The sequence below is a fragment of the Engraulis encrasicolus genome, chromosome 11, assembly GCF_034702125.1.
Source record: "Engraulis encrasicolus isolate BLACKSEA-1 chromosome 11, IST_EnEncr_1.0, whole genome shotgun sequence".
NCBI lineage: Eukaryota > Metazoa > Chordata > Actinopteri > Clupeiformes > Engraulidae > Engraulis > Engraulis encrasicolus.
The window spans coordinates 44478021-44549556 of record NC_085867.1 but is presented as its reverse complement, the minus strand read 5'-3'; the positions used below and the strand labels follow the sequence as shown (position 1 = coordinate 44549556).

Below are 71536 nucleotides of genomic sequence, written 5' to 3'. Positions count from 1 at the left end.
AACTGACTTTAGAGTAAGTATACAAGTTTATCTGTAGAGTTAGTATACAAGCTTATCTGTAGAGTAAGTATACAAGTTTCTCTGTAGAGTAAGTATACAAGTTTCTCTTTAGAGTAAGTATACAAGCTTCTCTGTAGAGTAAGTATACAAGCTTCTCTTAGCCTTTCTGCTCCAGTAGGCCCATGGTGAGAAGGGAGGCGCGTAACAGGATATGGCGGGATGCTACTGGTGAGCCACTGAGGTCAAATATTATATTATATGGGGGGACTAAAGCGGCCTGCACCTCCCCTCTTATTTATGTCCTTGGACGTTAAAATGACAATCATTATTTTTATGTTCACTGCCTACCATTATAGTACGTGGACAAGTTTCACTTGGCATGAGACTTTTACTTAATAAGTCATAACAAGTTTTGGAGAATAAACAAATTAAACAAACCACTTGCCTAAACCAATCTCTAGGGGAAAGGGGAATCATTTTATGGCTGACTTAACACATGTCACATAAAAACACATTTTTACTCCCCATGCGTTGACGTTGTATAAACACGATTTTACTGTTATCTCAAGACAGTGTTATTACAGCAAAGTGGCCTATCAAATCATGCACTTCCTGATCACGTCGTCAAGTCTCCTGAGTTATAGAATCAAAACATGCTGTCCTATAACTTTGCTACTTGTAAACATACAGAAGACAAGGCAAGGCAAGGCAAGGCAGGGGAATTTATTTCTAAAGCACATTTCATACATGGAAGCAATTCCATGTGCTTTACAAAGAGATAAAAACCATGCAAAAAAGAGAGAAGACAAAAAGCATAACAACAATAGCCGCGCAAGGCGTGCAGGAAAAGAAGACAAAGGCAGATAAAGTCAAGATAAAAAAGGCAGAAGTAAAACAGGAAGGTAAGTTGTGGGCAGCCGTGGCCTGGGAGTTGGTCTTTGAATCTGAGGGTTGTAGGATCGAATCCCACCTGACCTCTCCCTACACCTGCATCCATGGCTTTGCATCAAGTGCCCTTGAGCAAGGCACCTAACCCCACATTGCTCCAGGGACTGTAACCAATAACCTGAAAAATAGTAAAATGTAAGTCGCTCTGAATAAAAGCGTCAGCTAACTGAAATGTGATGAGATAAAAAAGAATAACAGATAAAATATTACAGTGGTCTAGCTTACTTGAAATGAATGCATGCACTAGTCTTTCTAAGTCTTGTTTAGACATAAGACCCCTAATTTTAGAAATGTTTTTGAGATGATAGAATGCAGACTTGGTAATGGTTATCACATGACTGTGAAAATGTAGTTCACTATCGATAATGACGCCACGGTTTTTCACAGTATCCTTTGCTTCAAAACCTTTAGTTTCATGCAAAGTGGCAATTTTGACCCTTTCCTTCTTTGTTACAAATACAATTACCTCGGTTTTGTCTGTGTTCAATTGGAGAAAAAATTCTGACATCTTGTTGTTTACTTGGTCAATACAGTCATAGCGCGATTGAAGAGGAGTGTTAGGTGACATGGCCAAGTAGAGTTGTGTGTCATCCGCATAGCTATGGTAGTTAACAAAGTTTCTGTTCATAATTTGAAATGGAGCCAGCATACAAAGGCTGAAAAGCAGTGGCCCCAAAATGGACCCCTGGGGTACCCCACAGTTCAATACATCAGTGAGGAGGTATGGCTCCCTATTGTGACAGAGAAACTTCTTTGTTGCGGGTAGGAATTAAATCACTCAATAACTGCCCGAGAGACCCACCCAGTGTTCAATTCGATGCAGCAGTATGCTGTGGTCGACTGTGTCAAATACCGCACAAAGATCCAAAAGCACCAAGACTGATGATTTGCCACCATCAGCGTTAATGTGTATATCATTTAAAACTTAAATGAGGGCTGTTTCAGTGATATGGTTAGCACGAAAGCCTGATTGAAACTGATCGAGGCTGCTATTACATTACACAAAGGCACTTAATGGGTTAAATACTATTTTCTCAATTGTTTAGCCAATGAATGGTAGATTTGACATGGGTCTGTAATAATTAAGGACGGAGGCATCAATGTTATTCTTTTTCAGAAGGGGTTTAATAACTGCTTTCTTCAGGGCTGAGGGGAACATTCCAGTCTGTATGAAGTATTGATAATGTGAAGCACCTCATCTGATATAAGATGGAGAGTAGATTTTTAAAAAGCTGTTGGAAGGATATCTAAATCAGACGTACAGGAAATGAGACTTTGCACAGTTTTCTTGAGAGTGTCAAGTCGACTTAAGGTTGTCATTAGGTTAGGATTCATCTTTTCATTGATCAAAATTTTGAGTTTTTGCACCTGTAAGCCTATGTTTGTATGTATTTGATCAATCTTGCCTTTATAAAATGATGCAAATTCATTGCATTTGCTAACTGAGAAAACGTCTGAGGGCATTTGTCGCTGGGAAGGACAAGGAGTTTTGCTGTCATTAAGTTAAGTGTGAAAATGGAAGATTGGAGTGAAAAACAGCACAACACATAAAAGCCTGGGGTGTGAAAATACATTTAGATCCTCAAAGGACAGTCAAAGACTGCATACATAACAAAAACTGCTATTTTTAGCTAAACTGACCCTTGCTACCTTTGGAATGCAAGAAGCTAGGAGCATACCATTGTCATGTATAGAAAGCTGAGATTCTCAGCTTTTAAACAAGCCCTGGATGTGTCTGTAGGTCTAACAAAAAAGTTCTTTGGCTGTTCAGAAAATGTCAAAAAATGCTGGCACTGGGTAACACTCAAGCCATAACATTCCAAACAAAGCCTGACATTCAATGTGTTAAAAAGGCAAATTGTTTTTTGTTTTCTTTCCAATTTTAGGGTTTTTTGTTGGACTTGTGAAACAGCTGTAGATTACTTGAGCAGAGTGAATAGCGAAAAGTAATTCACATTCAGTAATTGTTGACCCCTATGTAATCAAACCAACAGTGTAATGAACCAGCATTGTGTGGTGTTGGTACCCATTATTGTGTGGTGTTGGTACCTGCTGACGTGTGCAGGGAACTGACCCGGAGACCACAGCCTGAAGACGAAGATGAATGAAGATGAAGGACGGATGAAGATGAAAGCAGGTCAGATGCAGCGCCTTCGCTGCTTGTTTTGTCATGTCAAACAACCTGAAACACACAAAACAAATACTAGACAGAGAACACTTAAGGGTGGTTTATGCCTCGAGATCAGCGTCCCTGCGTCATGATGCAGTGAGCCGCGCAGTTAACGGAGTGAAGCCCCCCCATCACGCAGGTACTCTGGAGCACCTCCCCGAAATTGTGTCTCGACGCAGGGATAATGCAGACAGCGACGGCGTGAAGGGCGAAAATAGGTCTCTGATTGGTCCTCTCAACCAGCCTGCTCTGTCCTCGAGTCGAGAGAACAAGCTACTTCCTTGTTCTAACCTTCGTCGGTCTACGGACTGTGAGCTCTTCCTTAAATAAGTTGCCCGTGCTTTGTCGTTTGATTTATTTACGCGAACTAAAGACAACACGTGCGCTTGCAAGTTACGACACTGTTTCGAATTGAGCCGAATTATTTGGACAGTTGAACAGTGTTCCGAGGTCGAGGAAACATTCCGCTTCGTGCGACCTATCCTCGACAAATGAGCCACTTCTTTGTTCCAAACTATGCGCTGGCTGCCAGTGCGATCAAAAATGCACGTGACATAAATATATAATGTTTCATTTTCATTGTCGTCGACTCTGTGAAGCTAAAAAACAACCGACACGTCTAGGTTACTCTTTGTATTAAAGGCAGTTTGAGCGTGAAATGACATCGTGCAGTCCGCGCTTCAAAACAGGGCATAAACCAAAATTAACTGCATCATGGCTGGGACAAGCTCACTCCGTGGCACTGAAAGGAAGTATAACCCACCCTTTAGTGCCATTTCAGCAACTCAGACTCAGAGCCTACGGTATGCTAGAAAGTACAAGGCATCGTTTAGACCAAGGCAGTCTTCTGGAGAGGGTAGATCAGGATAAGTACTTAGTAGTAACTGGGGAGCAGGACCAAGGGAGTATTCCAACAATCTGGCTAGGCTAGTGGTTAATCAGTACATTACATTACATTACATTACATTATACTGGCTAGTGGTTAATCATTACATTACATTACATTACATTACATTACATTATACTGGCGAGTGGTTAATCATTACATTACATTACATTTCATTACATTATACTGGCTAGTGGTTCATCATCCAATAGAAGAGCCTGGAGTCCTCATTCTTAGCTAAATGACACCTGAGTACTCAGGAGGATGAAGAGTGCCGTGGATGCGCTGACGTGAAAGCCCACCTGGGCAGTGTTGCCAGATGTGTCTGACCAAATCCTGCCTAAATGCTTTTCAAAAACCGCCAAATTGTGTTGTGGAAGTTGGCAGCTCCCAATGGCAACCCAGCCCAAGCGTGTGTGTGTGTGTGTGTGTGTGTGTGTGTGTGTGTGTGGGTGTCTGTCTGTGTGTGTCTGTGTGTGTGTGAGAGTGTATGTGGGTGGGAGTGTGTGTGTTGAGCAACACAGCGGGCGACTTGTGGTACCCCATCTTTACTCCAAGAATACAATGGATACTGTACTATGCACAGTGACTTCTGACACTCCTGGGCACTTTATTCTTAACTCTTAAAAAAAAAAAAACTGTGTGTGTGGGGGGGGGGTGTTGTGTATGTGTGTGAGAAAGAGTGAGAGACCTGCCTTGAGCTGAATGTATGTAAGAATGAGCTACTGTATATATGGTTAATACTGTATGTGTGAGGATGTGTGTAATGTCTTATGTGTAATGTCTTCTGTATTTATGTATGTATGGATGTATGCTACTTGACACCTTAATTTCCCCCTGGGATAGATATATGATACTCTACTCTACTCTACTCTACTCCTTTGTCCATCTGAAGGCTGGAAGCTCTAGAGTGGAGCAGCAGTAGGCAGCTATAGAGTGGAGCAGCAGTAGGTGTTACACATAGGCTACTGTACGTGCTTCAGGACGACCAGAGGGCTAAGCGTATGGCCATATACACATACTGTACGTGCTTCAGGACGACCAGAGACCATAGTTCCAGATGGCGAAAGCCAGGTAAGGGAGGAGCTACTGCAGCGTGTGGTGAGGTGCCGCACAACAAGACTGGGAGACAGCTAGCTTCTTCCCACAAGCCATCAGACTCATCAACACACTGAAGAAAAACCCATGAACATTTTCAAACATGATGCCATTTGCACTTTACTTTACTTTCTGACACATACATATTGCAGCTACACCGTACTACTTCACCTTGAAGGAACACTGCACCTTATTTCAGGAAATTGCATACCTGTAGTGACGCCCTGGTAAAACATGGGAATACATAGGATTTTTTCTCTTTTTCTTTCTAGTTTGACAACATAGCCATATTCAGTGTAGCAAACATAACCAAATATACTTATGGTTTAAAGCACTTTAAAATGAATGGTTAATTCAGTACAGTGCAAAATGTCCATTTCATTCCATGCAGTGATCACTTGTGGCTTAATGCTAATGGTACCATTTACTTTCAGTGGTTATGCTAAGCTATGCTAATGATATCAATCTAAGTAGCCTACTGAATACACTGAGAAGAAAATGTTATGCAGATTCATGTGTAATACTTGGAAATACTGCAAATGTGCGAAATACAAAAAGGGTTGACTATTGCTTTAAACGTTAAAAGTCTGAGCTGTTTCATTGGCCTGGGCCCACTCATATTCCTGTGACACTATGCAATGTTGGAAGCCTGCACATGTACCGTACACCTACTGTATGCCCAATGTCAATTTATTATGAAAGTCAGTACTTGCTAAGTGTGTGTGTGTGTGTGTGTGTGTGTGTGTGTGTGTGTGTGTGTGTGTGTGTGTGTGTGTGTGTGTGTGTGTGTGTGTGTGTGTGTGTGTGTGTGTGTGTGCATTATGCATTGCCTATGCATCCTTGATTCTTGAGGCTTGTCCACCACTGATAACGTAAAACATAATTCCCAGGATTGACTTGTTTTAAACCACAACACCTTTCTGTTGGCTTGGCTAGCGCGAGGGTCAGCAGCATGTCTAGTGTAGACATTTTAGAGCAGGGGAGGGGAACCTTTTTCATTCAAGGGGCCACTTCAAATTCATCCGAGGGCCGTAAAAGTCCTCCGAGGGCTGTGTTATGAACACAAACCAGGATTTCCCCCTTCACTTTAGGCCTATATTGAAGGCAGTTACCTTTAAAACAGTCCCCACCTTCTCTAGGACCCCTGAATATAACTTAATTGTATTGCAAATGTATTTTCTAAGAATCCTTTACAAAATATGATCCTCCTGAGGATACTCACAGCCATGGGAATCACAGGCGTTGTCCACTCATGGTTCAACTCCTACCTTTCTGGACGCACCTTCAGTGTGTCATGGCAAGGGAAGCTGTCTACGACTCACACCCTCTCCACAGGTGTACCCCAAGGATCAGTGCTGGGACCCCTTCTGTTTGCAATATACACCTCCTCCATGGGACGTGTCATTCAAACACATGGGTTCTCCTACCACTGCTATGCTGATGACACCCAGATGTACCTGTCGTTCCGTCCAGAGGACACCACGGTTTCAGAACGCATCTCTGCCTGCCTCACCGATTTGTCAACATGGATGAAGGACCACCACTTACAGCTGAACCTGGTCAAGACAGAGCTCCTGGTGATCCCAGCTAAAGAGCCGCTCAGTCACAACATCAACCTCAAGATAGGCTCCACCATCGTGACCCCAAACAAAGTCGCCAAAAACCTTGGCGTCATGATTGATGATGAGCTGTCATGCTCCAACTACATCAACTCGGTCACCCGGACCTGTCGAATCCAGATGTCCAACGTACGGAATATCAGACCTGTGCTGACGCAATATTCTACACAACGACTGGTCCAGGCCACGGTCCTGTCCCGCGTTGACTACTGCAACTCACTCATGACAGGTCTACCTGCTTGTGCGCTAAAACCTCTGCAGATGATCCAGAATGCGGCGGCACGGTTGATATTCAATCAACCCAAAAGGACCCATGTTACTCCTCTATTTATTGAGTTGCACTGGTTACCGATCGCCGCCCGGATCAAGCACAAGGCATTGACCCTTACCTACAAAACCATCACAGGAACGGCCCCAGCTTATCTGAAGGACCTACTAACGCCTTATGTTACTGGAAGAGAACCGCGCTCATCCAGCACAAGCCGTCTGGCTCTGCCATCCAGTCGCTCTAGGTACTCCCAGTCAAGATTGTTCTCCGTTGTGGTACCCAAGTGGTGGAACAGTCTCCCAGAGGCAGCAAGACTAAGCACATCTCTTGCAGCCTTCAAGAAACAACTAAAGACATTCCTCTTTCGAGAGAATCTACTAGACTAATGCTTGAACTGGCCTTGCCCCAGGGCAGACTCCTGACATGATGTTTAGTTTAGTTTAGTTTGTGAGTGTGTGTTTGTGTGTGTGTGTACTCGTTATTTCCTCTTTATTAAAAAAAAATTAAAAAACGAACCCCTCTTTGCAATTGCACTTGTTGTTCTGTATATCTCCTGTGCACTTGGTATTTGCTTGTGATGTTGGCTTAATTATGTCCTCTTTTGAAAGTCGATTTGGTTATAAAGTGTCTGCCAAATGCAATGTAATGTAATATATTTCATGTAAAGCTGCACAACATTAAAATCATATCGGGGGCCGGATAAAACGACCTCAAGGGCCGCACACGTCCCTTGAGACAGAGGTTCCCCACACCTGTTTCAGAGGGAGTCTACCTTGTAAAACTGTCTGTGAATGTCACAGCAGTCAAGCTAATGGAAGTTATGTGGTGGAGTCTGATGGTAGATATGTATAAGGCATCTGGTCCGGGAGTCATAAACTATAACAGTACAGTATGCATGACAGTCAGCACGGCACTGGGATGGAAAAACAGCCCAGCCAATGCCCTGTATGCCACATAATCACACTGTAAATCATTGCAGCCAGTTAAACATAAAAACGCAAGTTGCTGTTTATAAGCTTATAAGTTAACTCAACTCGAGACTTAATTAAGTTGAGTTAACTTACAAACTTAAGGCAGCAGGGCAACTTTCTTAACTTTCTTCCCCTTAATACATATATTTTTGGGGGCTTTTTAACCTTTATTTTTCGAGTTTGGAGAAAGAGACGGGGAAAGATGGGCAAATGACGTGGGTCGACTCCAACACGGGTCGTCTGCGTAGCAGTCCAGTGCCCAGCCGTTAGAGCCACAACTGGGCCGACGACTCACTTTTAAAATGTTAACTGGCTGCACTGTTATTCTGTGGTGACAGTCGGATAGCGTTTAGGCCAGCCAGACAGACAGGGCCTGGCAACACTGACAAACCACGAATGTACAGTAGAAGGATTTGGTGAACTTTTCTTTGCGTAAACGGACACCCTATCAGGTTTTATGGGCAAATCAAGGTTTATGAACTCATCAAGGCTCTGTGCCGAGCAAGCCAAGAGGGGGGGTGGGGGAGGGGCTGTTTAATAGCCAGAAATATATCTCTCCCCCCGGCTCTGTTACTCTACTACACACACACACACACACACACACACACACACACACACACACACACACACACACACACACACACACACACACACACACACACACATCGCCTTCCCTACAGCCCTGCAGAGAAGCTCTACAATTTATAAGGGCTGTCATGGCCCGCCATCAGAGACCAAAAGAGGGATCACACCACAGATGCTAGACATGTGAGGCACAAATAGACTTCAGAGAACTAATCATACGGACATATTCACTTTCTCAAGTCTAACTAATCATATGGACATACACTTTCTCAAGTCTAACTAATCATATGGACATACACTTTCTCAAGACGAATTTAAAAAAGGTGCTAGGTTGACAGAGTTGACAAGCTGTTTCACAAACCATAAAACATTTCAAGCTTAATATTACATCGAATTCACAGCAAATCAGACCTAAAAGGCTTAAATAATTTATAATCTATAAATATACATCCGGCATTTTATTTATGTATTTATTTTTACAAAGGTTTTTGTTATGAATCTCGACAAAAAAGCCATTTGAAAACTTTTGATATTGCATCAACGATTTGCAATTACCAGTCAGTGGAAAGGTGGATAAGGGGGTAATGTTTAAGTACACCAAACATAGGCATAAGCGCATCAAATCATGTCACATCTTGCCTTATAGGGCTGGTGCTTCGCATGCACTATATGCTGGATATAAGAGGGAGCAGGGAGGGGGGGAGCAGTGCAAGCCGGCCAGCCTCCAGTGACAGTAAGTCTCCTCCTGCCTCCGCTACAGCTCCAGTCACACACAACAGGTGCCTCCAACTACACTGCAGCACTGTACCGACAGGAACCACCGGAGTACCTGCGTGCCCCGCATTGCTACAAATATGGATTTTTATTAATCAATTTTTAAAAAAAGATATTTTTATGGGCTTTTTGGGCCTTTATTTCGGATAGGACAGTGAAGGTGTGACAGGAAGTGAGTGTGGAGAGAGATGGGGTAGGGTTGGGAAATGACCCCGTCCGGACTCGAACCGGGGTCCCCATGGGCATGCAAGCCCAAGTGTGGGGGGCCCAACAAATATGGATTTTAAACAAGACTATTGGGCACTTGCTTACAATGATAATGATGATCCGTGGCTTTTGCGTTGCTTGGATTTGCTTGGGGTGGGGTTGTATCTCCCCCCCCTCCTCCCCTGGATCTGGATAGCGGACTTCACTTGGCCTGTTGGACTATTGGGGGCCTTTTGGTTCCCCTTCCCAATCACTGCTGCTATTTCCCCCCCTTTTCCATCATAGCTGCTGGTCTCTCTGTGTGTGTGTGTGTGTGTGTGTGTGTGTGTGTGTGTGTGTGTGTGTGTGTGTGTGTGTGTGTGTGTGTGTGTGTGTGTGTGTGTTGATGTGTGTGTGTGTGTGTGTGCGTGTGTGCGTGCGTGCACGCGCGCGCATGTGTGCGCATGTGTGTAAAAGACAGTTTACGCGCGCGCGTGCGCGTGTCTGTGTGTGTGTGTATAAACTGCTCTAAGGCTGAAAGTACTGAAGTGTGTGTTATTTATTTACGGCAATGTGCAATTATGGGTTTTTGTATTTGTGTATGTTATTTATGTACATTGTACACCTTAATTTCCTTCGGGAGTAATAAAAAAGTACTCTACTCTACTCTCTATTTTTCTTACAGTCCTTGACAGCAAAGAATCATCAAATTCGTCGGAGGTTGGGGAAGAAACGGTAAGATTTCACCTCTATGTAACGGAGGGAAAAGCCTCAACCTAATGAAAACATTTGATATTGTCCCCTTTTGGAAATAAGCTCATATTACACCTCCCCTTGAGTTAAATAACTGAGTTTTACCTTTCGCTTGTACTTTCAACCATTCTCTGAGTATGGCGGCTAACTGGTCTCATAGGACTCAATGTTACCTGCTAGCTTGGAGGTAAAGTTTGTACGGCCGTACTAAGAGAACGTCAGGAAGTACAGGAGAAAGGTAAAACTCAATCATAGAGTCCATCCATTTTTGATTGCCACATATTTGCAGTATTTCCAAGCATTATTCATGAATGTGCATAACATTTTCCTCAGAATTATTCATCAGAATTATTAGCATAGCTTAGCATGATCACCGGAAGGAAATGGGAACATTAACATCAAGCCACAAGTGATCACAACATGGGATTAAATAGGTGTTTTGCACTTTGGTGAATGTTACATACATTTTAATGTACTTGTAGTTTATAAGTTCTGTTTGTTCCCATAGACTTGCATTGCTACGCTCAATTTAGCTATACTGTTAAACTAGGCAATGCAAACACATAGACAAAAATGATATGCACATTCATGAATAATGCTTGGAAATACTGCAAATATGTGAAAATCAAAAAAGGGTGGACTGTTCCTTTTGCAAAAAATATAAATGAAAGATTTGAATTGTTGGAGTGGAAAGAACAATACAAAACTTATTTGAGTGAAACAGAAACAATATCAGAAGAAAGGCTACTCTTTTGAAGTCTCTGCAACTAATTTAATCCATTAAGACACAGCATTATGAATTTGCTGTTGCTAGAATGGCAATGACCAAGTCGTAGTGCATTACTAAAGACTCTGTGTTAAGTCATCGTATTGCAGTAGGCCTACTTAACTTTTCAGTGACTATTACAGTGTGCCCCTGGAGATACGACGTGCATTAAGGGGTTAAATGAAATTGAAGGGTGCCAGTCTAACTCTAACAGATTATGTAATATGATGTGGTAATGTGAAGGTAAAATGATGATGTAACATATGACAACAATCCAATGTGAGGATCTCGCCTCCTATTTATTGTTACTTACACTTCAATTACAATTAGCAAAAAACTGCGAAGTACATTATTACATTACATTACACTTAGCTGCCACGTTTTATCCAAAGCTACTTGCCGTTATTTAAGTGCAGGGTATTAGTTGCAGGCCCTGGAGCAATGTGGGATTGTATGTGGTTGATGTTCTGCATTCTTCATGTTTAGCCTTTGCTGTACAAGTTAGTGAGCAGTTATGAATAACTTGAGTATAAGAATTCGTTGTCTATTAGATTCTTATTGTAGTTTAGGCCATTAAGCCCAGGTTTTCCATTAATGCCATTTGCCATTAATTAAGCCATTTAGAGAAGGATTTATGTTGTTGTTGTTGTTTTGCTTTTAGTCTCAGTTTGATGATGTCATGGCTACGCTGATGTCAGGGGCAACAGTTTGAATGCCAACCGTTGTACCAGAGGTGGCCAAAGTAAAAGTAGAAGTAAAAAAAAAAAAAAGACAAAAAAAACCTGCCATCGTTTCCTTTCAACAAAAGTAACTTCACTGAGTAACTGGTCAGTAATGCACCTGATTCTGTGCTGGTTGGATCATATTTCAAGTTTTCCCTTTTTAGGGTTTTAGGGTTTGTTTTTTTCAGTAACAGCAACATCTAGTCACCTCATTAGGTACATTTGAGTAATGGCTGTAACCGCTATGTAATATGGCATGTTGGTAACACTTTATTTTAGCGTTACATCTATTAGCACTAACTTACTGGTCTTACTAAGGTTATATTGGTAATGAATCCCTAATTGTGCACGAACAAGACATTTGCGAACACATGCCTAACAAATGTTTGAATTTGCTTAGTACATGCCTTACATGTTACGTGTACAGGCATTAACATTGTATGTGTTAATGCTAATAGATGTAACGCTAAAATAAAGTGTTACCAGCACGTTAGTAAATGTTAGTAACGGTTGGGAAAATATTTGGAGTAGGCCTATGTTAAGATTTCTTAAAATGTAAACAAAATCTTCCCCCATTAGAATAGCTCATATCTCGGAAAGGGCCGAGCCAAAAAATGCAGCCTCACCGGGTACAGACAAGTCAAGGGTAGTGTGAGCGATGCAACAGCATATTGAAATTGGCAGGAGTGCTCCTTTAAGGGTTTTGGAAGAGGATGTTTAATTATGCTACAGTGGCATAGTGGTTAGGGTGGTGGTCTTAAGCTCAGAGGGTTGTAGGCTCAAATCCCATGTTACCTCTCCCTACACCTCCATCCATGGCTGACCCTTGGCATGGCCCGTGAGGTCATGGCAAGGCTTTGAATAAAAAGCGCCTATGTGTAATGTAATGTAACGTTTAAGAGGATGTCTAATTATGCAATGTGAAATGATACAGTACATGCATGCTGTAAATGTGTCCATTTTTTTCAATATATAAACACATTTGATTCACTCCGTAACCTGCAACCATAGGGAATGCTAATATTTACTTGACAATGATTAAAAAGATGTTACAGGAAATCAATATCACTGAGATAAGATTTATTTGACATTTGAAAACAAGAAATCATGATAGAGGCAAATGTAGTGAACGTCTCGGGCTTTACAGGGGGTCCTATGTGCTTTAGTGAAGGTCTCGGGTTTTACAAGGGGTCCTATGTGCTAATAATGATAGAGGGGCAAATGAGAGAAATTTAGCGAACGTCCCGGGTTTTACAGGAGGTCCTATGTGCTTTTACAGGGGGTCCTATGTGCTTTTACAGGGGGTCCTATGTGCTTTAGTGAACGTCTCAGGTTTTACAGGGGGTCCTATGTGCTTTCTTGCTATTTATTAATAATTAGCACAACAGACATGAATTTCAGGATTCCGGCATACGTGTGTTTGGTTGGTTAATTAAAATGTATTCAAAAATACAAGTAATAGAAGTGGTACAGGTGGTCTTCTGTAGGTTTGTATGGTAATAAATGTTCATGCACAAATTATTCTATGTCCCTTAGTAACCAGCAGCCATGGGGGACGGTGAAATGTCCGTGTTTGGCGAAGCTGCCATCTACCTGCGTAAGCCAGAGAAGGAGAGACTCGAGGCCCAGAGCAAGCCCTTCGATGCCAAGAGCGCCTGCTATGTGGAAGACAAGGAGGAACTGTACCTGAAGGGTACCATCATTAGCAGAGAGGGCGGCAAAGTTGTTGTTGAAACTCTTGACACCAAGGAGGTTTGTCTGCATTTATACCCAACACGACACACATTATGCCTTATCTCAAAACATAGTAAAAAGAGAAGTCCGCAACACTGCTTGTCTATTGTGTATTTAATCGAGCAACTTGGATTTACTCTCATTGTCCTGCACCTGGCCCATCGGGTGGGATGTGCACACATCTACTCCTCTGAACTTATCTCAAAACATGCCATCATGCCAGAGGACTAAGATCACACGCTGACCTGAACCGTCTATTACGCCCTTGCATGTCCACTTGTGCTTCACAATGCCTGTGACAGGTTACGTTTAGGTATGTTTATAGTCAGGGCACAATCTTGCCACTTCTCGTGCTTGTTTTGCTGTTCTTGGCAAAAGAAAAGCAGCAGAAACGTTGCTTACAGGTTAGGCATGGCTTCGGTCAGGGCACACCAGAGAATTACAATTTTCAACACAATTTCGCCACAGCAACAGACATTTGCAGACAAGGCAGGAAAACTGAGCAAACGCCACAGCAACAGACATTTGCAACAAGGCGGGAAAACTGAGCAAACCTTGTCACGTGACAAAAGTACTTTCTTGTGGCGTTGAGGACCATGATTAAAAGGCGTGGTACCACAACACGGAATGCACTTGTGTGAAATTAATACGCCTTTGCATGATGACAGTCTGCGTATCTTCATTTGAAGATATACTGCATTTTACAGCAAGTATCTTTCCACAATTTCATACAGGAAAGGACTGTTAAGGATGAACAAGTCACCCCCATGAATCCTCCCAAGTACGACAAGATTGAGGACATGGCCATGATGACCCACCTCAATGAAGCTGCTGTCCTGTATAACCTCAAAGAGCGTTATGCAGCATGGATGATCTACGTAAGCTTTTGCCTTTTCTGGTTAAATTAACTTTTACAAAGTTGAAATGAGTAGGATATGAATCTACTCTTTTCTGTTCTTCAGACCTACTCTGGGCTTTTCTGCGTCACTGTGAATCCCTACAAATGGCTCCCAGTGTACGATCAATCTGTGGTCACTGCCTACAGAGGCAAGAAGCGCATGGAGGCCCCACCCCACATCTTCTCTGTCTCTGACAACGCCTATCAATTCATGTTACAAGGTAAGAATTGTTTTGTTGGGGACATGCTGGTTGTGGGCCTCAAATTCCGCAACTGTGAGCATAGAGTGCACATATTTGATTCAGAAGGATCAGAGGACAACACACAATATTGGAGGTATCATGCAGGTGGCAGATGGCCTAGGGGACTCTGATTAATGTTTCCTTGGTGCACCACACCCAGAATCGACATGAAAACACGTTCTACACGTGCAACGTGTTCGTGCATGGGATGTGCGCGCACACGCATACCCTGCAGCAAGCATATCCACAGCCTGAATTTACATATGAAATAACAACACATATAAAGCCAGTCTTCAAAAGCATAATAATATGTTTTGTACCCTCAACAGACAGAGAAAACCAGTCTGTCCTGATTACGTGAGTTCGATCACATTTTCTACGGCCTAATTATGCTGAGCATTTTTGCTTATGTATTGATACAGATTTTAAGTGGCTAACTTGTAATATCTCTTGGGTAACCTAGTGGAGAATCCGGTGCTGGAAAAACTGTCAACACCAAGCGTGTCATCCAGTACTTTGCGACCATTGCAGTTGGAGGAGGCAAGAAGAAGGACGATGCTCCAGCTGCCACTTCACAGCTGAAGGTAGGAGCCGTTCAAAAATGACACCCTCGAGCACCTGCTCCCCAAAATGTGCACGCCACTGAATGGCACAATATTTTCACAAATGTGAAAAACTCCAACCCATATTGTGCAAAAATGTTAAAACTTCTTTTGGAATTTCACTAATACATTGATTCCTTTTGAAGGGCTCTCTTGAGGACCAGATTATTGCTGCCAATCCTCTGCTGGAGGCTTATGGTAATGCCAAGACTGTGAGGAATGACAACTCCTCCCGTTTCGTAAGTCCCAATTCTGAAACAAAACTGCACTTGTTGTAAAATCCATTTCAGAAAATAACTGCACTTGATGTAAACATTCCACTTTTCCACATGATCAAGAAATAAATAATTATTTAATGTCTCCTACTCTCTTATACAGGGTAAATTCATCAGAATTCACTTTGGCACAAGTGGAAAACTGGCCAGTGCTGATATTGAAACTTGTAAGTTGTTGTTTGTTGATTGCAATGTACGTATTGCTCATGTTAGGTTAGGTTGTTAGTTTTGCTATTACTTTCATATTATTTAATTACTCTTCTATGGAGCACATATTGAGAAAAATAAAAATGGTCTATAGAATAAAAACACACAAGAAATTATATGCTTTCCATAGACCTGCTGGAGAAGTCTAGAGTGACATTCCAGCTGTCTGATGAGAGAGGCTACCACATCTTCTTCCAGATGATGTGCAACCACATGCCCGCAATCATTGGTGAGCTATAAACCTTACGCTTACATTTCAAAAAGCTTTCCATGGAAATACATGTCTACCTGACCAGGTGTGCATCTCGCAATAACAATGCTACTTAGCCTTACATGCAACATTTACTAACATTCTCTAAGATCATTCTTAAAGTTGCTCTCAAGGAACACAGTTCACATTTGTGGTGCTGAAATACGGATATTTGCTTCCTTCGTTATGTTGTTGCTGTGTCAACTGTGATTCCATGATAATTGCTTTGTACACTTGTGTGTTAAAATGCCAACTTCAAGCGCGGGTTTCTTCATTTCCCTTCATATCCTGTGGCTATCTCTGTGTAATGCCCTCAATAATCAATCTTAGTGCATTATGACTACTCCAGACCACTCTTAGAATTACAGTAAGTGTCATCCTACCATCACTACGATTCTTGGATGAAAAAGGTTTTGGGAAACGGTCCATGAACTCAGTGGCGGTGTTTGGTTGCAGTATCTAACACGCGTAAAATTGGCATTAACTACGCAAGTTAACTAATGAACGAATAGTGTACGCGCACGCGTATCCTACAGCAAGCATACCGCGAGCCTCACGGTTAAGCACTACTGAACTCCTTTTGTGAAACACCGTCCTGATTGTACTTCTTTCCTGAACAGAGATGTGTCTGATCACAAACAACCCATACGACTTCCCCATGTGCAGTCAGGGTCAGATCACTGTGGCCAGTATCAATGATGCTGAGGAGCTGCAGGCCACTGACGTAAGATAAGCACAATTACCAGATTATTTCAAGGATATACTATGCCTTCCTCAGATCATATTTGTGGAGTAGCCTTTCAGGAGTATAAAAGCTTTGATTGTGCTATTCACTCCAGGAAGCCATTGACATCCTGGGTTTCACTAATGAGGAAAAACTCACTATCTACAAGCTGACTGGTGCTGTGCTTCACCACGGCAACATGAAATTCAAGCAGAAGCAGCGTGAGGAGCAAGCTGAGCCTGATGGCACTGAGGGTAGGTATCAGTTACAGTTCATTAATGAATACAGAAAATAATTGTTGAATAAGCTGCATTGGGCTTGGATCATAGCCTGTGTTGTCATTGTGTAGATATAATTTATACTGCATGATACAATGTCTTGTACATTTATATAGATGCTGACAAAGTCGCTTACCTCATGGGCCTGAACTCTGCTGACATGCTTAAGGGTCTGTGCTACCCAAGAGTGAAGGTCGGAAATGAGTACGTCACCAAGGGACAAACTGTGCCACAGGTAATATTTCAATTATTAGTCATATCTTGAAGAGAATACACTATTTGAAAGGAGTCCGTTTTTGGAATACTGTACCTAAGCAACTAAAATGTATACAAGAATGTTGAAAACCATTCATGTTTGTAGTCATGCGACAACCACACTTAGTTACAATCTTTATTTTTTCAATCTATTTATTTACTGTATTTAGACTACTAGTAGTATGAACTGAATTAGAAATATTCAATACATATTTCATTTTCTGTCATTTTAGGTCAACAATGCAGTGTCTGCCTTGGCCAAGTCAGTTTATGAGAGGATGTTCTTGTGGATGGTCATCCGTATCAACCAGATGTTGGACACCAAGCAGCCAAGACAGTTCTTCATTGGTGTGCTGGATATTGCTGGCTTTGAGATCTTCGATGTGAGGACTGACCTGATGTTACAAATAGTTAACTGTTTGGCAGGTTGATAATGTTCTTACAGGTGTTTTTTACTTATTTAAGTTTAACAGCATGGAGCAGCTGTGCATCAACTTCACCAATGAGAAACTGCAACAGTTCTTCAACCACCACATGTTCGTCCTGGAGCAAGAGGAGTACAAGAAAGAGGGTATTATTTGGGAGTTCATTGACTTCGGTATGGACTTGGCTGCTTGCATTGAGCTTATTGAGAAGGTAGGACTTTTGCCATGATATTGTTCATTCATGATAATTCATATCAGTTTTCAACCCTTAAAGAAATGTATTTTTTATGTTAAAACAGCCCATGGGTATCTTTGCCATCCTTGAAGAGGAGTGCATGTTCCCCAAGGCCTCTGACACCACTTTCAAGAACAAGCTGTATGACCAGCATCTTGGCAAGAACAATGCCTTTGTGAAGCCCAAGCCTGTCAAGGGCAAGCCTGAGGCCCACTTCTCCCTGGTGCACTATGCCGGCACTGTGGATTACAACATCGCTGGCTGGCTGGACAAGAACAAGGATCCACTGAACGATTCTGTTGTGCAGCTGTACCAGAAGTCATCCGTGAAACTGCTGCCTGTCCTGTATCCACCAGTTGTTGAGGGTAACTTTTTTCACAGAACATCTCACACATTTTAACAATTACTGGGAAGCAGATCAAATATCTTCAGGCTATATTCATAATTAAATTCACTTTCTCAGTATTTTAAATTATAATGCATATTATTTACATACTCGATTATTTATAAACTCAATATTTGCATTCTAATCTAAAGAGAAGGGAGGCAAAGGTGGCAAGAAGAAGGGTGGTTCCATGATGACCGTGTCCTCTGCTTTCAGGGTATGTATCACAATGTGACATGGTCAAATACATGGCATTAGTTTTAAAATAATTGTCATTATTAGAGAATGCAATGAAGAACTGACATTGTTAAAGTCACGTGTTAATGTCAACAGGAGAACTTGGGCAAACTGATGACCAACTTGAGGAGCACGCATCCTCACTTTGTGCGTTGCCTGATTCCTAATGAAATTAAGAAACCAGGTAAGAGCATTTTCGGAGAGATAAGCTTATGTATTTATTTTGAAGTGTCTCTTACTTATCCATCATTTTAATTTTTGTCAAAGTCAAATTCTGGCATTCTCATAGGTTATATGCAGAACTTCCTGGTCATCCATCAGCTCAGGTGCAACGGTGTGCTTGAGGGTATCAGAATCTGCAGAAAGGGTTTCCCAAGCAGAATCCTCTACGCTGACTTCAAGCAGAGGTAATATGGATGTTAAATAAAATATTGTGCATGTTGAATGATGGGTTTGCAAGGGAAAGCTAATTTTTGTGTTGGTTATGTCCAGATACAAGGTGCTGAATGCCAGTGTCATCCCTGAGGGGCAGTTCATTGACAACAAGAAGGCTTCTGAGAAGCTCTTGGGGTCAATTGATGTTGATCACGAGCAGTACAAGTTTGGACACACTAAGGTAAACATGTTGGACACATTTCTTTTTCCTAGAAATGTAAACGCATATTATGCTATTATTTATATTTCTATATAGAAGTTTTCATGAAAATGCTGTCTTGTCCTCTCAGGTGTTCTTCAAGGCTGGTCTGCTGGGTACCCTTGAGGAGATGCGTGATGAGAAACTGTGTATCCTGGTCACAATGACTCAGGCTCTCGGCCGTGCATACCTCATGAGGAGGGAGTTTGTCAAGATGATGGAAAGGAGGTATTGTCTATTGGTTTATAATATGACAAATATTTAAGAGATTGGTAGAGTAGAGTAGAGTATCATTAATTAATCCCCAGGGAAATTGGTATATAATATGCCAGATTTATAAAAGCAATCTCTTCAGTTGACTAAATTATAACAACGCTTTACAAAAAAATAATCCCTCATCATGTCAAAGTTGAAACACTGCACAACACTGGTTAAATTTCAAGTGCACAGAATTGGCTTTGATCCTAAAGTGTTAAGCCGCGAACACACCAGGGCGTTGTTTCTCAAAGCCAAAGTAGCTAACCTAATAGCAACTCTCCTGATTAGATACTAAAATAGTAGCTAACTCGTGTATCTCGACAGCTAGCACATGGAGTGAACTACTGCTTGGAGTAAGCTAGACTCTGAAGTCTTTTATTGTTTTCACACCTGGTCCCCTTTAAGTGAACCAACTCAGTCCTCTTTAAGTGGACCAAAAAGCGAACAGACAACAAAAGGACTCAGTTCTGTTTTTGTTCATATTGTGAGTGTATTAAATAAAGAACTCACTGATCTTTCTGATCCTGTTAGACATTTATGGTGTGTTGCGAAGGGGAGTAGAGTTGCCCAGCTGGGACTCAAACCCAGACCTTCTGAGGTAGTAAACTGGGGCTCTGACCGCTACACCAAAGAGCCAGGCACATTGGTGTGACAGTCAGAACACACCGACAACCCTAGTGATGGTCACTCCATCACACTGCCTTCCCCTTCGGGAAGCGCTTCACACACTCATGGTGTCCCTCACGCAACTGCCCATCATGCTTCTCCCATCCAGTGTGCCCCGTCATCAATGCTTCACCCATCACTGGAGTCACCAATCGTGGGGATCCCTCTGATGAAATTATGGCACACACACATTGGGTACGCTTCCGATGGCCTCACGGTAGCCATCCCACGTCTGACACCATTTTTAACAAAGGGGAGTAGAGTTGCCCAGCTGGGACTCCAACCCAGACCTATCTGGGGTAGTAAACTGGGGCTCTGACCGCTACACCAAAGAGCCAGGCTCGTTGGTGTGACAGTCAGAACACACCCACAACCCTAGTGATGGTCACTCCATCACAGGGTGTATCACTCTTAATTTTTTTATCATCCCTGTCCTCTAGAGCCCTCCTTAAGTGATTACAGCTAGTCACGAGTGTAACTCGTCAGAACTCATTAGCAAACCGAACTGAGACTACGTCAACCACTACACCAAAGAGCCAGGCTCGTTGGTGTGACAGTCAGAACACACCCACAACCCTAGTGATGGTCACTCCATCACAGGGTGTATCACTCTTAATTTTTTATCATCCCTGTCCTCTAGAGCCCTCCTTAAGTGATTACAGCTAGTCACGAGTGTAACTCGTCAGAACTCATTAGCAAACCGAACTGAGACCACGTCAACCAAGATCTCAGAACGGTTCGCTTCTGAGGGGTCTGGGTATGCTTTTGAGTGTTCACATATATGGCAAAAATGCTGAGTCACTACTCTAAGTTCACTTTGGCGAAGGAACCAGGTGTGAAAACGCTGTTTGAAAGTGAGGGGCCTCCTATCCGTATCTAAAAACTATTGAAGTGGAGTTTAAATAAAGCTAGAGTAAATTCATGAAGTCCAGACATCACCTCAGCCCCCTCAAGTAACACACAGCGCGAGTCTACGTGTGACTCCACCCATTGGCTAAACTTGTGGTACCTATTTGACCACAAACGTGTCAATTCATCTTAATCCTGTGGTGCAAAAGCAGGAAAAATAAATTGACATGCACACAAAGTCATGTTAAAGCTGTGAGAGCATTCACAACATAAATTCATGTTATTTCATTTCTTTTTGAAGAAAATATGCTATGGCTTTAGAATCTGACATCGCCCTCACTAATGATATAATTTTATCTGCATAACGACTGAATTTTGTTTCATGTCGAGGTGTAATTTGGAAGATATTTGGATTAGAAAATGTTACTCCCGCAAGGTCACCATATGAAGTTTGAACTATCTAGAAAAATCAGCACAGCTTCCATTACGGTGGCATAGTGAGATAAATGCTTGCCTCCTAAAGCAAGGCCATGTGCCATGCAGGTTTGGATCCACAATGAAACATGGTGAAAGGAAAACTTGAAATCATGTTTTGTACCCTACAGCTTAACACTCAACTTCCCTTGACTGCACGTGTGTTGGTAATGCACAAAATAAATGATCTATTTTGCCAGATTTTTCAACTTGCATGTCTTATAATTGTGGGATTTCAACAATGTGGATTCGAACCTGCGTCCAGACGGCATCGCTTTTGTCTCTTCTGTCTCCCTAGAAAGTCAATTACTTACATCACCAGTGTCGCTCGAGATGCTTCTAGTGTGTTGTTAGTTTCCATTACAAACTTAAAGTACGGAGATGCCCTCTTCACTATCCAGTTTTCCCTTATTTCTGTAAGCCGCTACTAATGTCTGACCATCCTCTGTGTGTGTGTGTGTGTGTGTGTGTGTGTGTGTGTGTGTGTGTGTGTGTGCGTGCGCGCGTGCGTGTGTGCGTGCGCGCGCGCGTGTGTAGGCCTCACAGAATTTCATATTATCCAACTGGTTTGAACTGAAAGATCTAACAAAATGCACACATCCTTCAAGCTGTGACATTATTTCTATAGGGAGGCTATTTTCACCATCCAGTACAACATCCGTTCATTCATGAGTGTCAAGAACTGGCCATGGATGGGAGTGTACTTCAAGATCAAGCCTCTTCTGAAGAGTGCTGAGACTGAGAAGGAGCTGGCCACTCTTAAGGAGGAGCATGAGAAACTGAAGGAAGCCCATACCAAAATGGAGGCCAAGAAGAAGGAGCTTGAGGAGAAGATGGTCGCTCTGGTGCAGGAGAGGAATGACCTGCAGCTCCAAGTGTCATCCGTATGTTTGCTATTGATGTATTTAGCAAATAACTTTGTATGTTATCATTGTATACCATAAAAATCCCTTACATTTCTTAATTGCAATGACGTGATATATATATGCCCTATTCCCTCAGGGATCTGAAACTCTGAATGATGCTGAGGAGAGGTGTGAGGGTCTGATCAAGAGCAAGATCCAGCTCGAGGCCAAACTCAAAGAGATAACTGAGAGAATGGAGGATGAAGAGGAAGTCAATGCTGAGCTGACTGCCAAGAAGAGGAAACTGGAGGATGAGTGCTCTGAGCTCAAGAAGGACATTGATGATCTGGAGCTGACACTGGCCAAAGTGGAGAAGGAGAAGCATGCCACAGAGAATAAGGTTAACAAAACATAAACATAGATATGGATATCGAGATGTATTTATTATTGGCTATTATCTAAGATCTGAGGAATGCCTGAGGAATGACAATACACTTATTCAGGTCAAGAACCTGACTGAGGAGATGGCTGCTCAGGATGAGTCCATTGGCAAGCTGACAAAGGAGAAGAAAGCCCTCCAGGAGGCCCATCAGCAGACTCTTGATGATCTCCAGGCAGAGGAAGACAAAGTCAACACTCTGACCAAGGGCAAGACCAAGCTTGAGCAGCAAGTGGATGATGTAAGTTGGTTATCTATATGTATGCAATAAGTGTGAATAAGCACTTCATGGAGGCAGAACAACTTTAGGAAATGTTGCAGTTATTTGCAGGGTATTGGTTATTCTCCCTTGAGCAGTATTGGGATAGGTTCCTTGCTCAAGGGAACCTCAGCCATGGAGTGTGGTCAGTAGTGAAATGGTGGAATTCAAACAGGCAACCCTCTGATCTAAAGTCTACTTCCCTAACCATTAGGCTATGGCAGCCCATATCGTACATAGAGTTAAGCCTATAAGTCCCTTGTGCAGAGAGTTATGTTCCTGGCTAACATGTAAATGCCATTCTGCAGTGTTATCCATGTACTTTTGCAATCAATATACTTATGTTTATTTATTTTGTAGCTTGAGGGTTCTCTGGAGCAAGAGAAGAAGCTCCGCATGGACCTTGAGAGAACCAAGAGGAAGCTTGAGGGTGACCTGAAACTGTCCCAGGAGAACATCATGGATCTGGAGAATGACAAACAGCAGTCTGATGAGAAGATGAAGAAGTAAGAATCTATTAAATAGTTTGTCGATTTACGTAATATGAGTAAGCCTTAAAACTCAAAAAGCACATTTGTTGATTCTTGACATTTTAAGGAAGGACTTTGAAACCAGCCAACTTCAAAGCAAGATCGAAGATGAACAATCACTTGGTGCTCAGCTTCAGAAGAAAATCAAAGAGCTTCAGGTATGTTTTTACAGGGAGAAAATGTATTTGCATAGCAAGAGATATGTTGACATCGTTAGACATTCCACCAAACTTTCATAATTCCAATAGGCCCGCATTGAGGAGCTTGAGGAAGAGATTGAGGCTGAGCGTGCAGCTCGTGCCAAGGTTGAGAAGCAGAGAGCTGATCTCTCCAGGGAACTTGAGGAGATCAGTGAGAGGCTGGAGGAGGCTGGTGGTGCCACTGCTGCTCAAATTGAGATGAACAAGAAGCGTGAGGCTGAGTTCCAGAAGCTACGTCGTGACCTTGAGGAGTCCACCCTGCAGCATGAAGCCACTGCTGCCGCTCTGCGCAAGAAGCAGGCCGATAGCGTTGCTGAGCTGGGAGAGCAGATTGACAACCTCCAGCGTGTCAAGCAGAAGCTTGAGAAGGAGAAGAGCGAGTACAAGATGGAGATTGATGACCTCTCCAGCAACATGGAAGGTGTTGCTAAGGCTAAGGTAAGAAGGTTACACAATCTGGTTTATTAAAGCTAGTAAAATATACTACTGCCATTGTTATAAAACGTACTACATTGTCATTGGTTTTAAAAAAAAATATATATTCCAATTGGGAAGGGGTGTGTTTCCCAACAGCATCGTTGCAAACTAAATTAGCAAATTATTTGGTTGCAAAGCAAACTGTACTGAGACCTTCATTGACGTGGTCTCAGTACGTTTTGCATATGAGTCCTGACAAGTTGTAATCAAGTAAGGAGAGCTCTAGATGGCCGGGTATGATTAAAAGGGGGACTGGCAAGCCATAAAAGCCTAACAGGACCAGTAAGAACAGTCAATTATTTTTGTAACACACTCACAATATGAAGAGAAACAGAACTGAGTCCTTTTGCTGTCGGTTCACTTTTTGGTCCACTTAAAGAGGACCGAGTTTGTTTCACTTAAAGGGAACTTGATCGAGAAAACCCTATAAGTTAGCAAATGATCTGGTTGCAAAGCCATCTACAAAGTTGCTAACTGGTTAGCAACAACATTTTCAAGTCAAGTAATGGCTTGATAACTCTCTTTTCAATGAAACAGGCCAATCTGGAGAAGATGTGCCGCACCCTTGAGGACCAGTTGAGTGAAGTCAAGGCCAAGGGAGACGAAAACCTTCGCCAGGCCAATGAACTGAGTGCACAGAGAGCCAGGCTGGAGACTGAAAATGGTATCATTGCATAGGTTTTTTTAAGGGATTTGTTTTGGTCTTTTACGACTATTGATGATAGGACAGTGTGAGAGGTTGACAGGAAGCGAAAGGTGAGAGAGACGGGGAGGGGTCTGCAAATGACCCGGGCCGGGAATTGAACCTGAGTCGGCCTATTGGCAGACGAGTGCCCTACCGGTTGGCCACAGCAGGGCCAATCATTGCATAGTCTTGCAGACTGGGAAGTACAACTACACAGTCTTCCTGTGCTAGTAGGCCAGGTCTTGATGTTATGAAATCAGACCATGTTAAGATCACTTCCAGTGTAATTTGTAGAGATGCACCGGATCCAAGATCCGGTTCCGGATCCAGCAGGATAATAGGGTTTTTCACAGGATCCGGTTCCAGGATCCAGGATCCAGGATCCGGTAGCCGAGGCTTTTCAGTCAAAATAGTTTGAGCCAGCGTGATAAAAATGGCCCACGTGTGTGAGTAGGCTATGTGTTTCAACCCTTTGGTAGGATCCGGTATCCGGTTCCGGATCCGGCAGGATCTTAAGCAGTGGATCCGGTATCCGGCAGGATCCTAAAAATCAGGATCCGGTGCATCTCTAGTAATTTGTAGGACTATTATTACTGTATTTGTGTGGGTATGTGTGTGCAGGTTTGTGACTACTTTCTCACATGAACCCCGGACAATTGGCGCCGTACGGCAGCCTCCAGAGCTGGTGTGTGAATGTGGAGATGTGTAGGCATTATGTGCGTGCGTGTGTGTATTTTGAAAGCGCTTTGAGTCAACTTCATAGTTGTGATACTGCGTTATATAAATCCATGTTGTAGTGCATTGTATTGTAATGTTTGAAAAAGTAACTTCATAGATGTATAGGTTTTTATTCTATCTTCCCCATAAAAGTATTCATATACTGTATGTACAATAAAGGTGAGATGGGTCGTCAGCTGGAGGAGAAGGATGCCCTTGTGTCTCAGCTGTCCAGGAGCAAGCAGGCCTACACCCAGCAGATTGAGGAGCTGAAAAGAGCTAATGAGGAGGAAGTCAAGGTAATTCAACTTTTAAAAAGTGTGGACAATATGACAGTGTAATTTGTATTGTGAAAACGGCTACCTTGAAACAATTCTGTGTAATACTAGGCCAAGAATGCCCTGGCCCATGCTGTTCAGTCTGCCCGCCATGACTGCGACCTCCTGAGGGAACAGTTTGAGGAGGAGCAGGAGGCCAAGGCTGAGTTGCAGCGTGGCATGTCCAAGGCCAACGGTGAAGTTTCTCAGTGGAGGGCGAAGTATGAAACTGATGCCGTCCAGCGCACTGAGGAGCTTGAGGAGGCCAAGTATGTTTCACTAACAAAAACACACTGTATATATTGATAATAGAGCACCGAAAGCACCATGAATGGGAGATACAGGGCATTTAGGAGAAAACTTTGGATTACTTGGAAAAAATGACTTTATTCTAAAAATAATTTAAACAATTTTAATAAACTTGGCAAATCATGCCCTTACTAGACCAAATCCTTAATCCTTAATTAGGAAGAAGCTTGCCGCAAAACTGCAGGAAGCTGAGGAGCAAATTGAGGCTGTTAACTCCAAGTGTGCTTCTCTGGAGAAGACCAAGCAGAGACTCCAGGGTGAGGTTGAGGACCTCATGATTGATGTGGAGAGATCCAATGCCCTTGCTGCCAACCTGGACAAGAAGCAGAGGAACTTTGACAAGGTTTCATCTCAGAAAAATCTTCAGCAAGAATTTTTTGGGGGAAGTTTTATTTGCATGCAATGTTGACAAGCAATGCCTCTGCTCTTTTAAAGGTTCTGGCTGAGTGGAAGCAGAAGTTTGAGGAGGGTCAGGCTGAGCTTGAGGGTGCCCAGAAGGAGGCTCGCTCTCTCAGCACTGAGCTCTTCAAGATGAAGAACTCTTATGAGGAGGCTCTTGACCAGCTGGAGACTCTGAAGAGGGAGAACAAGAATCTCCAACGTGAGTCAAAATAACCTTAATTCCAGTTTCAAAACATGTTCCAAATGACGTAAATCCAGAATTAAGCAGCAATGATAGAATGTCCATACATTGATTTTGAGTGAAATGGGGATGTTTCCACTGTTCAACAGAGGAGATCTCTGACCTGACTGAGCAGCTTGGTGAGACTGGAAAGAGCATCCATGAGCTGGAGAAGGCCAAGAAGACTGTTGAGACTGAGAAGTCTGAGATCCAGTCTGCTCTTGAGGAGGCTGAGGTAAAACAAAATGCAGTACATGTCATCTAACAGCGGGATTAGTAATAATATCTAAATCGGAAGAATCTAACTGGTTATGAAACTCTGTGATGTATTCCAAAAGGGAACTCTTGAGCATGAGGAGTCCAAGATTCTTCGTGTCCAACTTGAGCTGAACATGATCAAGGGTGAGGTTGACAGGAAGCTTGCAGAGAAGGATGAGGAGATGGAGCAGATCAAGAGGAACAGCCAGAGGGTGATTGAGTCTATGCAGGGTACTCTGGACTCTGAGGTCAGGAGCAGAAATGATGCCCTGAGAGTCAAGAAGAAGATGGAGGGAGACCTCAATGAGATGGAGGTTCAGCTGAGCCATGCTAACCGCCAGGCAGCTGAGGCCCAGAAACACCTGAGGGCCGTCCAGGGTCAACTTAAGGTGGGTACATTTAATTATAACTTGCATGAAAAATATAATTTTAAATCTTGCAAACAAGACAAGCTGGGTAAAATAAATACCTTTCCTGTCTTGTACACTAGGATGCCCAAGTGCACCTTGATGAGGCTATTAGAGGACAGGACGACATGAAGGAACAGGTTTCCATGGTGGAGCGCAGGAACGGCCTGATGGTGGCTGAGATTGAGGAACTGAGAGCTGCTCTGGAGCAGACAGAGAGAGGCCGCAAAGTGGCCGAAGCAGAGCTGGTTGATGCCAGCGAGCGTGTTGGCCTTCTGCACTCTCAAGTATGCAAAAGTAAAAGTAGTTTATTATATCAATTGTCCCATATTTAATATAAATTGAACACAGTATGGTTCATTTCCCCACTACAGAATACCAGCCTGCTGAACACCAAGAAGAAGCTCGAGTCTGACTTGGTTGTGGTCCAGGGTGAGGTCGATGACATCCTCCAGGAGTCTAGAAATGCTGAGGAAAAGGCCAAGAAAGCCATCACTGATGTAAAGAGAACCCATTAACCTTCATCATGACTACAAGTTTGAAAAATATAGACTTGTATTGGAAAGTCTGTTTTGCCATCACACAGGCTGTCATGATGGCAGAGGAGCTGAAGAAGGAGCAGGACACCAGTGCTCATCTGGAGAGGATGAAGAAGAACCTGGAAGTCACTGTGAAGGATCTGCAGCATCGCCTGGATGAGGCAGAGACTCTGGCCATGAAGGGTGGCAAGAAACAACTCCAGAAACTGGAGTCCAGGGTTCGTAAAAAAAAAAAATCTTGTTTAGAGTCAGTATTGTCCACAGTGGCTATACATGTACATAGTAAGTGACCAATAAATGAAAAAAATAAATCCAATGCCTAGGTTCACGAGCTTGAAGCAGAAGTCGATGCTGAACAGAGGCGTGGTGCTGAAGCCGTCAAGGGAGTCCGGAGATACGAGAGGAGGGTCAAGGAACTCACCTACCAGGTGGATATATAAACGCATATCAAAACAAAATTACGGCTCTGAAAAAAAAGCTTTTTTGAACAATATTTTCTTTCTTTTTTCAGACTGAAGAGGACAAAAAGAACATGGCAAGACTCCAGGGTCTTGTTGAGAAACTCCAGCAGAAGGTCAAATCCTACAAGAGGCATGCAGAGGAAGCTGTGAGTTTTATTCCTCTAGCTCTATACAGTAGTTTGCCCTAGGCAACCCTTTTCGAACAAACACACAAGCACAAATGTATTAAAAAAAAATAACAGAGTGTATGATAACATAGTTCCGCTCCTCTCAGCTGTTTCCTTCTCGACGCCCCCCATGGAGGACTGTAGAGGCCTTGTTGAGAAACACTATTCAAGCTCCTTAACCCATTTTAGTCTGATGACTCATATATGTTGTTTGACCTTTGGTGCCTGGAGCAACATATGCTGCGTTTAGGCTCTTGAGATTTTAGATTTTTTCAATACAAATGTGGGTATGTTACAGCTGAATGAACACATTCTAATGCCATATGAGGGTCTTAGGGATTAAACTCATGTCATGTTTTTTTATGTGCATCAGAGGCTAAGATATTTAGGTTTTTATAGGCTGAGGGCAATTTTCCCAAAAAGGGCTTAATCATTCAGCAGGCGTTTTTTGCAGGTGCTTTAGGCCTCAATGGGTTCATGAACACTGTTCCCCAAGAAGAACACTCTGATAGTAATTTGAAAAAAAACTTCACTACTACTGTATAGTACTATACCACTATGAGAGTACATAGGACCTTTAGTAATACATTATGACATGAGCAGTGTCATTATGTTAACTGTTTATGTATAACAGGGGACTTGTCTTAATGGGCTAATTGTGAAATGCCATTTAGTCACTATGGTGCCAAATGCTGGAACCAGCTTCCTGATCAAGTTAGAACTGCCCCAACACTGTCATGTTTGAAAATGATGTTTAAAACAGCTTTATGTTTATCAGTTTTTGGTTAAGGTACAGTAAGTCATCTACTATGTAATACTTTCTACTGTAATACTTTATCTTTCTTTCCTCTCAAGCACATAAAATGACAGTGTATGATAATGTGCGATGGCTATTGCTAATTATTTGTATCATTTGTATAATAGCTCCAAATTGTATTTCAAACGAGGGTTTGAACCAGAATCTTTTGCCAAGTAGCTACAGAATTAACCATCAGTCACCATTATTGTTTTTTTTATTCAAGAATAATAAATAAATATGACACTTCTGGTGTCCTTCCTGCTCCAAGACAATTTCATTTTTGAATTCCCGTATTAAATAAATAAAATGATGAAACACATGTAGCCTCGTTCACTCTTTGCTGATGGTCATTACAATTTTGGTGACAAGTAGGTTATAACACAGGCTCTGCATTATTGTTTATCAAGCTGGTCCCAGGCCAACAAGACTGTCTTAAAATCCATTGATTCACTATACAAGCAGGCCCTGAAGGTCCTAGATAGAAAATCTTTTCAGTACCACCATTGTCCTATACTGAGCAAGTATAATATGCTCAGCCTTGAAAACATCATACAATTTTCTGATCTGCGGCTAATCCATAAAATTATTCACAATGCAGCACCCCCACCCCTAAGAACATTTGTTCAACCCTGCTCTGAATTGATAAGCAGAACGTCAAGATCCACCATTAGGGGTGATTGTAGTCTCCCAATCCGACGAACTGCTTTTGCTCAGTCAGCCTTCTCCCTCAGGGCAACCAAAACATGGAATAGTCTACCCAGTAACCTAAAAAGTATTACTGATTATCAGGCCTTCTCAAGGGGTGTGAAAAAATGGATATTAACCAACCAGTCTTGTCAACATTATTAATGATATGTTTTTTTAAATATGACTCACACTGTATGACATTTTAGAGTGTGTGTGTGTGTGTGTGTGTGTGTGTGTGTGTGTGTGTGTGTGTGTGTGTGTGTGTGTGTGTGTGTGTGTGTGTGTGTTTTACCCATGGCCTGTGGATGTGCTTACTTGTTTATATCTTGTTTATGTTAATGTATTTTAATATTTGTTTTACCTGTCCAGGGACTGCAGATGGAAATTAGCTATATAGCTATAATCTGGCACAAGCCATCTTTTTACTTCTGTAATCAATGTGTATTGTGCATGGTCCCTGTTGAACTAAACTAAATAAACTAAAACTAAACTAAACTAAACTAAACTGCACAAAGGGGATAATCACCAAACTACTGTGTTTTTGAAAAATCAGGAGGAGCAGGCCAACAGCCACCTCACTAAGCTGAGGAAGGTGATGCATGAGATGGAGGAGGCTGAGGAGCGTGCTGACATTGCTGAGTCCCAGGTCGACAAACTCAGGGCCAAGAGCCGCGACACTGGAAAGGTAACACACATAGCACTGCGCGTTCAAATTCTACATTGCTGTTGGTACTGTACTACTGCAATCAAAACTTTGGCAACACTTTATAACAATGGATGCATAAAAAGCTTTCTATTGACTTAGTAAATAATTGACTAATGATGAACAAAAAAAACATTGACATATCTTTGTAAATGAGTGGGGAATGTTATGTTAATATTTTGTTTTAATGAAACATTTACAATTGCATTTACAGTTGCATTTTCATATTTAGAATTACATTTACAAATCTTTTGTAAATATATCAGAAATACTCTGTTAAAAGGTTTGCAAAATATTGAACATATTACTAATCGATATTTTATGAATTAACAAAAGCATAGTAAATAGTACAAACATTTGTTCATGTTTTGTTCATCATTAGTTCATTATTTAATACGTCTTATACTGCTTTTTATGCATCCGAGAGCTGAGACACTGGAAAGGTGACACACACGCAGCAGTGGGGTGGATTTCTCAAAACCAAAGTTGCTTACTACATTAGCTACTTTGTTGTTTTCAATGCATTTTCCCATTGGCAACAACCTTAAAGGGACACTGTGCAGGAAATGGTCAAAAAAGGTACTGCAACTATGCTGCTCATTGAAACTGGGCTGCCTATTGCCATATTTGACATTTACATGAAAGTTTACTCAGTAATAAACAAATATTTTCTAGTATGGTCCAAGTAGAGGCGTTTTTGCAGCTAAAAATGGCTATTTTGGGAAATTCAAAATGGCGGACCATGGAGAAGATCCCCCTTTTCATGTATGAAAAGTGCAATTTCTCCAGTCATAATGAATACTTAGAATTTGATGGTGGTGGTAAGTATTCATGAAAAAGGTAACTTTAGTGAATCGGTAGCATGGATTCTGGAAATAAACAACCTAAAATCTCACACAGTGTCCCTTTAAGTTGCTAACAGGCTAACAACCTCTCTTTTGAGAAATGCACCACTGCATGTTCACATTCTGCTGTCGATAGTGTACTACTGCAAACTCCACTGGCGTTACTATTCTAATGCAAATTCTACTTTGCACTGAGATTAAAAAAAATTCTAATGTTCTTCTAAACTTCTATTAAGTTCTACTGTATGCTTGCAAATTTGCAAAAGCACACGTATATAATGATTACAAAAAGATTAATTATTCTAAAAGTACTTTTTTCACTATTTATTATACTATTATTTCAAGTTGATTAATGATAACCTAATCTTCATTTAGTCTGCATGTTTTGATTTCTTTTCGTTTTTTCCCTTGATGTTAATTTCTTTATTCTTCTCTTTCACAGGGTGATGCTGCAGAGTGAGCTCTCCAGTGTGAGGTCTGCTGTTCTGGAGGATCCTGATTAAAGTGACTTTTCAGTAACAACATACTATTCATTCTAAAGTACGTATAATAATAAATAATAATTAAAAAAAAATCAGTTGTTTCTTTTTGTAATCAAGTTTCACATACATTTCATGTGTGTAGTAATGTGTGCAATAACTACATTACATTTCACACGTCACAAGATGTGCAACATAGTGTGGAACAGGTAACTTGGGGAAACTTAGTATTATATGCCTATTATGGTAACACTTCATTTTAAAGGGACACTGTGCAGGAAATGGTCAAAAAAGGTACTACAACTATGCTGCTCATTGAAACTAGGCTCCCTATCGCCAAATTTGATCTTTACATGAAAGTTTACTAAGTAATAAACACATAGTCATTTTCTAGTATGGTCCAAGTACAGTCATTTTTTAAGCTAAAAATGGCTATTTTGGGAAATTCAAAATGGCGGACCATGGAGAAGATCCCCCTTTTCATGAATGAAAAGTGCAATTTTTCCAGTCATAATGAAAACTTAGAATTTAATATTGGTGGTAAGTATTCTTGAAAAAAGTAACATTAGTGAATGGGCAGCATAAATTCTGGAAATAAACAACTAAAAATCTCACACAGTTTCCCTTTAACGGGGCTTTTATTACTGGGTACTTACTCATTAGGTGCAGTGGGATAATTGGTAGGGGCCTATATTAACACCTAAGTACAAATTTTTCCGCTGCTTCCGCTTCCACCATCACTCCTGAATTAGCAACAAGTGGACGCATCTTTGTCCGCCTGTCGTTTTCTACATAGTTTCTATTCATTTTTCAGGAATTGCATATGTTGAGAACATCTGGTGATCTAAGGTGCTGGTAGCAGAGAAGGTAGAATTTGTAACATCACAGTAAAAGACAGAAAAGCCAGTCCCTACGAAAAAAAAACCACACAAACAAAAAAAGCAACAGTAGTTTATCAGTGGACTGTCCACCCAGCCTGATAACCTCCAACTTTCAAATCTCCTCAAGACTTGTCTGACCAAGTCTGACCAAGAGCATAAAAATTAACATTTCCCAAAAGGCATGGTTGACCCGCCTTCCTTAGTTTGCTACTGGTTGTTAGCTGTGGGAGGGGTTCCGGATTTTCCCCGAGCTCAGAAATGATATTTGTATCGCTCCTGGCCTGACTAGAAGTAACGCTGAATGTGTTGCGTCACTAGGAGGGCGCGGCCTGGCTACTGGCGGCCCACCTAGAAAATGTATGCCAGATTACCAAGCCAGGCCTGGCACATCTTCTGACCACATAGCTGAGTCTCTGATCTTTTGCTGCTTAAAACAGAGGATTTTGGACCTGATATCAAGCTTCCCTCACTGTCCGAGTTGAAAAAAATGGGGGAGGGGGTTACTATGTGGTGTGCAGTGTACACATCATATTTTGTGTCTTTTGAGAAACAACACAACACTTGCATTGGATTCTCACCACTGTAGAGCTATTGATAGAGTATTGATAGTCTTCCTGTATGCATGCTCCTCCTCAAATTAACTTCAAATTATCTCCAAGCATTAATGTTTCCGTTGTTTTGAGACAGAGGACATCCCAAATTCTCCACTGATTAGCCTTGGTTCTCCAGTTACAGTAGCACTGCTGAAGTTTAGGATCAGTGTTAAGTCTGTAATAAGCCTCCACTTTTACTGTGCCAGCTTAAAAAAACATCCTATATCGGCCAGGGGCGGATCTCGCCACTTTGGGGCCCTAGGCGAAATATAAACAGGAGGCCTTCAAAAGTCATTCTTTAAACACGTAGACAAAATTAGGGTCACCAATTGGCATGGAAGGAGCCAGGGTGCTATTTTAGTTTTTTGTCTCGTTTATACGCATCTGTGATTACTTTACATAAATGACGAATTAAGATCAGGGCTACTTTTTGGTGTGTTTATCGTGACTGTTGCGACAGAGGGGGACCCCTGTGGAGGGCAGATTTGGTTGGCCTCAGGCAATTGCCTTGGTTTGCCTAATGTAAAGTACGCCTCCGATGCCATCATGAGACCAGACAATGCAAATCAGTCCTGCAGTCTCGTCACTTGAAGGGCACGGCAAGGTCACTCAGCCTCATTGTAACGGCCAGCTGCAGGCTATTTCAGTCATTGTCAGGAAAGACAATCAGGGGACTTAGAGGTCCTCGTATGGAGAGTTAAAAGCAATAAGAGAGCCCTGTGCCAAGTGTTAATAGTGTGATCTGTCACCGGGCGGCCATTCCGCAGCGTTGCAGATCGTTTCTGGCTACTGACGGCTGGCCGCATTAGGCACTAGGCCTGTGACTCTGACCTTCAAGACCACCTCAGGAACTGAACCGGCTTATCTGATGGCCACACTACAGCTGTTTGTTCCCTCCATTTTAGACAATTCCATGCTCTCCTGCTTATGCCATGGATGACAGACCATGCTCATACTCATGCTCATGCTCATACTCATGGATGACAGAGTATGGTATGAATGAACTTTAATATATATATTTAATATATATATATATATAATTTATATACTTTAATATATATATTTCTTAGGGCTTGTTGCCTTTCTTTTTGACAGGACAGTGGAGGAGAGACAGGAAATGAGTGGAGAGAGAGAGAGAGAGAGAGAGAGAGAGAGAGAGAGAGACAGGGAAGCCATTTTCAAGATGGCTGAATTCAAGATGGCCGAATTTTTGTTTGGCCCATAACTTCTGACTGGGTGGATGGATTTCCCCCATTTGTTTTTACCTTTGTTTTCACAATAGTTGTTTTAAGCCTAAACAAGGCACTGATCTATGTATAGATATTAAATAGACTATATAACTGGCCCAAAAGGCAAACCCGCTTCCAACATTTTCTGAAAGGATGCATTCTAGTTATCCTTTGCATCCACTAGCAACATTAATCTTTCATACGCATGTAAGGGCATGTGTGTATCACGTATCGTGTTGTCTGGTGCCAGTGGGGCTTTTTACGACACACAACATCATCATCATCATTTGCATTCACTTCATTAATCTTTCCTAAGCAATACGCATGTAAGGGCTTGTATCATGTATCATGTATCATAAGCACATCAACGTAAGGTGTCAGGGACCTGGTGTAGCTTTTATTACTTATCTCGTAAATGTCAACTACTGTGACCCCAGAAATAAATCTGTATCACTTCACCCACGGATTCTGGAGGCCTTAATACTGACCACTGCTGCCAAAGAAGGTGGTAGATCAGCGCATGCTGCATAGCTGTGTGAAATAGATTTCAGTCAAGTGATCTGTCAAAGATGTGCACTTTATTGCACTCGACCTCTGTACACTGTCTTACAAGAGAAAAGTGCAGTAACTACATATTTTGTCCAACTTGAGTTTAGACTGAAAATGGTCTTCATTACACCTCCTTGATCTCAAGACAAAGCCTTATGGTCCACATGTGTCCCATATGAGAGATATTGCTATGCCATGTTTGCAGATATTGCTATGTCATGTTTGCAGATATTGCTATGTCATGTTTGCAGATATTGCTATGTCGTGTTTGAGAGATATTGCTATGTCATGTTTGCAGTAACAACAATAGGCAACCTAATACCAAGACTTTGGTTTCAATGTTGGCATAGTTACTGCACTTTGCCTTTGTAGGGCAATACACAACTGCCTGTGTGTGTGTGTGTGTGTGTGTGTGTGTGTGTGTGTGTGTGTGTGTGTGTGTGTGTGTGTGTGTGTGTGTGTGTGTGTGTGTGTGTGTGTGTGTGTGTGTGTGTGTGTGTGTGTGTGTGTGTGTGTGTGTGTGTGTGAGAGAGAGAGAGATCTGTCAATGGCTGAATGTATGTTAACGTGTGCTATATGTTAGACATGTTTAATATGTTGTGCAATGATGTGTTGCACTTATTTATGTAAGCTACTAGACACTTTCATTTCCTCCGGAGTTAATAAAATGCATTCATTCATTAATAATTAATTAATAATTAATAATGTACCGTATTAACTTACTTCAGTAAATAGTTATAATAGATGTGTAGACCACCTAATAATGTCAACTAAAATCAAATTAAACACTTTATTTTAGGCACACATCTGTAAACTCTAATACATACAATGTCAATGCCTGCATAAGTAACTTGTAAGGCATGTACAAAGCAAACACTAAGGCCTACTAGGTCCTTACTAAGGTTAAATTGGTAATAAATCCCTTATTGTGCATGAACAAGACATTTGCGAATACATGCCTAACAAATGTTTGATTTTGCTTTGTACATGCCTTACAAGTTACTTATACAGGCACATTGTGTGTATTAGTGCTAATAGATGTATCCCTAAAATAAAGTGTAACCAACATTTTAAATGTGTAAAGTGTTCTTAAACAGAAATAAGGGCCCCAAAGACACAATCCAAGTAAAGATATCCTTTAGTGTAGTGGGGGATTATGGAGATCTTACATTATTTATTTGATTTATTAGGTATATTAATTTGTTATTCCATTGCTATTTACTATGTTAATGAAATGAAAATCACACAAAGAACATAAAATGAACTTTTACGGTATGTTGTGCTTACATGGACCCAACTTTTACATTTGTCTTAAAAAACTTTCTACATTAAATCATCTCAACAATAATAACAACAGCGCCATCAACTTCATCATCATCAACAGCTTAAAACTATTGACACAACACAAATTATTTAGCGAGATGTTATGAGAGAGGTAATGTTTAAATATATCAATCCATATCTGTGTCACAGCATCCTGCCATGTAGGGATGGTGCTTAGTGAGCAGTAGATGGCTGATATAAACGCAGGGAGAGAGAAGAGAGAGCTGCAATACAGGCCAGGAGAGGGTCCTGCACACAGTCCAGTAAGTTTATGTGTATGTGTATGTGAGCAATCTACTTTACCCTGTGCTAATGTAATTTAAAAAAACAAGCAAACAAAAAACTCTAACCCTACTTGGCATCGGACGTGATCTGTATATTTCCTATGAGTTTCGTATCTGTAAGTGTTGTAGGCTATAATTATGTTGTCAATTGTAAGTGGATAAAAAGGCATCTGCCAAATGCAATATAAAGTCATCGGTCCTCCCTCGCTCCAGGCAGAGGACAACACTGCAGGCACACACAGGAGATGTTGCATGCCACTCAGGGCTGGATTGGTAATCTGGCATACAGGGCCGGACTGGTAATCTGGCATACAGGGCATTTTCCAGATGGGCCGACAGTCCTCTAGGCTGGTTTTACAAGACCACATTAATTACGTGGTAATTCATTTAGTAATACAGGGGACGATGCTGTTGTTTTGTTTTTTAATTTGTTTGTTTGTTTGTGTTGTTCCTTAGAGATTTTGATGGGGCAGGCCCATTGGTCTGTCTTGAATATACTAGACAACGGACTGAGCTAATCATAATATTGTGGAGAAACAGGGGGTTGGGGGGGTCTATGCCGAATATGCGGGGCTGTAGAAGTGCAGGGGGGTGGGGGGGGGGGGGGGGTGTCTATGCCGAATATGTGCCGGGGCTGTAGAAACACAGGGGGGTGTCTGCCGAATTTGCCAGGGCTGCTGCCCTGATGGCACATACTACACTACTTATTTTACGAGAAGATGCTCATTGCCAACCTCTGCTGTGTGTATGTGAGAGAGATGCTCACTGCCAAACTGCTGTGTGTGTGTGTGTGTGTGTGTGTGTGTGTGTGTGTGTGTGTGTGTGTGTGTGTGTGTGTGTGTGTGTGTGTGTGTGTGTGTGTGTGTGTGTGTGTGTGTGTGTGAGAGAGAGAGAGAGAGAGAGAGAGAGAGAGAGAGAGAGAGAGAGAGAGAGAGAGAGAGAGAGAGAGAGATGCATAGTGCCAAACTCTGTGCTCACCGCTGCTATGTAAAGTACTAGCTCTACAGAAGGAGACACTTCATTCCCTCTTCCGTCTCATGTGCATTTTCGTTGCCTGGTTATCACCAGACCTAATCACAAGTGAGATAAAGTGTGGAGACCTGCCTACCGTAAATCCCTAATCACAAGTGAGATAAGGCCTGGAGACTCGAAGTTTACGATGTGTATCATTTGGCACATGTTACCGATGTGTATCATTTGGCATATGTTATCGATGTGTATCATTTGGCATATGTTACCGATGTGTATCATTTGGCATATGTTATCGATGTGTATCATTTGGCATATGTTACGGATGTGTATCATTTGGCATACGTAGCCATAGCCAATCGTGTCACTTGGTATCCATTCAAACAAACTGCAGTCATCGCCTTTCCACACCTCCCTACTCTCTGGTCAATTGTTCTGATCTGAAAGAGAGCATGGAGTCAGCCCTCAGGGAGATCATGGTCCCTGTCTCTCTCCAATCAGAGAGACTCCATGCTGTCTTTCAGATAGGAACAACCCCTTACGAAAATCGCCCATGGTAAACCATGGTTTTCATGGGTTTTTTTAAAGCATGGTTCGACATGTTTTTTTTAGTTTTTTTTTTTACTATGGTTCAATCATGGTTTGACTATGGTTTAACTACAAAATTGACCATGGTTTTACTCTGAAAACTAACCACGGCTTTACCACAGTTTATAATTATTCATTAAATGACACTTAGCTGCCGCTTTTTTATCCAACGCACATATTGGTGACAGTCCTTGGAGCAATATTGGGTTAGGTACCTTGCTCAGGGGCACTTCAACCATGGATGGAGGTATAGGGAGACGTAAGGGTGGGAACCTGCAACTGTGTGATCTTCAGTCCAACTCCCTAACCATTTGACCACGGCAAGGAGCAAGTTTTCATGATTTTTTTTGGGTAACCATTTAACTCACCATTAACCATGGTTTTTAGAGTTGGTGGTTCATAGTCACAAACCATGCTGGTTTTCATGGTTGCCCAAAAAGAACGTGGATAAGCCATATTAATACTATGGTTGGTTCAGAGCACTTAGAGTAACCATGACATACCATGGTAAAACCATGGTTACTACAGTAAAACCATGGTCGATATTCGTAAGGGGACTGTTCAAAGCAGCATAGGATTTCCCAGGCTAGCATTCTCATGCAATTTCCGGACTTTGAAAGGAGCAATAATGGGGCAGTGAATGAAACGCAGTACAAAATTAAGGAGTCCTACTCTACTTGAATTCAGTTTCAAACTGTTTAGAGTAAACAAGATTTCTGCATCTGGCTTCTGCATCTCTAACTATTAGACTACAGCTCTCCTCTTCAGGGGACCTGTAGAAATGCCCAACACATTGGTGTGTGTGTGTGTGTGTGTGTGTGTGTGTGTGTGTGTGTGTGTGTGTGTGTGTGTGTGTGTGTGTGTGTGTGTGTGTGTGTGTGTGTGTGTGTGTGTGTGTGTATTCAGAGGCGCATCTTGTCGCCAGGCTAGGCAGGCAGCCGCTTGGGGCCCCAAGCCTAGATGGTGAAAAACAGCTCGACTTTAAATTATAATAGTTACAATTTGTTTTGAATGTTCATTACTTGTGGTTTTTGCTTGAGGCCCCCAGTGACACTAGAATCACCTCTGTGTGTATTGTACACGAGTATTGTTTGCATCCTACTGTCTTCGTCCTGCTGAATACCTTAGCCCTTTTTGGAATATAGCCTATAAAAAACGAAATATCTCAGCCCCCGAAGAATATGACATTATGTGCATTGAAAAGCTAGGGCCCTAATTTTGCAATGGTATGTGTTCATTCAGCGCTAACATAACCACATTTTTAATACAAAACTCAAATCTTAAGAGCCTGAATGCAGCGTATACGTATGTCGTTCCAGGCTCTTAGGTCAATGCAGCGTATACGCAGAATCAGGCCTTAAATCAGCAAAACTTGAGAGAAATGAGGAATACACTTGTGATGAAACTGTTATCTCTTTGTACTCTGTTTCAGTCCTCACCTATTTACAATTCATCAAGTTTGTCTGGACTAGGGAAAAGAGGTAAGCTTTGCCTTTTTCAAGGGGGAAATTAATTAACAGGAATATATTTGCATATCTTTGAAGATGATTAAAAAGATGCTTTAGGAAATCAATATCAGGGAAGTTTAGTGAACATCTGGGTTTTTACATGAGGTCATATGTGCTTTATTACTGTTTTCTAATAATTAGCACAACAGAATTGGATTTAAGGATTCTGGCACACAAGTTTTCGGTTGGTAAATCAAAATATAAGGTAATAAATGTTCATGCGCAAATGATTCTATATACTTCAGTAACCAGCAGCCATGGGGGACGGTGAAATGTCCGTGTTTGGCTCAGCTGCCATCTACCTGCGTAAGCCGGAGAAGGAGAGACTCGAGGCCCAGACTAAGCCCTTCGATGCCAAGAGCGCCTGCTATGTGGAAGACAAGGAGGAACTGTACCTGAAGGGTACCATCAAGAGCAGAGATGCCGGCAAAGTTGTTGTTGAAGTTCTCGATACCAAGGAGGTTTGTCTGTCATGGTTGAACATTAACAATTGACACAATATGTTAATACTGGTCGTATCTGTTTACTCTTCATTTGTTGTGTTGAAACTGTTTCCCTCCAACTTCCTCCAGGAAAGGACTGTTAAGGATGACCAAGTCACCCCCATGAATCCTCCCAAGTATGACAAGATTGAGGACATGGCCATGATGACCCACCTCAATGAAGCTGCTGTCCTGTATAACCTCAAAGAGCGTTATGCAGCATGGATGATCTATGTAAGATTTTCCTGAATCGGAAGAAAAGCACTTGGGCTACCTTCAGTAAATGTATAATACCATACTAATGTACTGAATTCTCCTTTTCATGATCTACGTAAGCTTTGGCCTTTTCTGGTTAAAAATTAACTTTGACAAAGTTGAAATGATTATGATATGAATCTACTCTTTTCTGTTCTTCAGACCTATTCTGGGCTTTTCTGTGTCACTGTGAACCCCTACAAGTGGCTCCCAGTGTACGATCAATCTGTGGTGAATGCCTACAGAGGCAAGAAGCGCATGGAGGCCCCACCCCATATCTTCTCTGTCTCTGACAACGCCTATCAATTCATGTTACAAGGTAAGAATTGTTTTGCTTTATGTTGGGGGCATGCTTGCTGTGGGCCTGAAATTACACACGCAACTGTGTGCATAGAGTGCACATACGGGATTCAGAAGGATCAGAGGACAACACACAATATTGGAGGTATCATGCAGGTGGCAGATAGCCTAGGGCAGTGTTTCTCAACTGGTGGGTCGCGACCCAAAAGTGGGTCGTGGAGGGGTCATGGGTGGGTCGCGGAACCGTGGTGTAAAAAAAACGTAATTCATTGATTCGATAAAAAAACAAAAAAACATCCAACTTTTCCTGCAACAATTTACAAGAGATAGTAGCATGCAACCAGTCATTCGAGTGTCGCTAAAAAATTGGGTCGCGACAGAATGAGAGTGGAAAATGGTGGGTCCCAAGGCTGTTCCAGTTGAGAACCACTGGCCTAGGGGACTCTCCTGAGAACCGGGGAAAAAAATGATTTGGGATTTTGATTTTTTTTACATAATTTGATTATTATGGTGGAATAAAACATGACTAAAACATTTTTTTCCCAAAAAAATATTTACTATTTATTTTATGACATGTCCACTGTAGTGGACGTCGGGACTATGTTCGTCTAGATTTGTGTTAATTAATGCATTAATTTACTGAATTACTTCGTTATGAACTGCCCTTTTCAATTAGACTATATGTTTATATTTAAGACAGTAAAATAGTTTTAAAAATTGCTAAAATCATTAAAACACATAATGTGAATTTGATTTAAAAGGATCCTTTCAAATGAATCATGGAACAACCTCAATAAATATTACTTTCCGGATTTGAAATTTACATTACATTACACTTATCAGCTGCTGACCCACATATTTATTGACAAAGTATTGGATGAACTTCATAGAACAATGTGGGGCATTTCTCAATAAGCTTGATCCATGGATAAGGGTGTAGGAGATCACATTCTTCATTTTTACTACAGGTAGGCCTACATTAGGCCAATCAACACGTCCCTGCTTCCAATCCCAAGACCAACTCTTTAAGCACTAGGCTACAGTGGACCAATTAGGCCACAGCTACTCCATAGGAGCTTAAAAAGCTGACAAAGGAAGATTTTATGGTTTATAACTCAAGAAAATAGCATATGAAATTAATAATAATGTATTGTAGATGTGTGCTTGTGTGTTTTGGTGACTACTGAGTATCCTTTGAATTCATCCCTTGACTTGGATCGCATGAGGAGAGACCAAGTAAGCATTATAAATATGGGAGATCTTGATGGTATTGCTTCTCATCCATATTTCATGGTCAGTACCATGATTATTGCCATAAAATAAAATGCCAGGAATATTAATTCTGGTTTTCCCTTGACTGTTGACACTGTATCCACCCTGTGTCCCACGTCTGCTGCATCCTCTGCATCTAGATATTTCGCATTAACATGGTAGATAATTATTGGATGGGTGGACAGATTTGTAAAAAATCTTATTTGGTAATATTCTATAATAGGTAATGGAAATTATTTAATTCCAAAGGCCAACACTTTCAAGACGGCTGACTTTCAAGATGTCCGACTTGTTGTTTGTATGGTAGCCTAAACGTAGAACAGGTGGACAGATTTAGACCATATCTTGAGTGTTAGAGCAGCATAATAGGAACATGGATACATTTTGGAGGTATCAAATGGTCAACATGGCAATACCTGTACTAGATAAACTGATATTTTAAGGGTTTCAGGGATATATCTCTGGCAGTAGGGGTCGTAGGCATAGGCCAGTTGTGTTCCTGTGCATGATACTCAATGGCAGATACATGTTTGCCTGACCTTTCACCTTCCAATTCTACTGCCTGGCCCTGGCCCTGGTTCCCCTCATCTCCTGAGAGCTCTTTGTTTCAGTTTTTGGAAAAAAAATCTGAGAAAAATCATTTTTACCTCACTCAGCCCCATGTTTCCCAAAGTGTAGAAATTGGTTAAAAATGAGAAGTCGTAAGTCCCGACGTTCACTACAGTGGACATTGAAAAAGAAGGGGTGATTTGAAAGGGTTGTTATTAATTAAAATATAATCCTGAAACTTGACTAGCATTTTGTTTAGGGTGTTACATTTATGAAACAAATTCATTTGGACACATGGAATCATAATTTTTTCCAAAATATGATCACTTCCTTCTTTCCTGGTGTACCAGAAGCTATGTGTTGACGCCCAGGGGGCTGGGCTACACAAACCTTCTGGTACACCTGTGATTCGCTCTCCTCCTCCGTTTACGAAATAAACGGGGCAGCACGACGAATCAGGATCGTAGGGAGGGATTTCAGTGGGTATGACATTTATCGAACGCAACTCCCTCCCCCAGGGTAGTTCGGCTGTGCCCGCCCCCTCCCTGAATCACAACAGTAATGGCGGCGTGCGAGGAGTTATCATGCGTCGGGATGGAAGCAGTAATTTCAGCGGTGTTATCCAAAATACCTCAAGTTGATTTTCTAAAGGATGTTGTTCTGTTTTGGTTCCCGACCTGGCAGCGCTTACGTGACGACACGTCCTACGTCACAAAGCTTCAACGTGAGTGGTCGAAGTGTCATGTCATTCATATGAGGTTGCTCCAACCGCGTGCAAGCATCTTTTGACTAAACCCTGCCTGCGGAGAGGCTTGAAAGGGCAGTGTGCCAGTAGCCTGTTACTTACAGGCTACTGGTTCACCAGGAAAACTTCCTTCACCTGTGGCCATTAAATCTGGCTAGTGTAATGGCGGCCATTTTGGAAGCAGATTACAGGTGTTTTACAGGCCCCACCCCCACAAATGTGGTATCACTGTAAAGCCCTAAATGTCTAGTTTACAGTAAGGCCAGATTGAAATAGGTTGCATAAAGTTTGTTTGAGATACATGTAGCAAAGTATTGTCCACTACAGTGGACAAACGCCAATGGCCGGGTCTCAGGAGGTTAATGTTTTCTTGGTGCACCGCACCCAGAATTGACATAGAAACGTGTTCAACACGTGCAATGTGTTCATGCACAGGAAGCGCACACGCACGCATACCCTGCAGCAAGCATATCCACAGCCTTCTCCCGTTTGGAATTTACATATGAAATAACAACACACATAAAGCCAATCTTCAAATCAAAATAACATGTTTTGTACCCTAAACAGACAGAGAGAACCAGTCTGTCCTGATTACGTGAGTTCCATCATATTTTCTAAATAAAATGTAGAAAATATTATATTAAAAATATTATAGTAAGCATTTTTGCTTATGTATTGATATAGATTTTAAATGGCTAACTTGTAATATCTTTTGGGTAACCTAGTGGAGAATCCGGTGCTGGAAAGACTGTTAACACCAAGCGTGTCATCCAGTACTTTGCAACAATTGCTGTAGCTGGAGGCAAGAAGAAGGACGATGCACCAGCTGCCACTTCACAGCTGAAGGTAGGAGACGTTCAAAAATGACACCATAGATGTCCGCAGATGGGGACGAGGTGGTGCTAAAACACATTTTGCCCTACTTTACAAAAAAACTTTTTGTCACCGCGTATTGCGGTCCATGTTATCACCTACAATTGCTTGAAGATCAAAAGTGCGTGACAATAATGCTCCGATATGTTTTTGTAGCTTCTGTAGCCAAGTGAGGCAGCTGGAAGGTCCATATGCCCCCCGTCCGCCCTCAAGCACCTGCCCCCCAAAATGTGCACGCCACTGAATGGCACAATATTTTCACAAATGTATAAATGAAGTAACTCCATCCCACATTATGCAGACATTTTTAAACTTCTTTTGGGAATTTCACTTGTAAATTGATTCTTTTTGAAGGGCTCTCTTGAGGACCAGATTATTGCTGCCAATCCTCTGCTGGAGGCTTATGGTAATGCCAAGACCGTGAGGAATGACAACTCCTCCCGTTTCGTAAGTCCCAAATCTGAAAAAATTGCACTTGTTGTAAAACCCAATTCAGAAAAAAATGTACTTGTTGTCAACATTCCACTTTTCCACACCATCATAAAAAAACATTGTTTAATGTCTCCTACTCTCTTATAAAGGGTAAATTCATCAGAATTCACTTTGGCACAAGCGGAAAACTGGCCAGTGCTGATATTGAAACTTGTAAGTTCTCATTTTTTGTTGTAATGTATTACTTAGGTTAGGTTAGGTTGTTAGTTGTGCTATTACTGTCATATTATTTAATTAGTCTTCTGTGGAACATACATTGAGTAAAATAAAAAATATATACTTTAACCAAAGTATATATTTTTTACATGGGAATACTATGGTTTTCATGTTGTTGCAGGAAGATTAAAAAAACTATTTTCTCTCTAAAAATATATATAACAATATAATTATAGAATAAAAACTCACAGGAAATTATATGCTTTCAATAGACCTGCTGGAGAAGTCTAGAGTGACATTCCAGCTGTCTGATGAGAGAGGCTACCACATCTTCTTCCAGATGATGTGCAACCACATGCCCCAAATCATTGGTGAGCTATAAACCTTACGCTTACATTTCAAAAAGCTTTCCATGGAAATACATGTCTAGCTGACCAGGGGTGCATCTCCCAATAACAATGCTACACACAGTAAAAAACACAGTGTTAATTCAACACTTACAGAGTACTATGGGAGAAAATACACACTAGAAAGTGTTAAAGTGACTCTTTGAGTGTTGAATTAACACTGCATTTCTTACTATGTAGCCTTACGTGCAACATTTATGATGGATTCTACGGATGGTCTTTGATTTTCTACGCCTATTTCCCAAAGATCAGCATACGTGAACACGCGTGTAGTGTCTAAGATTGTTCTTAAAGTTGCTCTCAAGGGACACGGTTCACATTTGTTGTGCTGAAGTACTGATATTTGCTACCTTCAATTTTTCATTGCTGTGTCAACTGTGATGCCATGATCCTTGCTTTGTACACTTGTGTGTTAAAACGGCAACTTCAAGCGTGGGTTTCCTCATTTCCCTTCATATCCTGTGGCTATCTCTGTGTAATGCCCTAAATTATCATTCTTAGTGCATTATGAGTACTCAACACCACTCTTAGAGTTATGTGTCATCCTACTATCACTACGATTCTTTGATTAAAAAAATGTTTTTGAGAAACAGTCCATGACCTCTATGACGGTGTTGAATTTATGCAGTGCTTACGGTTAAGTACTACCTAACTCCTTTTGGGAAACGCCGCCCTCATTGTCATTCTTTCCTGTACAGAGATGTGTCTGATCTCAAACAACCCCTACGACTTCCCCATGTGCAGTCAGGGTCAGATCGCTGTGGCCAGTATTAATGACGCTGAGGAGCTGATGGCCACTGATGTAAGATGAGCACAATTCCCAGATTATTTCAAGGATATACTATGCCTTCCTCAGATCATATTTGTGGAGTAGCCTTTCAGGAGTATAAAAGCTTTGATTGTGCTATTCACTCCAGGAAGCCATTGACATCCTTGGTTTCACTGCAGAGGACAAAGTCACCATCTACAAGCTGACTGGTGCTGTGCTTCACCACGGCAACATGAAATTCAAGCAGAAGCAGCGTGAGGAGCAGGCTGAGCCTGATGGCACTGAGGGTAGGTATCAGTTTCAGTTTATTAAAAAATGTTTTTGAATAAGCTGTATTGTTCTTAGATCACAGCCTGTCTTGTCATTGTGTAGATACTGTATATATACTGCATAATACAATGTCTTGTCCATTTATATAGATGCTGACAAAGTCGCTTACCTCATGGGCCTTAACTCCGCTGACATGCTTAAGGGTCTGTGCTACCCAAGAGTGAAGGTCGGAAATGAGTATGTCACCAAGGGACAGACTGTGCCACAGGTAATATTTCAACTCTTAGTCATATCAGGGAGATAATGCAGAGAATACGCGAGTCAGTTTTTGTCATTGTCTGGAATACTGTACGTAAGCAACTAAAATGTATACAAGAATGTTGAAAACCATTCATATTCGTAGTCATGCGCCAACCACTCTTATAACCTTTATTTTTTCAATGTATGTGTATCTATTTACTGTATTTGGACTAGTGGTAGTATGAACTGAATTAGGAATATTCAATACATATTTCATGTTCTGTCATTTTAGGTCAATAATGCAGTGATGGCCTTGGCCAAGTCAGTGTATGAGAGGATGTTCTTGTGGATGGTCATCCGTATCAACCAGATGTTGGACACCAAGCAAGCAAGACAGTTCTTCATTGGTGTGCTGGATATTGCTGGCTTTGAGATCTTCGATGTGAGGACTGACCTGATGTTACTAATAGTTAACTGTTTTGCAAGCTGATAATGTTCTTACAGATGTTTTTACTTATTTCAGTTCAACAGCATGGAGCAGCTGTGCATCAACTTCACCAATGAGAAACTGCAACAGTTCTTCAACCACCACATGTTCGTCCTTGAGCAAGAGGAGTACAAGAAAGAGGGTATCATTTGGGAGTTCATTGACTTCGGTATGGACTTGGCTGCTTGCATTGAACTCATTGAGAAGGTAGTACTAATGCCATGATGTCGTTCATTCATGACATTTCATATAAATTGTCAACCCTTAAAGAAATGTCCTTTTTATGTTAAAACAGCCCATGGGTATCTTTGCCATCCTTGAAGAGGAGTGCATGTTCCCTAAGGCCTCTGACACCACTTTCAAGAACAAACTGTATGACCAGCATCTTGGCAAAAACGCTGCCTTCGTGAAGCCCAAGCCTGTCAAGAACAAGCCTGAGGCCCACTTCTCCCTGGTGCACTATGCTGGCACTGTGGATTACAACATCAATGGCTGGCTGGACAAGAACAAGGATCCACTGAACGATTCTGTTGTGCAGCTGTACCAGAAGTCGTCTGTGAAACTGCTGCCTGTCCTGTACCCACCTGTTGTTGAGGGTAACTTTCTTCACAGAACATCTCACACATTTTAACATTTTGCAATTGAGACTAATGATTTCAGGGAAGCATATCAAATATACATATTCAGGCTATATTCATAATTAAATGATCACATACTCAGTATTTTAATTATAATGTATATTATCTACATACTCAATTATTCATATAATCAATAATTGCATTCTAATCTAAAGATAAGGGAGCCAAAGGTGGCAAGAAGAAGGGTGGCTCCATGGCAACCGTGTCCTCCGCTTTCAGGGTATGTATCTCCACTATGTGACATGGTCAAATACATGCCATTAGTTATACAAAAAAATGCATTATTAGAGAATGCAATGAAGAACTGACATTGCTAAAGAGCAAATGTTAATGTCAACAGGAGAACTTGGGCAAACTGATGACCAACTTGAGGAGCACCCATCCTCACTTTGTGCGTTGCCTGATTCCTAATGAAATTAAGAAACCAGGTAAGAGCATTTTTGGAGAGATAAGCTTATGTATTTATTTTGAAGTGTCTCTTCCTTATCAATAATTTTTCTTTATGTCAAAGTCAAATTCTGGCATTTTCATAGGTTATATGCAGAACTTCCTGGTCATCCACCAGCTCAGGTGCAACGGTGTGCTTGAGGGTATCAGAATCTGCAGAAAGGGTTTCCCAAGCAGAATCCTCTACGCTGACTTCAAGCAGAGGTAATATGGATGTTAAAGAAAATATTGTGCATGTTGAATGATGGGTTTAAAAGGGAAAGCTCATTTTTGTTTTGATTATGTGCAGATACAAGGTGCTGAATGCCAGTGTCATCCCTGAGGGGCAGTTCATTGACAACAAGAAGGCTTCTGAGAAGCTCTTGGGGTCAATTGATGTTGATCACGAGCAGTACAAGTTTGGACACACTAAGGTAAAAATCTTGAAAACATTTCTTTTTCCTAGAAATGTAAATGCATATTATGCTGTTGTTTATATTCATATGTAGAAGTTTTCATGAAAATTCTGCCTTGCCCTCTCAGGTGTTCTTCAAGGCTGGTCTGCTGGGTACCCTTGAGGAGATGCGTGATGAGAAACTGTCAGCACTGGTCACAATGACTCAGGCTCTCTGCCGTGCATACCTCATGAGGAGGGAGTTTGTCAAGATGATGGAAAGGAGGTACGGTCTGTTGGTATATAATATGCCAGATTTATAAAAACAATATGGTTTTCTTCAGTTGATTGCATTATAACAAAGCTTTACAAAAGATACAAATTTGAATATGCCCTCACCATGTCCCAATTAAAACACACATAAAGGGCTGTCCACACAGGCGAGGAAAGCGGATTTCCGCAAAAGCGGAAAGCGAAAATGCGAATATTGCGGAAAGCGAAAAAAACGTCCACACCGGCGAAAAACATTTGCGGAGCGATTTTTCAGTTTCTATTCAGTTCAGTTCTATTTCGCTCTGTTTCCGCGATTGGCCGTCTGCGCGAAATGCAAAGAGCCACTTCTGAAGATAAAGAGCGCCAATATTGTCTGATGCTTTATTGCACCCTCAATGGCATGTAGTAACTGTTAAGGATGCCGAGACACGCGAGCCTGAAGGCAAATGCCAAATTCAACTTCCATCTTATTCTCATTTATTTGCCGCAAAAAAGTCAACAATTCTGGAATAGTAGGCTGAAATGTTAAGCACAACTTCGGTTTTGCCATTGCGGAGACAGACCTGAAGGAAATGCATTTTAAGTCTGCTCGCTGCCAAGCTCCCCACTCAACAAGTCAACAAGAAATCTGGAGTGCAACAAAGCCAGTTGGGCCTATCCATGATGTTTAATGTAGGCAGAATACTTTCCAGCCGTTCTGACCAACGTGGTCATATGCTGTCTGCACCTATTCTGTTGCATTCCTCCTCATACAGAAAAGGAATGGCTTGCTGTCGTGTCAACCAGGTTTCGACCCCCTGATCCCCCGAAAATATGATTTGGGAAACGTTGAAGGGGTCTCTAAATTATTGGCAATTTTTTTATTGATATATAAATCGTGTATAAGGGGTGTATTTGCATACCCAAAGTGTTGTGTTTAGGCTACATAGGCCTAAGTTAAAATAAACCGATGCGACGACGAACAAGAAGTCATGCGTAACAGAAAGCCGTTGCACGCCCCGAGAAATAGCCCATTAAAAACTAGGCTATGTGTGACCAGGTGTAATGTTTTATTGTTTTTATCTGTTTTATGCACACACGCACACATACTCCCCCCTAGTGCAGGGAGCACTGATGAGTGGACACGTTTGGGTTTTCCTGAGACAGAAGCCCGAGGAAGAACAGGTGGAGGATAAATGGGAAGGAAAATGACTACACAGTCGTTAACACGCGGAGCACTGAGAAGACGCGCGAGCTGTCTCATAGGGTATTTTGTAGAGAGCATAGATGCTCTAGTCGTGGCTCAAGGCTACCATGTCAGTTTATTACAGGTGTATAGAGTAAGTGCCCTAGTTGTAGTTTAAGGCTACAACCGTTTCCAAAAAAGCCAGAAGTTACTGCGGTCGTGCGTAACTGCACTTCCGACAAAAGGTAACCTCTGGAATATTTTGGAGAGCATAAAAAGTCCCCAAGGACAGTTAACGGCGCAGTGGCTGGCCCTCATGACTACAAGTAAAATTACACCACTATATATAGCCCATTTCTAACAAAGTCTGCAAACATGGTCGCCCCATAGCCTACATTGCTGGCGGGACTTCCTTCTCCAGTATCCCGTAATCTGCTGTTATTTGATGACGCCAAAGTCACTGCACGTGAAACTGCCAGCTTACCAGCGAAATTGCGCAGTGGCACAGTGTAGGCTATATGTCACTAGTAGGCTAATAAGCATTTGAATGTTGGGACTAGCCTATTCTGTAGAGTGTGCAATGAAAATGCTTACAGCTCATCAGAACTACTGTTTTTAATCAGTGAAGTTTAAGCTGGGACGCTTAAGATCAATATGGGCCAGGTTTCTCTGTGCGTCAGGAGACTTCTGTCAGCGTGCACACACGCACACACACACACCCCCTCTATCTCTCCGTCTCCTTTGAGCTGCTGTCTCAACTGTTGAGAGACATAATAGCCTATTTCATTAGTGTTATTTATAGCCTACGTTCGCTGTGGAAAGATAACGCGAAGCCTTTCTTCGTGCTTGTCATTGCATTGACCAGCTACTTTCAATAGCCTACTCCACGATGCAAATGTGCAAGTCGGTAGGCTACACGCTCTCAAACGCGGATGATAGGCCTACCTGAAATGTTCATTAGATATTAAATATCCTAAGTGGTTACAAGAGGTCCGTGGTGGTGGATAGCATACTCTCGCTCCGAGGTCCAAGACCGCACAGGTTGTGCTCCTGCGTTCGAGATCTGCGCTCTCAGACAGACCCACACGCGCAAGTGCCCCGACACAGATCAGCAGTCCTTTTCACCACCTCGTGAAGTGTTTAGACAATTTAATCTTGCTTGAAATTAGTGTAATGTAGACTATCAGAAAGTGTAAGACATCCGTTGGACTCCTTTGCACGCAACAAGTCTTGAAATTATTTTTTAATGGTTATTTTTTGCAAACAGTCCTTCCGCGCTCCCCCAACCATCATTCGCCACACCGAGCTCAGTTTGAGAACTGCGCTGGAGCTGATGTCATTGTCAAGTCAGTGTCTGATTGGCCAAACCCCGTTTTTCGCTTGCGAAATCCGCCGTCAAAACAGACAGATTTGTTATTTTTTCTCCGCTGCGGATTTTCGCTTTTCGGCGTCCACAGAGTAATTAGAATACATTCGTTTGTTAATTTTGCGAATTTCGCTGCGAATTTCGCTGCGAATTTCGCTGCGAATTTCGCTGCGAATATCCGCACGGAAATTCCGCTCGGTGTGGACAGCCCTTAAGACTGGTTAAATTCCAAGTCTAATGCACAGAATTGGCTTGGATCCTAAAGTGTTCAGCCACAAAGACAGCAGAAGAGACCAAAGCTACTAAGAGTCGCTGGAGTGTGTTCATAGCAGAAAGGCACGCATAATAGAAGCGACAGAATATGCCCGTTAAGCAGAAAACAAGCATTCCGACATTCTAATTGGATGTGGTATCTGTCGCTGAACTGCATCATTGCTGATGCTAATTAACATAATATTTGGCTGAAGTTCATATGAAAAATTCACAAGCTGCCGCTCAAGTCTATCAAATTGCTTCTGGTTTTCCAAATGACTTTTGTCTCTTCTGTTGCCAGCTCCTCCATACAATGTCAATTACTTACATCACCAGTGTCGCTCTAGATGCCTCTGATGTGTTTGTGCCATTAGTTTCCATTACAAACTGAATGTGTGGAGATGCCCTCTTCACTATCCAGTTTTCCCCTATTTCTGTAAGCCGCTGCAAATGTCTGACCATCCTGTGTGTGTGTGTGTGTGTGTGTGTGTGTGTGTGTGGGCCTAAGAGAATGTCATATTATCCAACTGGTTTGAACTGAAAGATCTGACAAATTGCACACAACCTTTAAGCTGTGACACTATTTCATAGGGAGGCTATTTTCACCATCCAATACAACATCCGCTCATTCATGGGTGTCAAGAACTGGCCATGGATGACCGTGTACTTCAAGATCAAGCCTCTTCTGAAGAGTGCTGAGACTGAGAAGGAGCTGATTGTTCTTAAGGAAGAGCATGCCAAACTGAAGGAGTCCCATACCAAAATGGAGGCCAAGAAGAAGGAGCTTGAGGAGAAGATGGTTGTTCTGGTGCAGGAGAGGAATGATCTGCAGCTCCAAGTGTCATCTGTAAGTTTTCTATTGATGTATTTAGCAAATAACTTTGTATGTTATCATTGTATACCATAAAAATCCCCTACATTTCTTAATTGCAATGCCGTGATATATACGCCCTCTTCCCTCAGGGATCTGAAACTCTGAATGATGCTGAGGAGAGGTGTGAGGGTCTGATCAAGAGCAAGATCCAGCTCGAGGCCAAACTCAAAGAGATAACTGAGAGAATGGAGGATGAAGAGGAAGTCAATGCTGAGCTGACTGCCAAGAAGAGGAAACTGGAGGATGAGTGCTCTGAGCTCAAGAAGGACATTGATGATCTGGAGCTGACTCTGGCCAAAGTGGAGAAGGAGAAGCATGCCACCGAGAACAAGGTTTAGAAGAATAGAACAACATACTCTTCAATATATCTTATTGAAGTTACTGAACTACTGACAAAAAACATCCATGTATGTTTAGGTCAAGAACCTGACCGAGGAGATGTCTGCTCAAGATGAGTCCATTGGCAAGCTGACAAAGGAGAAGAAAGCCCTCCAAGAGGCCCACCAGCAGACTCTTGATGATCTCCAGGCAGAGGAAGACAAAGTCAACACTCTGACCAAGGGCAAGACAAAGCTTGAACAGCAAGTGGATGATGTAAGTTGACCATTCATATGTTGAGGACAAAAAACATGCTACATCTGTTTCTCCATTAACTGATGCTGATGTATTTACATTTGTAGCTTGAGGGGTCCCTGGAGCAGGAGAAGAAGCTTCGCATGGACCTTGAGAGAACCAAGAGGAAGCTTGAGGGTGACCTGAAACTGTCCCAGGAGAGTATCATGGATCTGGAGAATGACAAGCAGCAGTCTGATGAGAAGCTGAAGAAGTAATTTCTCACAACGTTAATTCGTATTCTCTCTCTGCCATATTCTGCAGTTTCAGCATATTCCAATGGATTGTTTTCCTGTCTATTGTCAATAACAGGAAGGACTTTGAAACAAGCCAGCTTCTGAGCAAGATTGAAGATGAGCAATCTCTGGGTGCTCAGCTGCAGAAGAAGATCAAGGAGCTTCAGGTTTGTAAAGATCTATTGTTGAATGTTGTCTAATAAGTATATTCTGCATTTTTGTACACAATACATTTTCAATTGTATAGGCCCGTATTGAGGAGCTGGAGGAAGAGATTGAGGCTGAGCGTGCAGCTCGTGCCAAGGTTGAGAAGCAGAGAGCTGATCTGTCCAGGGAACTTGAGGAGATCAGTGAGAGGCTTGAGGAGGCTGGTGGTGCCACTGCTGCTCAAATTGAGATGAGCAAGAAACGCGAAGCTGAGTTCCAGAAGCTGCGTCGTGACCTTGAGGAGTCCACCCTGCAGCATGAAGCCACTGCTTCCGCTCTGCGCAAGAAGCAGGCCGATACCGTTGCTGAGCTGGGAGAGCAGATTGACAACCTCCAGCGTGTCAAGCAGAAGCTTGAGAAGGAGAAGAGCGAGTACAAGATGGAGATTGATGACCTCTCCAGCAACATGGAAGCTGTTGCTAAGGCTAAGGTTGGTGACCTTGTATATTTGTTACCTCCGCCAAGGAGGTTATGTTTCGTTCGTGTTGTTTTATTTGTCTGGCTGTTTGTTTATCTGTCAGCAGGATAATTCAGATAGTTATGCACTCATTTTTATGGAATTTTGTGGAGTTGTTGAAAATGGAAAAAGGAACAAGTGATAAAATGTTAGTGGTGATCCTGATCACACTTTGGATCCAGGAAATTTCACCATTCCAGGAGAAGGCAAACTTTGACATTCTATTTTCTTACTGCATTGGGTGCATTTCTAGTTTTAAAATGAATTGTTTTGATTCTCATACCATTTAAATGTTCACTTAAATAACAGGCCAATCTTGAGAAGATGTGCCGCACCCTTGAGGACGGACTCAGTGAAGTCAAGGCCAAGGGTGATGAGGCTCACCGCCAAGTCAATGACCTCAGCACACAGAGGGCGAGACTTGAGACAGAAAATGGTAAAACTAATGTATATTGCTTATAGACTCTTTTGTCCTTGACATACTTGCTTGACATGAATGACATGCCACTCTTAAATGGGGTGTAAATAATAATTGATATGTATCAATGCATCGATTCTACAGTACGGCCAGCGATTGAATCAAATCGTATTATATCGTGGGGCATTCTTAGGTATTGAAAATAATCGAATCGCTGGACCCTGCTCAATGCCATCGCTGTCAATCGTGCACCATAATAGAAGTGGGAAAGAAAAAAAGAAAAATTGAATCGAATTGTATCATGGGGCATTGTTAAGTATCAAAAATAATCGAATCGCTGCCTTAAGAAATAGTCATGGAGGCCGTGATTTACACCACTAGTTGCAATGAATAAGACGCTACTCTTAACAGGTGAGCTTGGTCGTCAGCTGGAGGAGAAGGATGCTCTTGTGTCTCAGCTGTCCAGAAGCAAGCAGGCTTTCACCCAGCAGGTTGAGGAGCTGAAGAGACTGATTGAGGAGGAAGTCAAGGTATTTTCATTTAAAAAAAAATGAAAAAATGGCTGTGGCTCAATCGGGTGTACACTTGACTGCTACTCTGGCGACCAGAATCATTTTGCAAGCCCTCCCCTTCTCTCTCTCCCTGCTAATTTCCTATCTCTCTCTACCGTCCTGTCATAATAAAAGCCTAAAAAAGCCCCCCAATAAAGAGAGAAAAGAGGACAGTGTAAACAATATTCCAACAACTGTTTGAAAGAAACCAATCTACTGTATGTGTCATACTAGGCCAAGAATGCCCTGGCCCACGCTGTTCAGTCTGCACGCCATGACTGCGACCTCCTGAGGGAGCAGTTTGAGGAGGAGCAGGAGGCCAAGGCTGAGTTGCAGCGTGGCATGTCCAAGGCCAATGGTGAGGTTTCTCAGTGGAGGGCCAAGTATGAAACTGATGCCATCCAGCGCACCGAGGAGCTTGAGGAAGCCAAGTATGAACTTGTCCCACATGTTGAGCTTATCTAATAAAATGTATAAACTATGCAGGAGACATAAATGAGACATGAATGAAGTAGTGAAGTACAATTATATTTATTAACAATTGCAAATTAAAATGTATTAACACATATCACACATTTTATTAATTTCATATTAACTCAAATCCTTCTCCTCAACCCATTTAGGAAGAAGCTTGCCCAGCGTCTGCAGGATGCTGAGGAGCAAATTGAGGCGGTTAACTCCAAGTGTGCCTCTCTGGAGAAGACCAAGCAAAGACTCCAGGGTGAGGTTGAGGACCTTATGATTGACGTGGAGAGAGCCAATGGTCTTGCTGCCAACCTGGACAAGAAGCAGAGGAACTTTGACAAGGTTACACTTCTACATTGAATGATAATATAACGCAAAAATCACGCCATAAGACTAGTTGCTGGATGTTAAAAAGTTATCTGAAACCAATCCTTTATCTTATAGGTCCTGGCTGAGTGGAAACAGAAGTTCGAGGAGGGTCAGGCTGAGCTGGAGGGTGCCCAGAAGGAGGCTCGCTCTCTCAGCACTGAGCTGTTCAAGATGAAGAATTCCTATGAGGAGTCTCTTGACCACCTGGAGACTCTGAAGAGGGAGAACAAGAATCTCCAGCGTAAGTAAAGACTGCACATAAAAATCCTGCACATAAAAAGACAATTAAACTGTATTTACCAATACTGATTTAAATGTAAATGTGCTAAACTTTTCCTATGTTACTTTGCAGAGGAGATCTCTGACCTGACTGAGCAGCTTGGTGAGACTGGAAAGAGCATCCATGAGCTGGAGAAGGCCAAGAAGACCGTTGAGACCGAGAAGACTGAGATTCAGACCGCCCTGGAAGAGGCTGAGGTAAATAATATAGACATTTTAATTTTATGTCCAATGTCAGCACAATACTTTCCTATTTCCCTTTTTAACTCCTTGTTGTCCTGTTCTTTACTCTTGTGCTCTGTAGGGAACTCTTGAGCATGAGGAGTCCAAGATTCTCCGTGTCCAGCTTGAGCTGAACCAGGTCAAGGGTGAGGTTGACAGGAAGCTTGCAGAGAAGGACGAGGAGATGGAGCAGATCAAGAGGAACAGCCAAAGGGTGATTGACTCTATGCAGGGTACTCTGGACTCTGAGGTCAGGAGCAGGAATGATGCCCTGAGAGTCAAGAAGAAGATGGAGGGAGACCTCAATGAGATGGAGGTTCAGCTGAGCCATGCTAACCGCCAGGCAGCTGAGGCCCAGAAACACCTGAGGACCGTCCAGGGTCAACTCAAGGTCCGGTGACAATGTTAAATATTAAAAACATTTGCCTTTGATAAAAATAACATAAAATAACAAATCCATTTCCTAACTTGTGCTCCAGGATGCCCAACTGCACCTTGATGATGCTTGTAGAGGACAGGACGACATGAAGGAGCAGGTTGCCATGGTGGAGCGCAGGAACGGCTTGATGGTGGCTGAGATTGAGGAGCTGAGAGCTGCCCTGGAGGGGACAGAGAGAGGCCGCAAAGTGGCCGAGGGGGAGCTGGTTGATCTCAGTGAGCGTGTTGGCCTTCTGCACTCTCAGGTAGAGAGGACTCTATTATATATTTAAATAAGGATGCTGGGATATTGAGGACACATCTAACATTGTTTTCATTGAACTGTAGAACACCAGCCTGATCAACACCAAGAAGAAGCTGGAGAGTGATTTGGTTCAGGTCCAGGGTGAGGTCGATGACATCGTCCAGGAGGCCAGAAACGCTGAGGATAAGGCCAAGAAAGCTATCACTGATGTAAGTAAGACCCTCCATTTCAGACTAAAATTATATCATGAGTCAACTATGAGTTTGCAGTATATACAAATCTATCACATTGTCATATAGGCTGCCATGATGGCAGAAGAGCTGAAGAAGGAGCAGGACACCAGTTCTCATCTGGAGAGGATGAAGAAGAACCTGGAGGTCACTGTGAAGGATCTGCAGCATCGCCTGGATGAGGCTGAGAATCTGGCCATGAAGGGTGGCAAGAAACAGCTCCAGAAACTGGAGTCCAGGGTTTGTTGAACTATTTCTTTGTCATGACGCATTGCTACCTATGGTAATGATGATGCGAGATGACAAACTTGATAATTTCGCATGTCCAGGTTCGTGAGCTGGAGACCGAGATGGAGGCTGAACAGAGGCGTGGTGTCGACGCTGTCAAGGGAGTTCGGAAATACGAGAGGAGAGTCAAGGAACTCACCTATCAGGTAGAACAATTTCTTCTCACAAAATATAGAATTTTTCATCCTACCATCAGCCTGACACGCTTTTTGAATGTGCATTTACACCTTGTGGCTTTTCAGAATGTGGGGGCAGCATAGCTCCAGAGATTCTTTAATTCTCTCTTCTCTCTCTGATAACACTGTGCTGTGCAGATGCTTCCAAGAATGGCAGACCTTTGGCCTGCATGGAAGAAGGGAGAGCTCTCGTTTGCAAATTGGTGTGGGACATAGCCTAAATATGAACTTGTATGATTTAAATGTCCATACTTATCAGTGGAGGTTATCACGTCAGTTGTTTTCGATGTGAGAGAAATAGCCGCCGCTTCAATCAATTGCTATCAATATTATTTACGTGCGTGTTATAGGCTTACCGGTCTTATATTTTCTCCTATTTCTGCTGTTTTGTTTTTTTATCAAATAAAATAGTGACGCCTGGGCTACTCCTCCAGTAATGTGGTTGCTTTCGTGACAGAGCCCCGCAGCCTGTTAAATAGTGCTACGTGCCAATAGTTTCTCACCGTCAACAAGACAACATAGCCTACTTTGCACTGGCCAATCACTTAATGATTGTGAATTAAATGTGCGACAGCGTGCTGCAACCAAGGCCACGACTAGGGTGGCCATCGGTTCGTTTTTACGACCTGTTCACGACATCCGTGTGTCCCTCTCTTTGTCTTTCATCTCCTCCTAGCCTTTTGCTTATGGCCTCGAGATGCGAGGCAACGTCATTGACGCAAACTAGACCTTGACAGTCGGTCGCGTTTCCGATATCTGTGGCCGCCATGTTACTCCAGATTTAACTCCAGACTACGCACAGCGAATTAACTGTATTGCTGTCGCCATATGTCGGGGAGCTCTCTGTGCAATTAGTGTTAATTGCGGTCCAATGAAGTGCATTAACTGACCGTATGAAAGTTAAATAAGGTAACTATATTATTGTCTACTGTCTGTTTCCTATTTTTTCCTACACTGGTGGCAACGCATAGTGCAACTTAGTTTGTCCGCTAAATGCCTTTACAACGAGGGCTCTCACAACTTTACAAACAGGGCAAAGAACATGTCTTTCTGCACGGGCACTTTGAGCTTGTGTTGTTGCTATGGTTATCCAGCGTCTGCATGAAAAAAAAGGTGGACAGAAGCGGTTTGCCTCTCATTTTAAAACACTGCTGATAAACACACTCCTGACCAACTTTGAGTAAAGTAAATCAAATTAATTGTTGGCTATTATAGGCCTACGCATGCATGACTGTGACTACCCAAAATACATGATTTGTCTTTCGTAACCTGCCGTCTCTGATACAACATTAAGTTAGTGGTAGCCTACTGATGACTCCTTTATCGGAGTGAGGTAATGAAATGCGAAAATCCTTCCCAAAAAATCTTGTTTTACAAGTAAAACTGTTGTTGGCAGCTCAGTTAGTCTGAGGTAAGATGGCAGCGCGGTTCCCTGATTTCTGCCTACAGTTTAGAATGCAGACTTCACTGTTTTCTCCACGGAGGAGGGGAGTCGGCAAGTCGAAGCAATGGGTACGGCGCAAGGATGCTAGGTTAGAAAGTTAAGGGGCGGGGTTGTCCGGCCGAAGTCCGGACAGCTGGTAATCCTAGCCACGACCCCTTCACATTCAGTGGCATTGCATGGATGGTGAAGTCAGGTTGTGGAGTGTCAGCTGTTGCTTTGTCCCTTTGCTATTGGAAGTAGTGAAACAAACATTTGGGAACTAAATCCACTTCTATAATTTCGAGCCGTTTTTATTTCGTGGCTGTGTTTCAAAAGCATTTGCTTTGAGAGACATGGAGTGGCTTGCTGATTGAGTTGCGTGTGTCATCTTCCGATTTGCGGTGCATGCCAAGGTTTATTTCAGCATTTTTCCTCCACAATTATTAGAAGTCAGCTATCTACTTATAGCGAGTGTTACCAAGTGCCACCTGGCAGTTGTTTAGGTACACTGCAGCTTGGCTGAGCGCCTGGATCACGTGACTCACAGTAGAGTAACGTAGAGTAGAGTAGAGTATCATTTATTGATCCCAGGGGGAAATGAAGGTGTCAAGTGGCATACATACATAAATACAGACGACATTACACACAAGACATTACACACATCATGACGTCAGGCAAGCGAGTCTTACCTCGTCCTCCACACCAATATGCATGCTCTATCTATGGCGACCCACTGTATTATTCTGCGAAAGGAAGACAACACTATTTAACATCATTTTCTCTTCAGACTGAGGAGGACAAGAAGAACATGTCCAGACTCCAGTCCCTGGTGGAGAAGCTCCAGGCGAAGGTCAAGGCCTACAAGAGGCACTCCGAGGAGGCTGTAAGTAGCAGTCTAACATTAGGCTCGTTCGTGACGAAGCAGTAAGATTTTTGCTAGGCAGTGGGCATGCGCACTTTGCCAGTTTGATGCATTCTGGTTAGAATTTTCTGACCAGAATGCATCAAACTGGCAAAGTGCGCATGCCCACTGCCTAGCAAAAATCTTACTGCGTCGTGCCTCGTCACGAACGAACCTACTGTGTGATCTGGTTCTTGATTGTGATTGGCTGATAGCCGTTGTAAATTGGGCGTAAACACACAACTCCAGAATTAGACTTTGATGGTAGTGGTAAGTATTCGTAGCCTAGAAATCTAGACGCCCCTAGTGGCCGCAAATTGAATTTGCTCTCGGGGGCAGCATGAATTCTGGAAATAAACTACTACAAATATTGCACAGTGCAACTGTGATTCTAAAAATCTACAACTCAGCCATGGACATTTTCTATACACCCTCTTTCAAAAGCAACATTTGAATTAGTAAGCAAAAATGTATACCCTGACACAAGGGCACTTTGAGGGGTATAGCTCCACAGGACTCCATTCATTCTGGTCTACAAAGATCGAGTGCCCCACATGGAACTAGAACAAGAATCTCCAGCGTAAGTAAAGACCAGGGCTCCGAACCGGTTCAAGGAACGAAAACGAAAACCGAAAACGAACGAAATTTTATGGAATTTTACAAGGAACGGAAACGGAAACGAAAACGAAATGGTCTTCAAGTGTTCCGGAACAAAAACGTTATTCTGAAATCCACAAACCGGTTAATAACGTTTTTTTTTTCGTTCTCTATATTTCATGCAAGTGCACGATTTTGTTTGAGGAGTAACCATGGCGACAGTCTTTTAGTTCGGCTACTGACGTGTATGAGGGGAAACATGCATACAGCAACAGCATTTTGCTTCACCTGAGCTCTTGCCGCCGATTGATAAAATATTGAGGAGCATTGGCCAATCAGAGTGCGACTGTGCATTGTATGGAGAAACTTCCTGGGTAAATTTTAGGATGTGCTTCTCCTGAGAGATTTTGATAGGAAACTAGAACTAAACTGTCTCTGTTCTCCTGGCTTTCTCGTAGTGATTGGAAGTTGGCTCTAATAAACCCGCCCTAAAGTTGTTGACCACCAATATCAAATGAGTTTTTGTAAGAGAAATGACACTTTACCCGCGCTGTTCTTCAGTCTCATTCACGGACAGTTGCCTACAGAGTTTTATATTGACACCATGGAGAGCAAAAGAGAACATGTCTTGAGATCGGTGTTGGGATTCCTACAGGGACAGAGTATTTGGACCTACAGTCTATGATTTGCAAAGGAATTGGATAGGCGATTTGATGAACCTAATTCGCAGAGTGCTCTCGAGAGGCAACTGGTGGGTAAGTCATGTTTAGCTTACTACTTGTAATGGCACCGCCGAGTGCCTCGATGTTCAATGCGGTTATGGCAAATAAAATTATGTTGTCGTAAAGTTACTGAAGTGCTTTTGTTGTGCGCAGCGTATCCCACTGTCGGTTGTATAGAAGAGAGGTGAGAGCTGGTGTTTTATGTGCTGTAATCAAGGACATATTTATCTGTTGTTGTGGTCAATGCGGGATAAAGTCATTCGTGGCAGATGGACAGACGCTAGCTGACGTTAGCTGGCCCGCTCAATGTTTCGATGGTTTCCTCAGTATTGCGCAATATTTCCTGGCTGTCATCACGAATAACAGTAGGTCGCGTGTGACAACAAGCAGGGATAGAGAAAGACAGCGCATTTGTTGTTGTTTAAGTTATTATACTCTTCTGTCGTGCAGAGGGCTGGGCTGATGGGATGGACTACGTGGAAACTCTTACTATTTTGTGACGCTTGTCTGTTAGGCTACAAAAGGTCTCCGGTTTTGTGGTGATGGACTTGCACTGGAATGGTTGGTAGCCGATATCTGAGAGCATATCCGATGCTAGTGACCCCTTGCATCGTGCACATCTCAAAACAGTTTGGGATTTTTTTGTAGAGCAAACGGTGTCCCTTTCACTTACACGTTTCACTTGCTGCAAACCTCATCATGGCCTATTAAATAGAGCTAGGCAAGAACTGAAATCCATGCCTATCGACACCTCTTACGGGCTCTGCATACTTCACGTGCGCATTTTGTCGCGTGTGGCGCGAGAACCATTAATGACGTCATCACTTGCGACAGACTATTCATACTTCAGAAGGCTTTCGCTCGCATTGTCGGAAGTGCCCTCTGCTGTTCATGAGAGAAACGGCAGTATCTTTCGCAACTCGCAGCGTGAGTTCTACGGATGCATAAAATAGAAAGCCAAACACGGCTGCTGTAGGGCTACTGAACGTCTGACTTGTGACTTACCACATTGAAACATATATTTTTTGTTGTAGCCTACATTGCCAGATCATTCCAAGACCATGTGAGAGCATTGTTCTGGCGGCAGAATTTTTAAATATATCGCCGAACACAACGTGCTTCTGAACAAAGTAAACAATTGTTTCACTGAACAACATTTAAGAGAGAAGATAAAATAACTCTCTAGGACATTTTATTATCCTCAAAATGATGCATGATCCATTCTGTAGTAGCCTACAGTAGTTGTAGCCTCTCTTCACAACTCATGCTTTGTCTGCCTACCTGTATGGTCGCTGGTGGCGCACGACAAGTTAATATCTGGGGTGCACGACGTCGCGCCACGGCAGCTCACGACACGGCGTGTGACGTCATTTTGGGTCACGTGACGGCGCGAGTGAGGTCGCGAGTGAAGTATGAAGGAGGGTAGCGCCAGTCACGACAAGTATGAATCCCCCTTTATGCTGACGTTTACCTGCGCTATTCCAGAGATTTTTTTAGGAACTCTCTCTGGCTATTTTTTTAAACTCTCTCTGGCTATTCTGTATTGTGCCTCCCTAATCAACATCCACCCACCGCTACTGGGCTGGCATAGGCTACTTTTGATAAGAATTATAGGCATCCGGTTAAATCTGTCAGCATGGATAGCCCATCTGAGTGTTTTTGGGTGTGTTATTATTTTTGAGAATAGCTGTGTAAATCAAGGGGAAATAATGAGTACGTCTATTCTAAGATAAAGTCCACGAAAATAGACTTAATATGGCCGTTAAACACTGCAGGAACGTTGAGAACGAACGTTATTTTTCGTTCCGAACCGGTTCAGGAACGATATTTTTGTGGGGGAACGATTGCAGGAACGAAAACGTTAAACTGAAACTTGCCTGAACCGTTCGGAACGGAACGTTTGAAAAATAATTTCGTTTTCAAGCCCTGGTAAAGACTGCACATAAAAATCCTGCACATAAAAAGACAATTAAACTGTATTTACCAATACTGATTTAAATGTAAATGTGCTAAACTTTTCCTATGTTACTTTGCAGAGGAGATCTCTGACCTGACTGAGCAGCTTGGTGAGACTGGAAAGAGCATCCATGAGCTGGAGAAGGCCAAGAAGACCGTTGAGACCGAGAAGACTGAGATTCAGACCGCCCTGGAAGAGGCTGAGGTAAATAATATAGAAATTTTAATTTTATGTCCAATGTCAGCACAATACTTTCCTATTTCCCTTTTTAACTCCTTGTTGTCCTGTTCTTTACTCTTGTGCTCTGTAGGGAACTCTTGAGCATGAGGAGTCCAAGATTCTCCGTGTCCAGCTTGAGCTGAACCAGGTCAAGGGTGAGGTTGACAGGAAGCTTGCAGAGAAGGACGAGGAGATGGAGCAGATCAAGAGGAACAGCCAAAGGGTGATTGACTCTATGCAGGGTACTCTGGACTCTGAGGTCAGGAGCAGGAATGATGCCCTGAGAGTCAAGAAGAAGATGGAGGGAGACCTCAATGAGATGGAGGTTCAGCTGAGCCATGCTAACCGCCAGGCAGCTGAGGCCCAGAAACACCTGAGGACCGTCCAGGGTCAACTCAAGGTCCGGTGACAATGTTAAATATTAAAAACATTTGCCTTTGATAAAAGTAACATAAAATAACAAATCCATTTCCTAACTTGTGCTCCAGGATGCCCAACTGCACCTTGATGATGCTTGTAGAGGACAGGACGACATGAAGGAGCAGGTTGCCATGGTGGAGCGCAGGAACGGCTTGATGGTGGCTGAGATTGAGGAGCTGAGAGCTGCCCTGGAGGGGACAGAGAGAGGCCGCAAAGTGGCCGAGGGGGAGCTGGTTGATCTCAGTGAGCGTGTTGGCCTTCTGCACTCTCAGGTAGAGAGGACTCTATTATATATTTAAATAAGGATGCTGGGATATTGAGGACACATCTAACATTGTTTTCATTGAACTGTAGAACACCAGCCTGATCAACACCAAGAAGAAGCTGGAGAGTGATTTGGTTCAGGTCCAGGGTGAGGTCGATGACATCGTCCAGGAGGCCAGAAACGCTGAGGATAAGGCCAAGAAAGCTATCACTGATGTAAGTAAGACCCTCCATTTCAGACTAAAATTATATCATGAGTCAACTATGAGTTTGCAGTATATACAAATCTATCACATTGTCATATAGGCTGCCATGATGGCAGAGGAGCTGAAGAAGGAGCAGGACACCAGTGCTCATCTGGAGAGGATGAAGAAGAACCTGGAGGTCACTGTGAAGGATCTGCAGCATCGCCTGGATGAGGCTGAGAATCTGGCCATGAAGGGTGGCAAGAAACAGCTCCAGAAACTGGAGTCCAGGGTTTGTTGAACTATTTATTTCTCATGACGCATTAAGACTTATGGTAATGATGATACGAGATGACAAACTTGATAATTTCGCATGTCCAGGTTCGTGAGCTGGAGGCCGAGGTGGAGGCTGAACAGAGGCGTGGTGGTGATGCCGTCAAGGGAGTTCGCAAGTACGAGAGGAGAGTAAAGGAACTCACTTACCAGGTAGGCAATGTCTTCTCACACAATATAGAATTTCACAGCTGTTGGTAGTTCATCCTGCTCACGGCATCCATGACTACCGTCACCCTGACACGGTTTTTGACAGAGAACAACTCGTGCATCATGTAATGTTTGTCCTTCTCGGATCCAGAGTGGGCTACATGCGAGGTAAAGGGTCTCTGCAGTTTCCTAAAGTGAGCATTTTAACCCATATCAGCTGCTATTATTATTCTGAAAGTAGAGACCGGGGCGTAGACTAATGAGAAAACAGGCATAAAGATCTTGCTGATGGGTAGGCTACATGATCATAAAGTAGCCTACAGTGTTAAAATCTCAACTTTTATTCTGTGATTTAGTAGTTCAATTCTTCTTTGTCTAATTAAAAAGCACAGGGCGTCCGTTTCAACTCACGTCAGAGTAGAGTAAAGTAGAGTAGAGTAGATAATTTATTGATCACAGAGGGAAATTAAGGTGTCAAGTAGCATACATAAATACAGAAGACATTACACACACAAGACATTACACACATCATGACGTCAGGCAAGCGAGTCTTACCTCCACACCAATATGCATGCTCAATCTATGGCGACCCACTGTATTATTCTGCGAAAGGAAGACAACACTATTTAACATAATTTTCTCTTCAGACTGAAGAGGACAAGAAAAACATGGCCAGACTCCAGTCCCTGGTGGAGAAGCTCCAGATGAAGGTCAAGGCCTACAAGAGGCACTCCGAGGAGGCTGTAAGTAGCAATCCAACACTGGGTGATCTGGTTCTTGATTGTGATTGGCTGATAGCTGTTGTAAATTGGGCGTAAACACACAATTCCAGAATTAGAATTTGATGGTGGTGATAAGTATTTGTAGCCTAAAAATCTACACTCCCCTAGTGGCCGCAAATTTAATTTGCTCCCGGGGCAGCATGAATTCTGGAAATAAACTACAAATATTGCACAGTGCAACTGTGATTCTAAAAATATAAAACTCAGCCATGGACATTTTCTATTCACCCTCTTTCAAAAACAACATTCGAATTAGTAAACAAAAATGTATACCCTGAGACAAGGGCACTTTGAGGGGTATAGCTCCACAGGACTCCATTCATTCTGGTCTACAAAGATCGAGTGCCCCACATGGAACTGCAAAAATGAAGCTGTGAGAGTATCATGAGTGGAGCTTCTGTTCCTAGACTTTCTGTGGTATAACTTCTTTTCATGTTGTGATTTATCACTAGTAGTAGTATACACCTTCAGCCATCAAACTAATGTTTCTTTTCAAAACAGGAGGAACAGGCCAACAGCTACCTCTCCAAGCTGAGGAAGGTTTCTCATGAGCTGGAGGAGGCTGATGAGCGCGCCGACATTGCTGAGTCCCAGGTCAACAAGCTCAGGGCCAAGACCCGCGATGGTGGAAAGGTAACACACACAGCACTGTACATTTAAAATCTACTGCAGTTACTGCACAATCCTCATGAACCTCAATACCAGATACTTACAAAATACTACAAATGCTACACCGTGGTCTGCACTAATGATTAATTGGTCTGCACTGCACATTTCAGAGACATACTTATAAAGCCACATTTACACTCTAAAAGATTACTATCTGTGCATTGATGAATTGGTCAGTAGTATTCTTTTCTATTTCACAGAAGGAGGCAGCCGAGTAAGAAGACCTTCAATGTGGCGTCAGCTTTTCAGGAGAATCCTGATTAATGTGACCTTTCAGCAACAATGTAACAATATGCAATACCAAATGTAACAATATTTAATACCAAATAAATATTTTGCATTAAAATTACATATCATTTCACTTTTTACTTCATATATGCAATTTGAAACATGCAGTGCATAATATAATTGAATGAATATAATTTAAATGAAAGTGAAAAGTGAAAGCCCAACTGGGAAACTCCAACTCCCATTGTCATTGTGACACAGCACACCACAGCACACTGCACACACACACTGCAGCGCACACAGCACACAACAAAATTGCATTTATGCCTCACCCGTGCAAGGGGGCAGCACCAATGGCGACCGGAAGGGAGCAGTGCGGCGGGACGGAATCATGCTCAGGCTACCTCAGTCACAGATGAGGATGAGGAAAAGCACTGGTTAATTACTCCCCCCATCAACCTGGCGGGTCGGGAGTCAAACCAGCAACCTTTAGGCTATAAGTCTGATGCGAAAATATTCATAGCCTAGGTCCAAAAGTGGGTCACAGCAGAAAAGGTTAGAGAACCACTAGCCTGATTATCATCAACTTGCATTATGCACCTTGTTGGTCTTCTCATGACGTGTATTGTGTATTACTGCTTTGTTGTATGCGGATCAGTGATAGATGTTTGTCAAAACATGTCAGGTAAAAGATCAAATTTTACATGTCTGAAACAAAGGGAAACCTTAAGAATTCTTAGTGAACTGCTGTGTACTAACATTTGCTGTGAAACGCATGTTTGCTGTCTCATCAAAATTGGTGTGCTGTGCTTTACAAACTGCTCGCAGGTGTGAGAACTTCAGACTGATCTTGGGTACGCATTCGCAAGCATGCTGAAGGCACCGTCAGCCCCGCGATAAAGTTTTAAATGTGTTTTTTTTTTAATTTTAGAGACTTTTCCTGTCAAGTTGTTAAACGAAATGGCCAATGGATAGTTTGTCCTACTTTTGCTGCTGCCGTTTTGTCAAATCGTTGGACTGTACAACTCAGTTGTGGGTGGCAAAAACGCAGAAGCAGGTTTGTTTGTGAAATCAGCTGGACTGTACAACTCTGTTGTGGCTGGCAAAAACGCAGAAGCAGGTTTGTTTAAGAAATCAGCTGGTGACAAACATTCCAGTAAAATACCCGTCGGACATGACCAACTGTTTAATACATTAATCCGACTCTTCGAACATGCCCCCAACAATCAACGCACCAGGAGGCGAAATACTGGAGAAGTAAGAATACATTTTACGCTACTTGCTGTCAGAAACTTTGCTGCTATGTGGTGATGTTCATCCCTGACCTGGACCATCCACCTGCAAAACACACAGGGGGCCAATGCCCGAACTGCAGGAAGACTGTGAGATTGAATGCAAGGCAGTCGCCTGTGATCTGTGAATTGTGTTCCCCCGATATCCTGGATTATACACGAGATGATACAATTTTCGTTGGGGATAACAGTAATGGAGATGGTTTGTGTGATGGATATGTCCATGGAACTTTTAAATCAAAGAGGGCTACATTTTATTCACCTCAACACAAGGAGTTTACTTCCGAAAATTGATGAGTTAAGACAGTTTATTGCAAGAACAAAAGCCGCAGTGATTGCTGCAGCCGCAGTGACTGAGACGTGGCTGGACAGTGCCATTTAATAAGGTCTGCGCCATAATTGAGGACTGCGAGATTGAACTGCCTGGTTTCAACTGCTACCGGCGAGACGGCAATAGGAACAGAGGAGGGCTATGTCTTTTTATTCAGACTGATTTATCATTCACCCCTTAAATGGACTTACAGATAGACTCTTTGGAAACTGCTTGGATTGAAATTCGAGTGCCCAAAACTAAGACGATTTTGGTGGGGGTGTGCTACAGACCCCCAAAACAAAATCACTTTTATGAACTTTTAGAATCAGTGTGTATTGATAGCAATGTGTTGCTGGAGAAATAATGCATTCTTTTGGGTGATTTTCACAAAAATCTGCTGAGGACAATCAAAAATTAAAAATTTTTACATTTTAGTAAGGTGTTTGGATTACAGCAACTTATAACTGAGCCAACCAGGGTCGATTTGTACACTATATCTATTTTGGATCTGATACTGGTTTAAAAAAACAAAAAAAACAACTGCTGCTCTAGGACATAGGAAATGGGTCTCAGTGACCACCACAAAGCCATTTTTTGTACTCAGAAGACACATAAGGGTACAATAGGTTCAGGATCTCATTTTCCATAAAGATGAGATGTACAATTTATTCTAAGGAGGCTTTTGAGCTTAAACTTGCTGATCAGGATTGGAGTACAGTTCTGGACAGTAAGGATCCTGATCAGGCATGGAAGTTGTTAAAGGAGAGGTTTTTAACAGCACTGGACATGCACCAATGAGAGCTAAACAAAAAATAGCTAAATGGATGACTGACATAATGGATTTAATGAGGCAGAGAGATCACTATTACAGAAATTTCTCCAAATCTAATCTGCAACATAATTTTGATGAATATGTATATAATCGGAACCAGCAAGATATCATATAGAGAAAGCGAAAGCTGATTAAACCTATCAAATAGATGGACAGGTTCAATTTTAGGCCCTTTGTTATTTATTATTTATGTAAATGATATGTCAGCAGCTGTTAAATGTAAAGTAATTCTCTATGCAGATGACCACATTCAACACACCATCATGTCACTCTTAATGATTTTAAGAAAGTGCATTTTCTGCCTGTAAAGCTAAGGGTTGAACAGTTAAAACTGAATCAAATGTTCAACATTATCAATGAGACGGCCCCTAATTATCTGAGTTCCCAAATTGTAATGGTGCATACTCAACATGCCCATGAAACAAGAGCGAGTGTCCAGTCCTGTAAGGTTCCACCTGCCAACAGCGCGACACATAGCTCTTTCTTTTATACAGGAATTGTGTTATGGAATAACCTTCCAATAAATATTAAAATAGCAGAAACGAAAATGGTTTTTAAACAAAGGGTTAGAGTTTTGTTGTGAAATAAAGTAGAGAACTAGAAATGCTCCTTCCTCGTGCATGCAAGGTCTTTCACTGGGACTTTCATGAGCCCATTGCGCTGATGTGCTTGACCTATACTACAATATTTGGAGTTCCACCATCATTTTTTTTAACATTACGCCAGAGGTAAAGTGAAAGTGATTTGCTGCGCAGTTAAATACAGTCATTCCGAGTCCACAGTTACGCGAATGCATGAATGAAACAGCTGTACCCTACATCGAAAATGCCGCCATGGCCTCTGCTGTGCTCACTGATGACATATTGGTTAACACTGCAACAAAAAAAGTTTGGGTAGCTCCGTCAGCAGCAGCAGCCAGCGTGAGTCAAGTAATTGAGAATAACGTGAGAACAACAGCGCAAACAACACTATTGCGTTTAGGCCACGTTCTTCAGGCTATTCAAATGTGCCTGATCAAACCGTCTTCCAATGACACTTTGTCATTTTCTAACCGAAAATGGTCCCACGCCACACTTCGCCGAGACCTCTTCATTGTTAAGCATGGTTTTACTGTAATCATGGTTTTACAGTAGTAACCATGGTTTCTCTAAGTGCTCTGAACCACCCATAGTATTACTAAGGCTTATTAGGGCTGGGTATCACAGTCATGTTCCTGTATCAATTCGTTTTCGATTCTTAGGGCTTTGAATCGATTAATCGCGATTTGATTCGATTCACTCCGAATCGATTCAATCCGTTCCCTTGTTGGTGCCAGGATTTCCCCCAAAAGATCCTGTTGCCTATTTTTATAAAAAATGTGCTCAAGGGCTGTGGCTTGACAGTGTTAGATTGCTAATTTGTAATAAGTAGGCCTAGGCCTAATTGACTAATACCTAATGGGTGTTGACCATAGACCTAAATTAAACAAAAAGAACAAAAAGAAAAATAACCCAAAAAATCGATTATGTGAATTTTAAATGATATTGATCGATTATCGATTGAATAGATTATTTTACCCAGCCCAACGGCTTATCCATGTTTTTTTGGGGTAACCATGAAAACCATGGTTCCTGACTAACCATGGATCATGGTTATTCATGTTTTTTTGAGCATGGTTTGTGTCTATGTCACAAGCCATGCTCAAAAAAACATGGTTAATTGTGGGTTTCATGGTCACCCAAAAGAACACGAAAACTTGTTCGCAGCCATGGTGTAATGGTTAGGGAGCTGGACTGAAGATCACAGAGCTGCAGATTCAAATCCCACCCTTACCTCTCCCTACACCTAAATCCATGACTGATGTGCCCTTGAGCAAGGCACCTAACCCCTCATTGCTCCAAGGACTGTCACCAATATGTGCGTTGGATAAAAAAAGTGGCAGCTAATGTAATTTGATGAATAATTATAAAACATGGTAAAACCATGGTTAGTTTTCAGAGTAAAACCATTGTTCATTTTATAGTTAAACTATAGTCAAACCAAAAAACGTGCCGATTCATGCTAAAAAAAACATGAAATCATGGTTTACCATGGTCGATTTTAGTAAGGGTCTGCTCGGGCCAATAAACAGTCAGCGACTAGATTAAGTGACAAAGAATCACTGGACCGCGCTACGAGTGATAGAGGTGACAGAGTCCGTTAAAAGCAGAAAGCAAGCATTGCGATATTCCCATGGGCTGTGGCGGCTGTCGCCGAAACGCATCATAGCTCATTTGCATAATATTCGCTGAAGCCCTACAAACTGTCGCTCAAATCGCCTCAGTCGCCCAAATAGCTTTTGTCTCTTTTG

At 42.2% G+C, this 71536-nt stretch overlaps 2 protein-coding genes across 3 annotated transcripts; both read left to right on the top strand.

Annotated features, from left to right (window-relative positions):
• Nucleotides 1–13286: 13286 nt before the first annotated feature.
• Nucleotides 13287–32115, top strand: LOC134458422 (myosin heavy chain, fast skeletal muscle-like). The gene is made up of 39 exons (XM_063210727.1): nt 13287–13498; nt 14215–14358; nt 14443–14599; nt 14950–14977; nt 15084–15204; nt 15369–15461; nt 15601–15664; nt 15835–15933; nt 16575–16678; nt 16794–16932; nt 17073–17191; nt 17445–17594; nt 17677–17847; nt 17936–18236; nt 18409–18473; nt 18590–18677; nt 18783–18900; nt 18986–19109; nt 19219–19355; nt 22003–22258; nt 22377–22619; nt 22723–22899; nt 23278–23423; nt 23515–23605; nt 23696–24085; nt 24662–24788; nt 25707–25825; nt 25916–26112; nt 26312–26495; nt 26588–26753; nt 26885–27009; nt 27113–27421; nt 27523–27726; nt 27814–27939; nt 28026–28196; nt 28302–28406; nt 28490–28585; nt 30646–30777; nt 32083–32115. The coding sequence occupies exons 1-39, from the start codon at nt 13295–13297 to the stop codon at nt 32098–32100; spliced, it is 5808 nt and encodes a 1935-aa protein (XP_063066797.1). The 5' UTR covers nt 13287–13294; the 3' UTR covers nt 32101–32115.
• A 4813-nt stretch (nt 32116–36928) lies between these two features.
• Nucleotides 36929–66891, top strand: LOC134458415 (myosin heavy chain, fast skeletal muscle-like). 2 transcript variants are annotated; one of them, XM_063210722.1, is made up of 41 exons: nt 36929–36957; nt 39968–40016; nt 40289–40504; nt 40616–40759; nt 40943–41099; nt 44214–44241; nt 44372–44492; nt 44874–44966; nt 45101–45164; nt 45440–45538; nt 46273–46376; nt 46492–46630; nt 46763–46881; nt 47146–47295; nt 47377–47547; nt 47636–47936; nt 48134–48198; nt 48319–48406; nt 48512–48629; nt 48715–48838; nt 48948–49084; nt 52446–52701; nt 52818–53060; nt 53146–53322; nt 53409–53554; nt 53653–53743; nt 53824–54213; nt 54550–54676; nt 55070–55188; nt 55444–55640; nt 55833–56016; nt 56119–56284; nt 56396–56520; nt 56627–56935; nt 57024–57227; nt 57310–57435; nt 64730–64900; nt 64990–65094; nt 65739–65834; nt 66375–66506; nt 66743–66891. In XM_063210722.1, exons 3-41 carry the CDS (start codon nt 40301–40303, stop codon nt 66758–66760), a joined length of 5808 nt encoding a protein of 1935 aa, XP_063066792.1. In that variant the 5' UTR covers nt 36929–36957; nt 39968–40016; nt 40289–40300; the 3' UTR covers nt 66761–66891. The 2 variants fall into 2 exon arrangements, with proteins under 2 accessions (XP_063066792.1, XP_063066791.1); XM_063210721.1 differs by lacking the exons at nt 64730–64900; nt 64990–65094; nt 65739–65834 and adding exons at nt 57526–57696; nt 57786–57890; nt 60131–60226 and having other exon boundaries at nt 36932–36957.
• Nucleotides 66892–71536: the final 4645 nt, after the last annotated feature.

Coding starts and splice junctions, on each gene's coding strand:
- LOC134458415 (XM_063210722.1), top strand. CDS start 40,301: ATGGGGGACGGTGAAATGTCCGTGTTTGGCTCAGCTGCCATCTACCTG. Junction 48,199..48,318: donor CCGTGTCCTCCGCTTTCAGG/GTATGTATCTCC, acceptor TAATGTCAACAG/GAGAACTTGGGCAAACTGAT. Junction 54,214..54,549: donor AAGCTGTTGCTAAGGCTAAG/GTTGGTGACCTT, acceptor CTTAAATAACAG/GCCAATCTTGAGAAGATGTG.
- LOC134458422 (XM_063210727.1), top strand. CDS start 13,295: ATGGGGGACGGTGAAATGTCCGTGTTTGGCGAAGCTGCCATCTACCTG. Junction 14,978..15,083: donor AACCAGTCTGTCCTGATTAC/GTGAGTTCGATC, acceptor TGGGTAACCTAG/TGGAGAATCCGGTGCTGGAA. Junction 18,901..18,985: donor TACGCTGACTTCAAGCAGAG/GTAATATGGATG, acceptor GGTTATGTCCAG/ATACAAGGTGCTGAATGCCA.